Source organism: Oreochromis aureus, linkage group 16 (genome assembly GCF_013358895.1).
Source record: "Oreochromis aureus strain Israel breed Guangdong linkage group 16, ZZ_aureus, whole genome shotgun sequence".
Lineage (NCBI taxonomy): Eukaryota > Metazoa > Chordata > Actinopteri > Cichliformes > Cichlidae > Oreochromis > Oreochromis aureus.
Window position 1 is genome coordinate 34,593,435 of NC_052957.1, and position 72,089 is coordinate 34,665,523.

General features: G+C 42.1%; 1 protein-coding gene across 1 annotated transcript; it reads right to left on the reverse strand.

Moving 5' to 3' along the window:
- Nucleotides 1-4,109: 4,109 nt before the first annotated feature.
- Nucleotides 4,110-46,909, reverse strand: LOC116332780 (aryl hydrocarbon receptor-like). The gene is made up of 12 exons (XM_031755834.2): nt 46,754-46,909; nt 46,581-46,666; nt 41,814-42,001; nt 21,322-21,398; nt 14,990-15,079; nt 13,898-14,009; nt 12,696-12,829; nt 11,970-12,172; nt 11,327-11,436; nt 8,469-8,610; nt 6,701-8,294; nt 4,110-5,447 (listed from the first exon to the last, which is right to left on the reverse strand). Exons 2-12 carry the CDS (start codon nt 46,619-46,621, stop codon nt 5,298-5,300), a joined length of 2,841 nt encoding a protein of 946 aa, XP_031611694.2. The 5' UTR covers nt 46,622-46,666; nt 46,754-46,909; the 3' UTR covers nt 4,110-5,297.
- Between the last annotated feature and the right edge of the window lie 25,180 nt (nt 46,910-72,089).

Here is a 72,089-nt window from a genome sequence, read left to right on the forward strand (position 1 = left end):
ACATCGTTTCACACTAAGTCACATCAATCATATTAAATAGAGCAGACATTTTTGCTGTGGGAAAAATAAAAATAAAGAAACGAGTCGGATGACATGTAACGTCCACGTGTTTCACATCGCAAACATGTCAAAATAACAGCAGCTCTCTCAATAATAACATTATTTGAACAATAGAAATCTCTTTTCAGCATCTTCTCTTGATGAAATAATCTGACTCATCTTCATTTCTGAGTAATTTTATGCTGTACAAGAAACATTCAGAAGTGTGTCTGCCCACTACAGATCTATTTTTAAATTCATTTGGTTTTCTTTTTTTTTTAACTGTGTAGACCTGAAATGACTGACCTCATGTTTCCTCATTTTCTACTATTTAAAAGGTGAATGAGTGACAAATTAAAGGAAAATCTATACATGCAGTTTTGGCCTATCTGGTGCTATTTAAAGGGATGAATTCTAAAAATCGCTGGAACTCTCCTCGAGAGATGAAACATATTTTTCCCTCATCTGGGAGAATACCACCTTCATTAAAACACAGTAGGCTTTAAATAATGATTGAGCCATTCAATGAATTAGGGCGCTGCCATGCAGGAAGAGAGCACATTCATTAGGATATAAAACATAAAAGTGATCACTCAGCGCTACTTTGTATTCATCTGGTGGACTACGGCTTGATGGAAGCAGTCCATCTTATTTCTCTGATGTTTTTTTATTTTCTATTTCTACGACAGAACACTTATTTCTATTTCTGAATGTAGAGATTGTCACATGAACACAGGCACAAAAGCAGCTTTACTGATGAGTTAGTTTTTGCCCACCCAGTGAAAAAAAAGAGCATTTGTATCCATAATCTTTTTGCCAGTAGCTTAGCTTTATTCACTCTTATTTTATGTTTGCTGTTTTCTCCAGGGCACCAGCTGAGTCCTTGTATCTTAACTGTGTTATATGTAAATAAATACCCCAAAAACATGGTTGAAATACTGATATAACTTCCACGGTCAAAACTGTCTGTATCATGACAACAAAGTCTGTAAATGAGCAGATTATGATGTGGCTCTGTTTACAGAAGATCTCTTACTGAAATTTGTTCACAATTTGGTGCTAATTATAGCAAATGCACATTTCAATTGAATTGTTCATGAATTGACTTGAATATAACCGTAACAACCACATCACATGTACACTTCACATATAGACTACTATTAGCAGGCTGGCAAATTTCTGAAGCACACTAATCCATTTATATTCATCCATGTGTAAATTCTGTCTGATTTCATGCACAGTGAAGCCGTCTGTCTGGACTATCCAATGACAGCAGTGTCTGATTCACTTGGCTTAGGATTGAAAAAGGGTTTAAGAGCAACAGGTTGTACATGTGAGGCTTCCCTTATCCCAGATAATTTCTTTCAATAGGTTCTGACTCTTCTCACATGTGAAAATGTTATTTAGTTTTGTTTTAATGAATATAAAACATGTCCTCACTAGAAAGTGCAGGATGAACATCAGATGACCTTCAAGGAGGACGTCCAGCAGACACTGAAATTATTTCTGCAATGTTTTTAAACCAATACTAGACCTTAAGAAAGGACAGTCGGGAAATGCTTCTTCAAAGTTAAAATGGTGATACAGAGCACAACAGATCCCCACATTACAGGTGTCAATTTTTCCTTTAATTTGTCACCCGTGTGTCATTAAATGACTATATTTCACATTTTAGGTTGGTTTGAGAACAAGATGATATCAAGATGAAGATATCAGGCTCTGCCCTTAAAATCGTGAGTTTTCCATTTGTATATAGTATAGTATAGTAGATGTTATGGAGCAGGTGAGAGCAGGGAGGAAGGGTAAGTGCAGCCTAGGTAGAGACAATATCTTACATATGGATGTCCAAACAATCAGGAACTTCCCATAGGACATTGATATATAGAGAAATACACAAGGGGTTTCTTCCAAATGAGTCAGGTAAACTTGTAACAGTGACCACATATAAAAAAACGAATCTTTGAGAGGTTCAAAATTCAATGTCAACATAATCAACAAGAGAAAAACAATTCAAGTGGAGAAAAATAAAAATGATTACACTAACATGACATGTTTGTGCTTGTGAGGACTCATCACTTGAAGTGTACTGCAAAACAAGACCGTGTCTAAATGGGAAGAACCCCATAAATCATAAATCAGGGTTTTCCACCCCCCAGTGTCCTTGACTACCAATGTGCATTAAGTGGGTTGAAGAAATAAAGTGCAGGATAGTTCTAGGAATAATTTTCATGTTCTATACTTTTTTTTCAAATGTATTTGGATTAATCTCATTGTTGAAAATCATTCAACAAAGAAATCAATAAACACTGAACAAGTACATTCCTGTAGCATGAGCAAAACTGTTAACTCTACCAACACCTGTAATCACACGTTTGTATGGTGCATTCAGATACAAAGCAAAACAAAGCATAGTCACATTAGGAAAGATCCCACAAAACAATAAACATATCACCAGAAAAGAACTGCATTTATCAGAGTTATAAAAGTTTCCAGAGCTCCTCTAGCTTTTCCTACATTCATACAGATGATATAAAACCTGTCTGATTGTGCATTCTACAACACAGGAATCATAGATTAGACAGAAGATGAAGGATGTGGGGGTCTGAGCCCTGGTTACTGAAACTGCTTTTGAGTACATGGAACAGCTGTACCAGCAGGCCAAGCAGAGTGCAGCTCTGACAGTAGCCAAGGCAAAAACTCAGGTATGGGAGAAGAGAGGCCATGGAAGAAGCCTTTCAGTTGGCCTGGCAAGCTGTCAGGGGAAAGCAGTTTCCTTCCACACTGTATATAATGGGGATGGGACTATAGTGGGGATGCTGACCTCAACAGAGGACAGTTGAACGAACACATCAAAGAATCTCCTCAATCATGGCTTCTTGTAGTATAAGAAGACTGGGATTATGGTCACTGAGGTAGTTTGTCAAGGCTCGGGCTCTGTTGTGGTGCTGTCATAGCTGACACACCTCTGCAACATTGTGTTGCAGTCAGAGACAGTGCCTCTGGCCTGGGAGACTGGGGTGGTGGTGGTTCCCCTCTTCAAGGATTGGGTCCACAAAGTGTGGTCCAACTTTTGGATGCTCATTCTTCTCAGCCTCAGTCTGGGTATTTCATCTGCCTGTTAGTAGAACCTTAGATTCATGAGGAACGGGGTGGTTTTCATCCTGTTCGTGGAACACTGGATCAGCTCTTTTTTTCCTCAAGGATATATGAGGATGAATGGGAGTTGCCAAACAGTCTACATGAGTTTTGCGGACTTCATTCAACTGTGTGTCCTGTTGAGGTGCTTTGGGAGTATATGGTATCAGGCCCATTGCTGTGGCCTAACCAGTACAACCATTACCAGAGCCCGGTTCACATTGTTGGCAATAAGTTAGACTCGTTCTTTGTGACTGTTGAACAAAGGGACTGCTGTTGTTTGTCACAAATTTCCATAGATGAAATTTCTAGGTGCAGCCAAGAGGAGGTCTGGTGTGGTGGTCACAGGATCTTGAGATTCTCCAACTCACACTGGGGTGGTTCACAACCAAGTGTGATGAAACTGGGATAAGAAATGGTGTTTCAAAATTCAAGACCATGGTCCTCAGACTGAAAGGGGCTCTCTGGGTTGGGAACGAGTTACTACTACTACCCCTGGTAGAGCAGTTACAGATCTTGGGGTCTTGTTCATGGTTTAGGGGGGTGTGGACCAAGAGATTGGATCGACAGGTTCGAGAAGCATCTGCAGTGATGCAGATGCTGTACTGGTCTGTGATGGTAAGGGGAAAGCTGAGTGTAAAAGCAAAGCTGTTGAATTATAGCTACGCCCTTATGTTCACCTGAGTCACAAGCTCTGGGTAGTGACCGTAAGAATGAGGTTGCAGATACAATGTAGAAATGAGCTTTCTCTGAAGGAAGCCCCCCCCCCGAGCCTGATTCTGCCGGAGGTTTCTTCCTGTTAAAAGGGAGTTTTTCCTTCCCACTGTTGCCAAAGCGCTTGCTTGTAGGGGGCCATATGATTGTTGGGGATTTCTCTGTTGCATTATTGTAGGGTCTACCTTACAGTATAAAGTGCACTGACTTGAATGTTGTTGTGATTTGGGGATGTATAAATAAAATTGAATTGAGGTGCTGGAGGAGGGTGGTCTGGGCAGAGATGGGCAGAAAATGGATGGATAGATGGATGGATCAGACCTTTTTTACATAACAGACTCTACATGGCTACTGTAACACTGGAGCACCTACACATTAAGCCTACAGGAGCCATGGAAACACATGCCACAGTTTTTGTGCTTACATTAATGCCAGAGGTTTGGACCTCCATAGTTACTGAGTAAGCAAATCAGTGACTTTACATTTTTACACATTGTATGCCTTAGCATTGTAACGGCACATTAGTGGCTGAGCTACTCTGGCTGCTAAAAGCTTCCACTTAATAATAATAATACTCCTTAAAATTGATTATAAAATATATGTAGGAAGGAGGGAAGAAATTGCACTAACCGACTTGCTGCAGTAGTAGCATCCTATTACAGTGCCATGCAGAAATTCTGTGAGCTCCTTATAATGACCCATTCTTTCATAAATGGTTGTAAAGACAGACTGCATGGATAGGTGCTTTATTTTATACACCCCTGTAAATGGGGCTGAAAACACCTGAATTCTAAGATTAGGAGATGTGGCCAAATTCTTGGTCCATTTAAATGTAGATTCAATCTGAATAATCTGTATGAAACAAATAGGCAAAGAATCACTGACTGTAATGAAAGTGCAAAATACAGAACTCCTTGAGAGGACATAAACCACAGACTCCTGGCTGGCTAACTTGTAAATTCCTCTTGAAAACAGATTTCTCGGTTGTCGGTGTCTGTGTCTAACAAAGCCATGCTGGTGCATTAAAGTAACAATGCCAAGACAGCACAGCAGAATCTGATGTCCTGGGACGAGAACACGTTGGTTTTACAATGTATCTGAATGCAGATTTCTAAAAGCCAGCCTCCAATGATTCATATTTACTTAAAACAAGCTAAGCGCTTTTAACTGCATTAGTGTAAACAAAGAACTCATATGATAATATGACTTAAACTATAACTCGGTGATCCCCTCCCCTGACACAACATTACAAAGTCAAAATGAAAGGACAAAAACAGACAACACAGATGTCGGCCTACGTTTCTTCAGCTTTGTTTGTTGTAGTGTGTAGATGTATAAGGCTGGTCCAGTCACTGTATGTTTCTGGCCATTCACAGTGTCCTGCTACATGACTGTCCCTGGTCAGATGGTCAGAGGTAGAAGCCGGTGGCTGGTGGGTCCGGAAGTGTAGGCAAAGTCTCAGGGCTGGGTACCTGGATAGTAGGAGGCACAGATCCATTCCTGTTAGGCAGGGCACAACCTCCTGGGTAAGTACTGTTTAGCACGCAGCCATTTTCCATCTGCAAAGGATATAAAACATCATTAACACCAAATAGGACTGCCATTTGGCTCATAGTGGGTGTTTGTATAAGACAAAGATTATTATTCATAATCTTAAAACAATCTTAAAAGCAGAAACAAAAACATAAATAAGGCAAAACCCTTATTAAGAAACATGGTCCAATATTATGGAGCATATAAATATATCTGTGAATATCAGAAAAATATCAGTTATCATTACCATTGCACGTGATAATATATTTTGCTGCTATACATATTTTAACATATTTGATTTATTTTAAATATTTTTTCATCTTATGTTGAGTCAACTGCAATGACATTTCATTCCTTGCACACTTATGAATGACAATAAAAAGTCTGCTTGTCATTTTCTTCATTCACCAGTTGCTTAAAATACTCATTCCATTTTTTCCACTCAGCCATTTCTATGCTTTCCACAAAAACACTACCACCTATCCTTTCACATTGCTCGTTTACTTTTGCACCATACCTACCCAACACCACCTCAGAGTTTTTCACCCACATGTGCAGTGACGTTTGCTTCAGTCACCCCTCGCTCTCATTCTTCCCTACCATCCCGAGGCTGTCTCAACTACTTCCTGGATTCTGAGTGACATTCTTTACTATAATATGAAATTCCATCCATCCATCCATTCGCTTCCACTTATCCTTTTCAGGGTCGCGGGGGGCACTGGAGTCTATCCCAGCTGTCATAGGGCGAGAGGCAGAGAACACCCTGGACAGGTCGCCAGCCTGTCGCAGGGCTAACACACAGAGACAGACAACCAATCACACTCACATTCACACCTATGGGCAATTTAGATTGATCAATTAACCTATCCCCACTAATTGGATGTCTTTGGAAGGTGAGAGGAAGCCGGAGTACCCGGGGAGAACCCACGCAAACACGGGGAGAACATGCAAACTCCACACAGAAAGACCCCGGCCTGATGGTGGAATTGAACTCAGGACCTTCTTGCTGTGCGGCAACAGTGCTAACCACCGTTCCTTCTCTTTTAATCAAATTACCGAGTAACTGATGCACCTTCATGTCTAAATACATAGAATACAGACAGATAAAAGATGATTTCCTTAATAACAGATTTAAATGTAAAAGCTACTAAAAAGTTAAAATGTTGTTATCCAACCTGGGTACACACTCTGTATGCTGGGCTCAGGAAGGAACCTCCGAGCTGTGCAGCTAGTAATGATTTCAATGTCATGACAATGTGCCACTTATCAGCAACCTCACCTTGCTGTGACTGGGGTCATCAAGGATCTCAGAGGTCACCATGCCAAAGTGGTCAAGCTGACAGCAGGGCTTACCCACTCTTAGAATCTGCTCCAGGGAGCTAGTGGAGGGAGGGCACTGCGACAGACTGGAGATGACCTCGAACAAGGGGCCCGGGATCTCCTCTGTGTGGCTTTTGTGGTTCATTCCACGAAAAGATGCAACTGTGCACTCAGCGCCCTGCTGCTCTGCACTTCTCTCAAGCAAACCACTTCCACTGACTGTGTAATCCACACTGTCCATAGTGGGTTTGTTATAATCACTGCAAGACTCCAGTGAGGTGTTTGTAAGAGCGTTTTGGCTGTTATCGATGCAGAAACTGCTGCCCAGGTTTTCGCTGAAGCTGTAGTTCTGCCATGGCATTTTTTCTGCTGAATGCTCTGGGCTCGACGGACCACATCGCCCGTCAAGGTTTGCTGCTGTCTGTTTGGCATGGCACTGTTGTGAGAGCTGCTTCTGGGTCCTTGGTTGCTGCTCCTGCTGAAGGTAGTGTTGGTGAAGCTTGCTATTTAAGTTTGAGGCCTTGTCAGTGAAAGTAGTCTGTTGTGTGGTCAGTTGTTTCAACTCTATCTCTGCTGGGACTAGAATGTCTTGGGCTGTCCATTGTCCATTGCCAATAGACTGATTTTGCCCCAGCAGCTCTCCATTTACTATCCTGTGGGGGAAATGGTCACTCTGCTGGCCCCAGTTAGGTGGTACTTTAGTGGTTCGCATGTTGAGATGCTGTTGCATCTGCTGGGATAGCTGGACAATGGGAGTGTGCTCCATTATTGGAGGCTTGGAGGGACGAAACTGCATTTGCACACTAGTATCAAGATTATTTTCTGATAATGAAACTGGTGTGGAGGTTGCTGTGGTAGTGCTAGGAGGCACCTGTCCTCCATGTACTGTGGAATCAGTCCTTCCTTCTATCGAGTCATAGATATAAGAGAGAATCTCATCGTTTGTCAGCAGATCATCCAAAGTGGGCACGTGCTCAGGGTCCATCTCAACTCTGATCATACGCTCATCTAGCAGCAGCAACTCCAGGTCCTCAGCACTCAGGCCCAGCCCTTCCAGAGCTCCAAACAGCTCGCTGTTTGAGTAACTCCTCTCTTCTGCATCCATAACCCCCTGGCCCTCCAAAGAGAGCGAGTCCAAAGTAGCCAGCAGTGGGTCAAAGCTGGTACCTGGTTCTGTGATACCTGAACCTACAACACCATTAGCAGGTTCATTCCAGCTTCTGTGCAGGCTGGAGGGTTCACCTTCAGAGAAACTAATGTGCTCTGCAAAGAAGCTGCTGTGAAATGACAGTTTGGGCTCCACAGCTGGCTGGCAAACATACACAGACTCATCCTGACTCATGAGTGCCCCAAGAAGGGAGCCCGGGTCCAGACCATCCGTCAGCAGCTTATCAGTCCGGTTCTTCTTTGACTTGCTAAAATTTTTTACACAGCTTCCATCTCTAAAGCCTGCGATGGGATGATTGGACTGATAGAGCAGGGCTTCTCCTGTAGCATACGTAAAGGGTAGATGCATAGAACGCTTACGCAAATGTTCTCCTCCTTCTTCATCTCTATAAACACAGAAGACATCATTGTCAGGACTTCTCCGTGCAGTCTTTTTTAACAACTAAAAAATGCAAACGTATGGGTTTGAAGGGAAGGAGCATGGATATCTAAATGGTTTGATTCAGTGTATTACTCGAGACAAATGACCAAATGAGATTTGTACATAGACAGGTACTTACAAAAGAGGCCTCTGGGTGGCGATGATGTAATCTGGTTTCCCATTCTTATACACCAGCCGGGCATTGGCCTGGACCCACTTCCACTGGTTTTCCTTAGTCAGGAGTCTGAACACAGTCAGACCACTCTCTCCAGTCTTCATCACTGTAAACATTGAACAGAAAAACTGTTACTCAGAGATAACCTCTTTCCACTATGACAGTCTAAATCTACATAACACTTTGAAGTTTTGCACACTAGCATTAAATGCCAAATGCCATTAAAGGTATTTATTTTAAATGTGATTTCCCGGAAATGAGTTTCCACCGAAAGTTGTCACAAATGATCCACGCATCTGTGTCCTGCCAGGCTGGACAGGGTGGCAGTGGACTCATTTCACCTTTACTAGTGGGTTAGGGTCAGGCACAAAGACAGTTAATCATGGTCAGTAAGATATCTGTCCACTGAAGTGCACGTGGTGGTGCTGCTCTATGGATCATCTCTGATGCTTTGCCCTATCCTCTCTTCAGGCAGCTCTGCAGCTTTGCTCAATCTGTTTACTAATCCCACAGGATTACTTACAAAAGCTGTCTGAACTCTTTGACCAGACCAAACGTCATCAGCACAGGATTTCCTGTACATACTCAGGTTGTTCAGTAGCACAAACTTTTTTGGTGTGAATGTTTAGGCACCTGCAGTCAACTTTGGTTTAGTGTTTTTCACAGCCTGCTGAGTCGAGAGCTGTGTTTCAATCAAGACTAAAATCCTGGACTCTACCCTGTTCTCTATATAGTTTAACAATGACATATAACTTTACTTCTCTGTACAAACTCAATAATCTTACATAATAAACATCAATGACTGTCTAGCTTCTGTTACTAATTGGATCTCTCAAAATTTGATCCACCCCAACCTTGCCAAGGCTGAGATCTGTGAGATTAGCTTTCCTGCTAAGGAGATCATTCCCTGCCAGCATCGGGCTGCTGTAATGAATTCTGGGATTGCTTTTCACCAGCACGTTAAATTTGAGTCATTCAGTCTTTTACTTTAATTCATAAATATTGCAAACATTATTATAAAAAGTTATTGTCCTGGAACTTCTAGTGCACAAAATTTTCATAATTGGTCTAGTTCAACTCCCACTTCACGTTTATTACTCAGTGCTTCCAAAGTAACTGGCAGGGACCAGGCTGCTAACAAAAGGATTCATGTTCCTCTTGAGCTGCTTCTCTAGACTCCAGGTAGACTCAAAAACCACTTAAAAATGAGAGGTTTAATTTGAATTGTAAATATGGCATCACCTGGCTGGTCTGTGTGTGTATCAGAACTGCTGAGAGCTTTTTTAGCTGCTGGCTTTTATGATTTCCCTCTAGAGAGACCACACATGAAGGACATCCAATACTACAAAGCTACAAAACACATGTGTGCAGCTTGGCTTTGCAAGTTACTGGTAGGGTCGCTATATTTCACAGTTTAGCACATTATTCATTTAGTGACATCTGATAATATTTTAGAATTTAGTTGAAAATTAAGTTATTTATTTATTTTTAGCATTTATTATTTTATGACAGGGCAGTGGAGCAGACAGCAGAGGAGGGGTAGAGGGGAAAAAGATGCAGTATATGGATCGCCTGCTCAACCCACTGTGGTGTGCTGCTGACCTGATTCTAGAATAATTTTAGGAAGTCAGACTTTGGATCTGTATTCAAACGGCTCATCGACGCCAGGCTGCGAGAAATTGTCACAGTAACGCCCAACCGGTGTGGCTTCGTCAAAGGATGCGGCACAATAGATGCCATCCATGCCGCCCGCCTGCTGTTGGAGAAGCACCAAGAGGAGACCAAGACCATCCATATGGCCTTCCTCGACCTGGAAAAGGCTTTTGACCAAGTCCCTCATGACCTGCTCTGACACTCTCTGCGATCACACGGGGTCCCAGAGGCCTACGTCGATTGGATCAAGCTCTTGTACAAAAACGTGACCAGCACAGTCAGAAGCCCAGTGAGAACATCACCACCTTTCAACATCACCGTGGGTGTTCACCAAGGCTCCGCCCTGTCCCCGCTTCTCTTCATCCTCTGCATTGACACCGTGACCGCTGACCTCCAAGCACCCCACCCTTGGACACTCCTCTATGCTTGACGATGTCTTCCTCGCAGATGAATCCCGAATGGAGCTGCAACGCCAAACGCAGCAATGGAAGACACGCCTGAGTGAGTACAGGCCTAGGTTGAACACCAAGAAGACTGAGTACTTAGAAGCCGGCCCCCAAACCGATGGCACCATTAGTGTCGATGGAGAAGACCTGGCGAAGGTATGTCACTTCAAGTACCTCAGATCAATGATCAGCAACAACGGCGACATCCTGCCAAACGTACGAGCCAGGATTAATGCGACCTGGATGAAGTGGTGCCAAGTCACTGGTGTCCTGTGTGACCGACGAATGCCCGACCGCCTCAAGTTGAAGATCTACAGGAACGTAGTGCGCCCTGTGGCCCTTTATGGATCAGAGTGTTGGCCGGCCACTGCCAAGCACAGCTTACATTTTCACATCATGAGGGCAACATACAGACACGTGCTGAGAACTCAGGCTTCAGACTGTTTTACACAATTTCATAAAACTTGTTGTTTCCTACTGTTGGCTCAGTGAGCGTGTAATTCCTGATATTATCCTCGCAGCCACACAGCTCTGGTTATGACCACAGAAGCCCCACCCACCTGCTGATCAAAACTTCTGTTTATACAAGGCAACAAATCAGAAGAACGCCTCGCAGAGGATGGAAATGAGGGATTTTCAGGCAAGGCACAGGGCACAAGTATTCAGCCCCATCTTTGAATGAACTAGACTGTTTTGGTTGACAGTTGGTTTTTGGTTACTTACTTCTGACATGGTTCTCTGCACAGTACAACATATCTGCGGCGTGGATGAACTGATAGCCAGAGCCCCTCACCCGCAGCTCAGCCTCCGTGTACCCCAGCACTATCTTCCCCCTGTACAAAAAACGACCAGAATTACCTCGGACAGTTGCTTACAGTTCATTCCGTATGTCATGAATGCTTTGTAAAGAAAGCAAAAACAAAACAAAAAACTATAGTATTGTATTTTAGTACAGTCACCCTGTGAAACTTCTACCAGTGTGATGTTGTTTTAGTTTTCTGCATTTTTCTAAAAATAAATAACCTCCCACCTGTCTGACTTACCCAAAGATCTCATGAAGGAGGATACATATGATCAAAACACATACAACACAACTAAACTTACGCATAACCCGTATGTGGTTTGTCAGCGGTCTGCTAGATTTCTTTGTCTCACTTTGAAACGCCAAAATCGCGCAACAGAAAATGAGCGATGTCACCTGTAATCTAACATCCAATGAAAATGCTCCACTTTAGCATGTGGCTAATACAAATCTCAAACCTAATTTTACCTCCTATCCCTAACTTTGTTTGCTGAACAAACAAACAAACAAAAATCAGATGTGAGGTATCTCAGTCGAATACAAAGTACTGAAATGTATTTTTACTTTGCGTCACAGGCCATGGGGGTGAAGTCCAGCTTGTGTTTGGTTCTAAAGATCATGTTCTTGGTTCTGATCTCTAGAATGGATGGAGGCTGAAGAGGAGTCGCAATAGCGAATAATGCAAGCAGCGGTGCAGCTTTCCCTCCGTTTTCTTGCCACTGGTTCTGCCCATGCAAGAACTTCAGCCTTCCCTGGATATTCAAAGCCTGGAAGTAAGCAAAAGAACTAGTTATCCTTCTGGTAATGTATGTGACTTTGTATTTGTATTAGTAGATATACTATTTTTATAACCTGTGACTACTACAGGTAACTGTAAAGATGGATCTTTGAGGAAAAACCTCAGTGAAGGTGGGAGTTAGCAGGCATGGGAACATGAAAACAGGTAGCAGACGACTCTGATAAAAGTTTGGATCCTTTTCTGGGAAAATGAAGCTCAGAAAACTAGAGATGATCATCTATCAGTTTGAATGTTAGTGATCATAAAGAGCCACATCCACAGCACCCAGTGCGCAAAATATAAAATTGCAGTAGAAAGTGCTTATAGTGTTCAGTTGGAGCTGAAAAGTACTACATAAATACGTGTTCATGTCTTTAACTCACCAGGTATATAAAAATACACAGATACACTCCTACGATAGATGTCTACGTGCAGAGAACAGGGATGTCAAGTCCAGCGTGTTAAGCGTGTGTCATGTGTTAGCTCTGGTAAAAATATAAAATGTCACGTACCAGAAAACCAGAAGAATTGTCCAAGAGGCAGCGAAAGCGACACACAAAGCTTCTCTCCAGGAAGGACGAGTTCTCCGGAGGCAGGTGTTCCGGGTTGTAGGAGACCACAGATGAGCTACTGTCAAATTCCATCTCTATAAAAAGCAAAAATCTGTGTGGGCAAAGCCATACTTCCATGTGTCGGGTGTGTTTGTAATGCAGTGATTCTTGAAGGTCTGAATGGGCATTAAATATTGATTTTCAACCGGGCCCCTTGGGCACAGAGATTTTTCAAGATTCTCAACATTTTTTAAAATGACATAAGGTACTTTGGATGATGAGATACTCAAAGTGTTGGCGATTTTATAGTGGAGAATGTGCAGTTTTTGGCATTCTGGAGAACGTCCGCTCATCTTCTGAGAAACTCTACCTCCCTAAGATACGACCTGTTCATTCAACTGGTTCATTTAAATGTTCCTCCAGCGTTGCTTTTTCCTCACTCAACTTTTTGAGACATATCAAATTCAACATGAGTTGTTACAATGTAGCAAACTGTCCTGGTTTAAATATTTGATATGTTTTCAGAAATGTGTTCCTGAGATTTGCAAATGATTTAAAGAAGAGAGTGCAAACAGTTTCTCATAGTCCGTAGGTTGTGTCAGGGCCGCGGGTCTTAAACAGAGTGCTAACACATAACACATAAGCATCTTAAAACCCGAACACAGATCTGGGACCACTTCACCTCATAAGCCACAGTGAAGATTACAGGGTCATGTGATCTGACCTGAGGCTGTTCTTACAGCTTAAACTGCGTGTACTTAACCATCTGATACTGACATCCAAATGTTTATGGTTGTGTTCATGTGGACTGCAGTGGAAGGTCAAAAACACAGACTTTACTATTTCATATTTGAGTCTTTAAGAAGAAATGTCATCATCTCTGGTACTCAGTTAGATGATGGCAAAGATAATATTGAAAGATCTGTAGAATCTGGAGAAATCTTTGGGTCCCACACTGTAACAGACACAATGCTGTTGAAATAACTCTCAGGGCTGAGACACAGCTGCAAAGGTAAGTTAAAACTTACCAAGCAAAGACAGAAAAAAAGATAAACGAGGTTGAGAAACTGGGAAAAAACTTTGAGGGTAGAGGGCTCTGTAGTAAAGGAGTGTGGGTGCTGAACTATCATACAGGAATAAAAGCAGGTGTGAGGTGAGATCACCTTTGGGGGATGTTGGAGCAGGAGGATTCAAAGCCCAGTCCAGGTTTCTTCTGAGCTCCTGCTGGTCCTCCGTGTGGACCAGTTCATACACACTCTGGTGCATGACATCAGTCTGAGAGAGAAAAAGAGACCTTTTTAAGCTTTTTGTAGACGTAACCTGATTATAATTCTTTATTTTTTCCTTGACCTCACTGTTTGTTGATCTGTTGACATGCAACAGTGTTGGTAGTGTGTAAAGACTGTAGGCTGTGTGAGTCTGACTATGTGAAGTGATCTGAATGTGAATCTATGCTGCTGCTGTTGTAAACATCTGTTGTGCCTCGTCATAGTAGTTACATGGAGACTAGCGTCTTCACTGAGTAACACAGTTAATGCTAACAGTAAACTAAAAGGACACATTAGGTAATGGTAATGGTTTTAACTTTTGTCTAAGAGAAGAATAAAACAAACTAGCTTATACTCTGTGTGCGGTCGACACAGCACTTCTTTTAAACAGGGTTCCTTGTTTTCTATAATATAGAACCCTGATTATATGCCACAGATGCATTTTTATAGTCACAGAAGTTCTGCTATTAGTTATAATAAAGGTGCAAGCTCCACCTGTACATAGTGCTTAAAAGCTGGATGTAACACTGTCCAATGAGTGCGAGCGGTGGTGCAGAGACGTGCTGTGCACTGCAGGATGCTGTTGTGGCCGCTGGTTTCTACAAAAGGCCAAGCTATAAATAGGTCTTTCTGCAGCTGTCTGAGCCTGTGACCCTAGCATGCAGGGACTAGACCAGTGGATCGACGCAGACCCCCGTGTTGCTCCCGCCAGTTGTTGCACGCAAGCAATGCATTTATCAGCTGATGAAGCAGAGCCTCTAACGCCTCTGTCTGTGGACTAGTAAAATTACTACTTTTGTATTTCAATACAATATAAAATATCAAATAAATCGTTAGGACCCGGGGCCTACTTAATGCCAACATGTCACAATGACACCCATTTAGAACCTGTCACCTCCCTAAATGCTAAGCTACTCTGGCTTCTGGTTCTCATTAGTGAGGAATGACAACTAATGGATGTAATTAGAGTGAAAAACAGACTAATACCTGATGGAAGCCCAGGTAGTCCTGAATGGTGTGAGAGGAGTAGAAGATGGTCCCACTGGCAGTGATAACCAGGATGAATCCATTGAGAGCCTGTTAAAGCACGAGGACAGACAGTGACATGATTCATTACTTTGCTTTCATCCGTGTGCTGATACAGGCCGCAGTAGTTGACTGTCATCATCCAGATTCAGTAAAAGGACTAGATGTTACAGTCCCTGATAATGCATTGCTTTAAATGGAGAAAATCTCAGGGGATGGCTGTTATGAGGAAAAGCAGCCCAGAAACTTTACCAGCGCCACACATCGTTGTGTGCCTCAACTTTCGTTCTTTTACCTAAGCTAGTCTGCCATTTTTCCTTGGTTAGGTTTAGGGATTAGAGATCTGATCTAAATTATCATATTAAAATTTGGGACACATCATCAGTAGTGGACCTACTGACCTAAAGACAAAATGATAATGATGTGGCCTACTTTAATTAGAGGACATAAATTGACGAACAGCAGGTGCAACAATATGTTATATTTTTCCCTTTTTGTTCATTTCCATATGTGTAAAAATGATTATAGTCACTGAAAAGATGACCGCATCCTCATTTTCATCTAACAACATTTTTGTCAGACAATGGGAGACGAAATAAACGTGGATCTGAGGTTGTGGTTTGGGGGGGCTCTGTGAGGACTGGTGCTGGCTCTCTGGCTGTGCAGACCTCCAAAGAAACTGTCCTGCATGAGGAGCAATGACTGAGTGTGACAACAGTCTTGAAGATTACAGTGAATATACACTATATTGAAAAAAGTACAGTATTAGAATAGAGAATAGAATAGAATAGAATAATCCTTTAATTGTCCCACAAGGGGAAATTTGGTTGTAACAGCAGCAAGAAAAACACATATACAAACAAACAGAACACAGGACACAGAACAGAAACATACACATTTTTTTTACACATTCACATCAAGGTCAATAGTTAGCTTGTTAGCAGAAAAGCTAAATATTAGCTTGTCTGCATTCACAAACATTCAAACCTAAGATATGCTGTTGTTAATTGATAGTTTTTAATATGATGTTTGCAGCTATAACAGTGAGAATTTGCTTCTGGGCAGGATTTCCAGTTTTTGGCTCGTGGTATCCCAAAGGTGTTCTGGGTTGAGGTCATGACTCTGTGTTAGCCAGTCAGAATGAGGAGTGGGGTTTTTTCTAGGGATGGACAGATCCAATGTACAGTATCGGTCCGATCCTGACCTAAATTACTGGATCGGATATCGGGAAGAAATAAAAAATGTAACCAAGCCATTAAATATCACAAAAGCACCTCACAAAACTTGCGACATGGCGTAACCCAGGTAGTGACCTCAGCACGTCGGAGCATTATGCGTCACATGATTAGGGATGGGTACCGGTTCTGACATAAACGGTAGTAACCAGACCGAAAAGCAGCGCACATTTCGGTGCTTTATTTCAGTGCTTTTTTTTTTCTTGAGATGTCATACACTTTGGATTCTAGCCAATCATTTTACCTTTCCAAAGATAGTAGGCGGGCCCAGGTACGTACGTTCTTTTAGAGCAGAGCTACAGATTAAAAATGCCCAAGGCGGCGATCAAAGTCTGGCTGTACTTCACAGCAAAAGATGCAAACTCAGCAGCCTGCAACAAGTGCTTTAAGCTGATACTGTGCAAAGGAGGTAACACCTCGAATCTGATGAAACACCTGGCGACGCATAGCGTTTTTTTAAAAGCTAAGAAATGCACCGTATTTGATAGCTTGCTGCGAGACCTCACACCGAGCATATCTACTGCGGGTGTGGTGCCTGTTATCGGACCTGGAGTTAGCAACATCCCCCAAGAACCCGAAGAGGAGAGTCCTGGCCCCTAGCCCTGCCAGTGTAGCAGAAATGATGGCGGATGATGATGTCAGCAGCAGCCATTCTCCTCTGCGTGAGTAGCTTCATGTTGTTCATGTGTAATTTACGTTGAGTAGGCTAACCACGCTATTACATTAATGCATGTAAGGTGAACTAGCAAACACCGTCGTAGTTACATGCTGCTGTCTTCTTGTTTGATAGAGTGATACCATATATGCCCTATAGCTGCAGAAAAGGCTAACATTGTTATCATTTTACAAAGAAAACAGCTAAACATGAGAGGTTTTAGGACAAAGTTTGTGTTTTCCATTGTTTAAGCACCGGTTCCAACCAAAGGAGGTGTGTTGTATCAACAGAAAAGGCTAAGTTGGACTTTTTTGGTTCCCACAAAGATATGAATACAAGCTCACTCACGCACACACACACGCACGCACACGCACACCTGGAGGAGTGAGTGTTGCATGGCATGGAGACACTCTGACACTCTGATAGCACACCGGTGACACACTCCAATGAGCTGCCTCGCTTCCTTCACAGTGAGCATAAACTGGACGACACAAAGAGTTCAGTGTCTGAACTCCTCAGCTTTCCAAATCATCCAAAATGAGGCCATTTTTCTTACCAGTTACCACCTAACATACCAGTTAGCACCTCATGGTATCATTAACCTCCGAGCTGTAAAGGGTTTACTTCAGGCGTCATCTGTTTACTTCTTGGTTTCCAGACTAAAACCAGTCAGCCTGCGTCCTGTGTTGTCTTAGCTGTTGTGTGAACCTTCATTGTGTTTATTATTAACATTACCTAAAAGGGAAAAGTAGCACAATTACTAATTTCTGCCATATTTCCTCCATTCTCTCAGTTTGAATAATTGATTGGCTCCTCTATAATTCACTACCATCTGATGTGAAGAACAGCAAAGGAATAGGCTTCATAAAAGGACTCATTTTATGAAGCCTATTCCTTTGGAGACAAACCATCACTGTCCATCTCCTCGCTTATTCTGAGGAGCAGTTGTCTGCATGATCAACTCTGTCACCTATAACATCTCCAAGTTTCTGGCTTCGATTCTCAACCTGCTGGTGGGCAGCTCTGAACACCACATCCAGAACACCCTGGATTTTGTTGAGAAGGTGAGAGATGTCATTATGGAGGCAGATGAAACCATGGTCTCGCATTTGACGTTACATCTCTCTCACACTGCATCCCAGTCACGGAAGCGTTGGAGGAAGTCCGTAAGAGATTACAGGATGACACCAACCTCAGCAACAGGACCACTCTCAGCATCGACCAAGTGTGTTTGCTTTTGAAACTGTGTCTTCATTCCACCTACTTCACATACAAGGGTCAGTTCTACAGGCAGAAACATGGGTGTGCCATGGGCTCCCCAGTTTCACCCATCGTGGCCAATTTGTACATGGAAGAAGTGGAAAAGAGGGCGCTGCTATCCTACCCTGGAACACCACCAAGCCATTGGTTCAGATATGTGGATGACACCTGGGTGAAAATCAAATCTCAGGACGTACTACATTTCACGGATCACATTAACTCGGTGGACCAACACATCAAATTCACCAGGAGGATATGAAAAGTGGCAGGTTAGCCTTCTTAGACTGTGAGATTTCCATCAGTAATGGGGGACATCTAAAAGCTGACATGTACCGTAAACCCACGCATACGGATCAGTATCTAAGGTTTGACTCTCATCATCCACTGGAGCACAAACTGGGTGTCATCAGGACGCTACAACACAGAGCGAACACCATCCCCACTGACACAGCGGCCAGGGAGGCAGAAGAACAGCACATCAAGAAGGCCCTGAGTAAATGTGGTTATCCCAGCTGGACTTTTGTCAAAGCTGGAAGGCACCTAAAAAGCTCCAGCCGATCCAGGAGAGAAGGACAACCGCTGCCCAGGCGAAAACCTGTAGTGATCCCATATGTGTCAGGAGTATCGGAACAGTTGAGACGCATTTTTCTAAACACCGGGTCTCTGTGGCTTTTAAACCCCAAAATACGCTGCGCCAAAAACTGGTCCACCCCAAGGATCGGGTCCCCGACACAAACAGAGTAACATAGTGTACGCTGTTAAGTGCCAGGAGGATTGCCAGGATTTATACATCGGGGAAACCAAACAACCTCTGGCTACAACACAGGAGAGCCACCTCGTCAGGCCAGGACTCTGCAGTCTATTTACACCTACAGGCCAGTGGACACTCTTTCAATGATGAGGATGTTCACATCCTGGACAGGGAGGAACGCTGGTTTGAGCGCCGGAGTCAAGGAGGCCATTTACGTGAAAAGGGAAAGACCATCTCTGAATCGAGGAGGGGCCTAAGGGTACATCTTTCGCCATCTTACAATGCTGTGATTGCAGCCATTCCCCAACTCTCTGTGAATGGTACTCATGGCCATTGATCAGTGTTCTTTGATCAGTGGGTTTTGGTCAGTGATTGTTGATCAATGGTCATGGGAATTTGCATAATTATGATTAAGGAACTGACCTCACAGCCCATTGTTCCTTCAGTGGGCTGGTTTCAGTCATTATGCAAATGTACTGTTTATAAGGTTTGGGGAAACCTGCAGCCAGCTGAGACTGAAGAAGTCACTTGATGAGTGACGAAACGCTTTCTCCCACAAAACGCTACGTCCAGATGAACAGATTCAACTTTTGGAGATTTACTTTCCTGGATGATTGAGAATGCATCAAGACGAGCATGAGGAGCAACTCCTCTGTGGAGCACCCGCCTCCTGACTCATCTACAATGACCTTTCATTTCTCACTTTGAACAGTTTGGGGAAATGTACAGTTATCATGTGAAGGAAGGCTGAAAATGTTGGAGAAAGGCAAGCAGCCTGTTTCCTCAGCTCTCCTGGAATGCCAGTGTGATGCACATTGGAAGGAAGTGGACTGGAAAATCAATGAAAGCTCCGGCAGCCAGCAAGCTTTCTCCTCGCTCACACACAGCACAGACGACAGAAGATCTTATTTTTCTGTTAGAAGCCAAATTGGATTTTTGATCAATAATTTCTACCTGAAATTCCAGAAAAATACTCCATAACAGCATTTCTATCAGATTATCCTATCACATTCTCCAGGTCACCTAATTTGTATTTGATTAGAGCTGAAGTCTCTGATATTTTGCATTTACAGTACATTTGTACAAACTGGTCCATAAAGAGGCCTGTGGATTAACCAAACCAGTGACCTGGTGGATGTGAGTCCTGGGAACACTCCAGTCTACACGACAGGCATTTACAGCCCGTTCTCACTCGCGAGGCGTAACATCCGGACGATTTGTCAAGTCCCAAGGCGTTCCTGAGGAACGTGAAAGGTGACCTTCCGCGTTCTTATGCTACGCGCCAGGTTATGGATGAAATCCAGTAGAATGACACTCCCGCGGTAAAACACGTTCCAGCCATGTATTCCAGCCCTAACCCTAACCAGCACTTTAATGATGTTAGATAGTGTTTACTAAAGCGATTTAAACAAAATAAACGTACATGTGTAGATTGAGTGTGACATGAGGGCCACATCGAGTCATCAGAGCAGAAATAAAACAAGGCTAAGCTCGAATATAAACACTGACTTGATGAAGAATTGAGCAAGTAAAGTAGCATGGGACTGCAGACGGCAGCAGGCGTGGCTCCAACAGACACTGAGCCTCCTGCTTTTCGTAGCTATGACATTTATGTGGCTTGACTCTGCACCTAAAATGAAACTACATCATGAAAACACCCCGAGAATGACACTAACGCTGTTTTCACACATGACCTGCAGTGCTGAACTTTTTTTTACTAATTAGAGTGACCCAAAGACACAAAAATGCAAATTAATTGCTCTTTTACTCACCAGCTCGCTGGCTGCAGTTAAACAGCTCAGCTGATGTTTAATTGCACTACTGTGAACCGATGTGAGGATAGAGCAGTGAATTATCCCTCACACACTTTTTGATTTTGTCAGAGGTCACTGTAATGTTTTTTTTTTACAGTCACAGGTCTGCCACATAAACATTTATACAAGTGTTGTTTTTAAACTTCAAGTATTTTCAAGTATAAAGAAGCTAAATCCTATTATTCATGCAAAGATAAAGTCAAACATATTTGAACAACACTGAGACTTGTTGTCAGACGTGAAACTACAGTAGCAGGACCTTTGGTGGTAGAAAAGTAACACAGCAGTTTTAATGCAGTTATCAAATTTACAAAAATGAAACAATAAGTCACGTCAACAGAGCAAAATTTCAAAGACAGAGTCTCATCAAGAGCTGAGTCCCAGAGTCTGCATGATGCTCCCAGCTGGGAATCCCTGGAACTGAATCCTAACAGCAAACTAACAATAAAGACAACATGTTTGACTAATTAATAAATAATAACTATAGATAAAAGTGTCACAGTTTTGTTGTACATGGTCAGTGATGATAAAGGGCTGTTCTGTTCTAGTCATGGTGCTTTTGGTGGTTCATAACTGACCTGCAGCAGAAGCTCACCCTCGGGGATCTTGGTATTATTGTGACCATCCTTCATTCCATTTCGATTGTTCAGGGCAACTGCAGAGAGAAACACACATGCTTCAGTCCTGTGATGATGTTTGCACAGCACTGCTGTTATTTTCTCTACATTAAAAGTAGGAAACATACTAACAAAGCACTTCATGCAGTCTCTATGAAATAAGCAGTTTCCTCAAGTTCAGAGCTTTTGAGCTAAAATATACTGGTTTTACTTTAAAACAGAGAGACAACAAATTCCTTCTCATCGTTGTGCAGGTGAAGCCAAAGGCAAGATGAACACGTTCTCATCCCAACACGTCACATACCGACGCTATGTGACAAATCGTCGGTATGTTACGCATTCGGAGGCATGAGAGCCGTTTGGAATGAATCTATACATGTAAATGTGTTTTATGTTCTGATTGTGAGACGCTCTGGAAAACACTATTTCATACGCATAAGGTTAAGGTTAGGGCTGGAATACATGCTGGAGCGTGTGTTACCGCCACAAGCTGAATTCTACTGGATTCAATTGAGAATCCGAAGCATATCATCAGGATGCAGAAGGGTACCTTTCGCGTTACTATGAGACACCTCGGGACAAATCGTCGGTATTAAACGTTGGGAATGAGAATGCTATGCTTCATCATATTTTCTAGTCCTTAGCTTAGAAGGAAGTTGGTTTGGAAGGATATTTGGCGATGCTTCATCCTCTGCTTTGTGGTTTTTTTGCGTTTGTCCATTATGCTAGCAGCGTCCAAACATTCTTTTTTTTAAAATTTATACCACACCCCCTCCCTGCAATGGCTCTGCGCACCCCCTACTTAGTGGGAAGTTGAAGGTTGTCAGGTCAACTACAGCTTTCACTCTCTTTTCACCATGCCCCCCTTTCTCTTTTTTGTTATGAACTTACAATATATTTATTAGAAACACACATAAATTTGATCATGTCCACCACTTTATTACCCCCACCTGTGTTCACACAAATGAGCAATTTATCTACAACTTTTTACACCCATTGACTCCCATTATTATTATTGTTATTATTATCACTTTTCTGTCCTTTTTTAAGGTGGATTTTCTCCCACACCGTTTACCTTACAGACACCGTTGTCACACCAAATCGACCAGGACAACGATTCGTACAAAACTAACACATGTGTTCCACTGTGCCTTCTACGGTTTTTCAGTTATGATCAGAAAATCTCTCAGATCCCTCCCCATTCATGTGTATTGGAAATCCAGAGTGAGACAGGGAGAAAACCTCGTCTTCTGTGACCACAGTTTTCACCCTACAGATGTAGCTACACTTGACTCCTTTCACAGAAGCCCTTCTTCAAAGCACACCTGGTTATGATACTTGATGCTTCAATTTGGCTACCTGAATGTGGGTGACATAAGCTGTGGGAACATCACCAGGACTTGCTGCTTGAAGTTCACATGAAATGACTTTGGAGCGTTAAACTTTGATGTACTCTATTTGACAATAGGGCTGCCACGATTAGTCGACTAGTCACGATTACGTCGACTATCAAAATCGTCGACGACTAATTTAATAGTCGACACGTCGTTTGAAGCTTTGTAAGATCCCAAAAGATGCAGGAATAAGTAGTAGGATTTAAGAGTGTAATAACGGACTGAAACAGAAGATGGCAGCACTGCATGTACAAGGATGCCAGCTGCCGTTAAACCCCAAGAAGAAGAAACTGTCCCAGAATTCATAGCGCAGCTCAGCTCAGTTTCCAACAATGGCGGCAGCTAGTTAGTTTTAATGTTACTGTTATTATTCTTTCTGGGTCACAATATAAACGTTTAACATATTTTCAGGCGAGAATGTAGCTGTGTAAACCTCAAATATCTGCTCAGTTTATCAAGACACCACATATTTGCAAAAGCGCCCGACGCTTTCGAGACGCCTGTTACCCACTAGCTCCATAGCTAGCCGGGGCAAGGCTCACTAGAGCCGGTGAGAACACCGGACTCCCGGCAAATCTTTCGCTACTCAGGTTAAACATGATATATAAGCCACTTAGATAACTTAAAAATGTTATTGTTTGGCTTTTTTCAGTATTTTATTTGTTCATGAGTAAATCGGTTTGGCTGAAAGTTATAGTTTTTACACAGCTGAATAAACGCCAAGCAGACACCTGATTATCAGAAGTGTGAGATGCTCCAGAATATACTCCGTGTCCTGTTATATTTTAGATAGCAAGGAGCAGACGGCTGCGTTTATTAAACTCCACCAAAACAATCTGCAAATTTCATTTAAATTTAATAAACTATCATCTTGTCTTCATTTTTAGTTAGCACATACCTTAAACACTTAAAGTTGTAAGCTAATGATAGTTATATAAGAGCAGATGCTGCTGGTGCAATAAGCTGTACGTTTTACGTTCAATGGATGCATGATCTGATTAGTCGACTAATCGCAAAAATAATCGGTGACTAGTCGACTATCAAAATAATCGTTTGTGGCAGCCCTATTTGACAAGGAAATTATTTATTAATTTGGGAGTGTTTTGGATGATAGAAAGGAGCACTGTATGAACACTGCTGCTGCTAAACTACTGTGGTGGAAGCAGTGTGCTTGATCCCATCAGTGGGCCCCATGTCAGCACTGGCCAAACGTATCTGGCCCAGTAACTGATTAAACCTGACAAACAAGCACTGACCCTGAAAATCAGGCACTCCCTCATACTTGGCGCTCTCTCTCTGCCGGCTTTGCAGGCATTTTTTATTGTAATGTGTTGGTGTACAAAACGCAGATGAGAAGCTGGAAACAAAAGGTTCATGAGCGTTCCTTCAAATGTCTGTACATATGACAGCGCCTTAAGCTTATGTACACACTGCTTAAAGTCTACATTTTCTTTTTTAATGAATGAAAGAGACTCAAACCAAAATAAAAATAGAAATAGGAGACTTAGAGGCACAACTGAGAAACAAGGAATGAGTATATCAGAGTCTCTACCCAAGACATACAAAACACACATGAGCTATTTGAGTTTAATGATTTTCTAATCCAATTATTAAAATTAGCTGAAGTGTACATTACATACAGGAGGTGAAACTACTGACGACTAACTCTATATACAGTCGCTGTCATGGTAACTGTGGATGTACTGTGGTTATACATTCTACTGCATGAGCACACTAACTTGGTTGTGGAAGATCTGAGGAAAACTAATGTGAAACTTCTTTATGACTTACTGCTATAAGAAATCGATATAAAAATGACTCTTAAGTTGGATACACATTTGTAACAGTTTCAGTGCCAACAGTGATGTCTCTGGACAGCAGACAAGCTAGCAGCTGAACATATGAACAGTAGATGGCACTTTATGAAGAATTTCAAGAGGTCAGTATAGCTGACCCCTTTCAACAACACTGACCCCTCACCCAGCTGGTGTGCATGTTAGCATTAGCTGATAACTATTTGCAATTACCCAATATTGGCTGTTTGTTAAGTTATCATTATGGTAGCAGCTATGAGTAACAGTATTGATTATATTTCATGTATTGTTTTAATCTTCTTTTTATAAATACCTCCTTTTCCCCTGTGGTTTCCCCTGTCATTTTCTGCCCTATAGCTGCAGAAAAGGCTAACATTGTTATCTTTTTACAAAAAAACAGCTAAACATGAGAGGTTTTTGGACAAAGTTTGTGTTCTCCATTCTTTAAGCACCGGTTCGGGCACCGTTTAAGCACCGGCACCGTTTCAAAAGTACCGGTTTGGCACCGGTATCGGATTGGTGGAGAGCCAGCATGATTGCGCAGGCAGACGGTCAGCAGAGTCTCTCTGAGCCTCCATGGCACTCAGTTAAATACCTTCTCCAGGAACAAAAGGCAGTACACGGCTGTTTCACACCTTAAGGTTCACACTCCCTTGCTACCTCCCAGAGTCCTCGAAGAGACAAAAGATTCTTCCTGTAAAGTTGTCTGCTTCCCCCCAACTTCCTAACCAGACCCACACCATCTGTCTAACTGTATGAGTGTAAGACATGTTAAAATCCAGTGGTACCAAGGCATTATACAAAATAATGTGATTAATACATAAATAAAAGAAATTCCTATACAATCCGTAGCCAGTCTTGTTAATGATCTCACTGAGGGGGTTCAGGCCTATGCAGAACAGCAGTGGGGACAGAGTATCTCCTTGGTAGATCCCGCACTTGATGGTGACTTGTGCTATGGGCTTGGAGTTGGCCTCTGGTGTTGTACGCCACATCCCGATTGAGTTCCTGATGAAGGCTCTCAGGGTCCTGTTGATCTTGTATAGGTCTAGGCATTCCAGTATCCAGCTGTGGGGCATTGAGTCATAGGCCTTCTTGTAATCAATCCAGGCAGAGCACAGGTTGGTCAGTCTGGTCTTACAGTCTCGGCTGACTGCTCGGTCTACCAGTAGCTGGTGTTTTGCGCCTCTGGTATTCTTGCCCATTCCTTTCTGTGCCCCGCTCATGTATTGACCCATGTGCCTGTTCATCTTAGCCGCTATGATGCCTGACAGGAGCTTCCACGTGGTGCTGAGGCACGTTGTTGGTCCCTTCTTGGGGTCCTTGGGGATCAGGACCGTCCGACCTTCGGTTAGCCATTCCGGGTGTCTCTCGTTAACTAGCAGCTGGTTCATTTGTGCCGCCAGGCGCTCGTGGAGTGCAGTCAGCTTCTTCAGCCAGTTGGCGTGAACCATGTCGGGCCCTGGTGCTGTCCAACTCTTCATACTGGAGACCCTTTCTTGGATATCTGCCACTGTGATGGTTACTGGACCCTGTTCAGGGAGGTCGCTATGGTCTGCCCTCAGATCCACTAGCCACTGAGTATTGCCGTTATGGGTTGCGTCCTTCTCCCATATGTTCTTCCAGTATTGTTCCATCTCCAGCCTTGGTGGTGCTGTTCTCATATTGTTCCCCTGCCACTGAGAGTACACCTTGGCTGGTTCTGTGGAGAACAGCTTGTTTATTCTCCTGCCTTCTATCTCTCTGGTGTACCTCTTCAAGCGGCTGGCCAAGGCTGTGAGTCTTTGCTTGGCAGTTTCCAAGGCCTCAGGACAGCTTGCTGTACTTCGTAGGCACCTTCTTTGTCGCGCCTTTCTGCAACTCCGATAGTTGGCTAACCTCCCTCCGTGCTACCTTGATCTTAGCTTCTAGCCTCCTTCTCCATGGAGGGTACTGCCCCTTGTGGCTGTGTGACTCGTAGCCAAGCATCTCACTGATCACTGCTGCCGTAGTGTAGATCAGCTTGTTTGTCTCGGTAATCGTGGTTGTAGGTATCGTCCGTAGTGCTGCATTAACATCATCTAGCAGACCTTCTGAGGGTACGTCACGTAGTCTTGGTAACCGACTACGGGGGGTCCAGGTTTCAAGCTTGGCCATGATCCTATCTTTCAGGTCAGTTCCTCTCGCACTCAAAGATCCTACTCCTATAGCACTTGGGGCTTGGTACCCAATCTCGGGTGGGGGTGATGATATCTCCCCCCTGACCTGGCGTCCTGGCTCCCCCTTGCTGTAGCATTTGTGTTGTATATAATGTTGTATATAATAAAAATATACAGAGTTGAAATTGATTGAATGAATTTCCTGCCTTAAATACATGACGCCTGCTGAAAGGCCCTGTCACAACTTTTACACAGGCTAATCCATAAACATCAAACATATTTCCACTGGACTTCACCGTTTACATGTCTCAGCCTCACTAACCTGTCATTCATTCTATTCTTGCTTCCCTTTACTGGCTTCTCATGAAACTTTTAACTGATTTAAATTTTTTCATTAATCACACATACAGCCCTGCATAGCCCAAATCCTTCTACATAGCTCATCCTATTACACTATTGACTACTCCACTCCTCTACTTCAAATCCACGTTTTTGAGTTTGCAGCACCAAACCTTTGAAACGACATCCCTGAAGCCATCAGGACAACTGTCGTTCATTTTTATTAGTATGCATACATATTAATATTTCATCACATTTTTGGCTAAAATTCACAATAACATGCACTTTATAAAGTGCCACACAAATAAGGTTATAAGTTATCATAACAATAAAGTTCACATGAGTTTGGCATTTTAAATAATGCACAATTTTCTGCTCTGATATTAATCTGTAATATCAGTTAACCTTCTCCTTGTATAAGTGGGCATGGAGTAATTACAATCCGACCACATCCTCACAGCCTTCTTCTCTGTGCTCTTCAACCACAAACAACCAAACAATCCTTTAATTTGCATTGATAGCATTAACACAGTTACGGAGTCTGCAGCATCTGTGTCCAAGCACTGATCTGTACCTACATGACAAAAACAAACCCGTGTCAGTGTCCCCTCTGCTCAGCAGGGCAGACAGTTAGGATGTTTCAACTCCTGCATAAAATGAACAGTCAATGCAGCTGCCCCACCCCCACATCTACCAACACATACTGTGCACACCAGCACACGTATATTAGAGAAAACACGCACGCCGTGCCGCTTTCGTGCTGGAGGTGATGCAGAGAGGTGGGAGGATGTAAGGATTGATTGGATTTGGGCAGCGTAAGGTGGAGAAGGGTCCCCGACGATTGGCAGGTTTTCCCTTCAGTGGCCTGCATTCCTGCATTAGCAGGGCTGGGGGATGGGGTTAAGCCAAGTAGGGGAAGGACAGAGGATGAGACTGGCAGAGGAAGGGAGGAAGAGCTGACATTAAGGGACGGCCCACTGCCGATCCCACAGCTCTACCTTTCATTTGCGGTCAGAGAGATGACCTACAGGAAGGAGGGGGAAGCAGTGCACAGTGAAACAGGCATTATGACCTGTCACAAGACTTTGGGAATGGTCACACAGCTTACATAACAAATCACGGAGCAGCAGTTCTAGGCTACAAAAGTAGGACAAACTGCAGATATTTACAGCTGTGTGCCAGGTTTATGTGTTTTTCCCCTCATACTTCATTTTTAATACAATATCAGAGGAATCCACAGGAAGACCCTGAACTTCTTTGGTCTAATCATCATGACAATTTCCATTCCTGTTTTCCTTTACTGCACCTGCCACAAACAGCTCTTTAACAATGTTTTGCTAGCCTCTTTATGAACATTATTCATATTTATTTATTTACAAATATTAATACACTAAAATTAAAATGACAATAGCATGTTCCAAGAGCCGCAGCTTATTTCAACAACAAATACCCAGCTATGGATACAATAATAGGATTATTAATGTTAATAATGATGATAATAATAATGTCTGTGGTTCACTACAGGTTCAAACATGGATGTGATGACTCAGCAACACTGGAGTGAAATCAGGTTTGCTTCCTGTCTTTAAAAACTGAAGGAAGCTTTCCAGGACACTGGGTCAGTTAAAGGGGACAGGAAGAGGAAAAAGGACAATCAGAGCACCCGGCTGCAGGCACAGACTTTTCTAAGAAACCCAGAGGCGTCTTTATTAGCTCAGTTCTGTCATCTACAATCTTATCAAGCTTTTGTTTGTTGTAAACACAGTAGCAATTCCCTCCAAGGGAATCTCTTCACTATGGTAGCAGAGCTGATCTAACAATTTATCCAAAAACAAATGGATGAATAAAACAGCTGCTATGGTCACACCTACTGTACTGTACTGTATGTAGAGCATGGTTAAATGTGTGCTCTAGCCATCTGAGGACAATAGTTACAGAATTTGCATCATTTTCCACATTCTGAGCTCGGAGCTTTGATAAGGCAGAAATGGATCCCCATCAATCAGGATTTGTCCCAGAAGCTCACATCTAGTGAACTGCAGGAGTTTTAAAGCAGAAGCATCGACTAACAGTGACTCCTGGCATACATTTGATTTATTTGAAAGTCTTTGAAACTTGTGAAATGTTTATGCTTGTTCTTTTCTATATCATAGAAACCTGTAAAAATCGAAATAAAAGCTGACGTCGCAAAGTGAATTTGCTCCACTGCCCAAACTTCCAGTCACGTTTGACTGTAATAAGGCATACCACTGCGTCTACACTGCACGTCATCTGTGACAGGACTGCTGGAAACTGCATGTGATATGAACTTTTTCAAAAGTTAGCTCAGACTAACGGCTGAACCTGCAGCTCAGGTGGTCGAGCGGGTCATCTGCTGAATCAGGATCTCTAACAGTACTTGGATCCAAATGCCAGGCAGCAGCTGTGAATGTGTATTTTATAGCTGAGGATACGGGGGGGGGGGATCCACGTGTTTGCAGCTTTATGAGCGTTAACTCACCTCTCCTCAGACTGAATGAGCCCATTGTAGCTGCTGACAATAACAAAGATGGCAGCTGGCTCGGATAATGCTGTCAGCCAGATTAAATGGGCTCTGTCAGAGCTTTGTTCAGCTCCTGTGATGCATTCAAATGCATGCTCTCAGGAGTTTTTTAAAGACACCTTATTGATGTCGAAAAAACAATACTTAATGAAGTCTTAGCTCTCTCAGGGTTTAAGGGTTCCTCTTAACATCCAAGCGGAGCAGAGTGTTGAAGAAGTGGCAGCATTCCCAGAGTGTAGCTAGCTCCATGCTGTCCAGGCCAGCCAGCCTTGGATGCTTCTGACAAGTGAATTTGTGCTGTTTACATACAGCAAATTACAGCTGACTGCAGAGGCAGCCTGGAGCACTGGAGCTGCTTCCTTTATGTAAGAGCCTGAGCTTGTTAATTACTTAGAGACTGTCCAGGAAGTAGGCTAATGCAGTTAGACAAGAGGTTTTGTCTATAGGCTACACTTTGACCTCATGCTACGGCAATCCACGATCAATAATTCACTGTGACAGCTTGAGGAGCTACCAAATGCTTCTGTATGTTACTAAATGTAGCTCCCGAACATAATTAAGGGAATATGTGAGAAAAGCACTTTGCTTTCTTTTCTTACCGTACAGCCATGTGGCAAAAATAAGCAAAGCATGTGTGCAAACACTTTAAACATTCTCTAATCACCACAGCTGTAACCTGTGTGTCTCAACCCAAACAGCCATTTCAGAACGACGCTGCCTTAAACAAACACTGCTCTGCCTCCATTTCATAAATTCTTTAAACTCCAGAGTTTCTCTCAATTATTCATGTTTTGGGAGCCACTGCATTGCAGCATTCGCCCCGAAAGATCGCCACCTAAAATAACAATGTCTTCATTCTGAACACCATGCAACTCTTTATCAAGCTTTGATGTACACCAAACACAGTTCTTCATCACCATATATGTGATGTCACACAGACACAGGTCTTAATGAAATATTGAGAGCCTGTCGCTGTGATGAAGTCATGTGTGTTGTCAGGAACTCAATATCCTTAGTGTCCTTATTTTCCTATTATATTGTTTTATGTACTTTAATAATGAAGGCTTGTAGAGCAAGGCCACCTTTGACTCACAAACTAAGTGCTCAGCCAGACTGAAAAACAGGAAGTTTTAGTGCACAGGCCTATTAATAGATAAGACACAGAAAAGAGGAACTTTTCATATAAGCAATGTTTGAGACTGTGTGACGTGTAAAGTACCAAAATAACACCTATATGAGACACAGTTTATGATTCTAATGTTAGAGCTCTTGCAACTGGCGTTTGAGCTGTGCAGGGGTCTCTCTCTTCCGGAAGATGATTGAATAAAAAGAAATATAAATGTTTTAACACACTATGAGTCGGTTTTCTCTGTTCTGTCATGGGGAAAAAAGTATCGGGGTTTAATAGTGTCCATGTGGTGCTCTGAGATGATCTGCAAGCTGTTTGGCAACACCAAAAGAGTAGCTTGACTGTTGTGACACAATCGTCATGACTGAAAATAACTGAGGACATTTAAAAACAGCTGCTGCTTTCTGTTCACAATAACGACACATAAAAACAAATTCCTCGTGCAGTTTGTTTCTATCCGGTCTTTAAGCCTGTCATCATCAGCCGTTTCCGGGCCCAAACTCAAACGAACACTGCGGCATCACTCAGAGTTACAAACTGTCTGAATTCTTTAATATTTAATAAAATGATCAGCGTTGCTGCTTTACCAGGTGTAACAATTAAGTTTAACATCCAGGCATCCATGAAAACAGGATTTATTAAATTTAACAGAGTTAGAAGTTAGCAGGAAGTTAGCTCGCTAGTTTCCACTGTTAGGGTTCAATGTTGAGAGCAGAATCCATAAATAACCACAGATCCGGTCCAGTGTGCAATTAGACAGTATTTTAATAAACACGTGTGAGTCCGACCGCTGTGCAGATTTCAGCGTCGAACTGAACTTACAATCATTAGACAAGGTTTTATAGGGTTGAGACAACAAAGCCCCTCTTTCGCAAAAAACAGACAAAGTACAGCTTACGTCAACTTAAACCACAAAATGTTCCATGAACTTTAGCATAGTTTTAAAGAACATTGTCTTCGGTCGGTGCTTCCCCTCAGCTCGTCTTCGCTGTCGCTCATCTGGTGCACTTCCTCTAAGTACGCCGGCACACATCTTCACTTCTGCCCTACCAAAATAGATCTACCATGGTGTGTATGTGTGTGTGCGCAGCACGTGCGAGGGCGGCGTGCATGCTGTGTACTGCGTGCGTGTCATGACCTCTCACTATTTGTGTCTGTATGTATATGTCTCGCCTTAAATGCTCTCACATCTCACCCGTTACACTTCTGACCTTCACGTGACCAGGAGCCACAGCTCTTTAATAAGCTCAAATGCAATCATGTATAAAAGATTAAAATCATTTTCATAACACAGGTTTTCCTTCTCAGATCTGCCAATATGTTTGCTCCTCCTAATATAGTCTAAAAGTAACCCCAAGCAAAGCAATTTGAACTTTCCCCTATCAGTGATCTCTAACTAAGTGTGTGTGTATCTCTCGTCTGTCTGTGGGTGCACAGAGTGTGCTTCTGCTCTCTAAACAGTTTCACTTCTGCAAAAGCATGGCTTGCAGACGCATTTCCTGTCAGCCTGCAGTCAGCTTCTCCCCACTGAAGACTTCAGTATAAAAATACAAAACATTCAAAACCTTTAAATTATAGATTCAACTGATTATAACTGAACCTGTAATAAAGACTAATATAATACCAATATATTTGAACATCTGAATGCATCTGAATGCAACATCACATGAAATGGTAATGATGATTATAAAATAGCAGCAAATAATAGCAGTAAAATATTTCTCCCCTTCACACTTCCCCTTTTGACCTCTGGATAACATCCAGAGGTCACCAAAACAACGAAAAGCATGACCGAAACTAATAAATGTCTCAAGAAAATCATTATAACGGCTTATTCTACTTAAAGGATCAAAGAAAAAAACAACCACTTTAATCACTACGTGTAAGCACATTATCAATAGCTCCTAAATAAACTTCATCATAGCTAAAAGCTCCCTAGGAACAACTTCTGTGTATATCATTCTATTTCATTTTGCTGCTCTTATTGTAATGATACATTCTAATTTATTCTTTATCAGACTTAACCAAAATATATAAGCTTTCTCCCTTTGCTTCCGTTTTAAACAAAAACTTGGTCACTTCAAAAAGCATTTGTTATTCTGTAACTGCATTTTATATAAGAGGACTAATTTAGAGCTGCATGTGTTATCTCAATATTTTACATGTCACACAGTTTAGTTACAAACGAAACTCCTATTCAGTTCCTCTTTCTGTCATTTGTTATTGGGCCAACTCAAATTCAGTTAAAAGCTAAAGGAATTTCAGGCCCTAGGCCTCACCTATGTTTAAACCATATGTGTTTGTAAGCGTGAATGCTGTTTATCCTTCTGTTGCTCCAAGTCCCCTACAATATATCGACTGAGACATAACGCTCATCGAAGCTTATGACCTTTAAATGGACCGAACATCAACTCTGTTAATGAGCACGATTGCAATGTGTAAGAAAAAATCATTTCTACATATATAATCTCCAATATTATTCATTTGAGTCCATAACACTTTTAACATCCTCATAAAAGTTCTCCTCTACCCTAGAAATAAATCTATTTACTATCTGTTTCTAAAGCCTACATTATAACCACATTCTAACCTTATGTCACTGTGACAACTTATCCTAAAAATCAAAAAGAAATCACACATTTTCTACTCATAAAATGTTCACTATTTTTCCCCAAAGCATATCCTTTATTCCCACAGTTTCCCCTTTAAGTTTTATATACCACTTCTTATTAACACCAGCAATTTATCTTCTAAACCTAATTCAGTTCATTTTAATCCTTTCTTTTAACAAGTCCTTTCTTTTAACAAGTCCTTTCTTTTAACAAGTCCTTTGTTAAGTTTTACTATATCTAGATTATCAAACAACCCCAATCGTTATAAAATCATACTAAAACCCATTTCAAATTAAACAAATTAAATCTTAAATCCTCTCTTTTTGACACATCTCATGTGGCAAAAACTCAAAATGCTCCACCCAAGCTTAGGAAATTACAAGGGAAAAAAGGTTAGTCATTTCATTTCTCAGAACAGCTCAGCAATTCTCCTCTCCGGTGTTTTGCTCCAGCCCTGAAAACCTGTGTTTAAGGAACAAAATCAATTTAATCATCATGTCAAATCTTCTCCAAATCGTTGCTCCATCGAACTCTGGATCCTTGGAACTTCCTGAAAACAAAACCTGTACTTTACATTTCATAATCTCCCTCTATGATCCAGTCTGTGTCATGACAAAATAGACTTAAACCAAACAGTTATTAATCATGAGTTACCTCAGTTAATGGTAACTTGAATCTCATCAAACAATGTTTCCTTTTAGCATTTTGCATTCTCCCAACAATATAATGTAATCCCATAATCTAACCCCAGTAAATAATTACCTCACAGCACACATCAATATCCCAAAATCAGCACCCCTTATTTAAGTCTCCCACTTGTCCTGTTTGTCAACCTTTATTTATTTCCCTCTTGGTCCCATTCACTCACATTCACTCACATGCATTCACATTACGATATTTTTGCTGATCTGCAGCCTTCATGCACGCCATCAGATGCTCCACATCAGCAAAATGAGCTCAATCATTTGTTTTATTTCGTTTTCCTTTTAGGAAAATAGTTCTCTATATTTTTGACTGGATTGACTCGCTGCAATCATTTTTTAGACAGAGACTTGCCGCCACTCAGTCTCTGATTGTAATCAATTATAATTCTGTAAAGCCCACCTGATTTTCATTACTTGGTAATTTTGTCAACGCCCGTCTGCTCACTGTCTTCCAGGCCTGCTTAGAACAAAATGAAAAAGAGAGCTGATTATTAGCTCATCAAAGTACAAAACAAAATCACCTGACAGGTTTTTTCCTGAGTGCACTTACTACTACAAAAATTTTTCTCTGGGCCCTCTCAGACCTATCCAGGTCTAATCAAACTCCTCTCTCGAAATAAAACAACAGCCTCAAAAATCTGAAACAATCTTAAATTTCACCCGTTCAACACACCGAAAACCTCGTCAAAAGATCAAAGACCGTTTGCACAATGTCTCCTTCCTCACTTTGCCATATGTTTTCATTCAGCATAAGATCTAAACCAATTTCAACCACGTATCATCCTTAAATTATAAATTTCCTGTCCAAATCTGCCCTCTGAACAGACCTGACCACCGTAATCAAATATCCTGATACTTTACCATTATATATTTCGCCAAATAATCTTCAACAGCCACCGCTCTCTCTTGAACTGAAAGCCTCCGACACACACGCACACAGGAAGTGTCTCTGCTCCAGCTAATTTGCATAAACCCACAGCTCAACAGCCAACTTAACAAGAGGAATACATGTTTAAACCTTATCACATTATTTAATTATTTTCATTTTCTTTCTATACTAATCACTTACTTTGATCAATCAGTGCAAGAGCACTCCTGAGTCACTCTTATAAACACTTTTCTTTTGTTTTTTCCATCTATTTTAAATCTTTCCATCAATTGTATTAACCATTCACACCATTCTCTCACTCATACAAGCAGCAAGCAGATCTTCATTGCATATGCTTGTGTTCTTAGCCAGGTTTTAATCAATGTCTCTATGCATTAAGCTTCAAGAGCTTGTCTTTATAAGGTTAATGCATTTTCTGTTTGTGTGTGTATGGGTATGTGTTATTTTGCATCTATGGCTTCGCAGTCTGTCAGACACCTTTCCAATTCTCCAGTTAAGCAGTCAGTTTTCTCCTTCCCCGAATTACTAACCCTCTGTTTTGATTTCCCACCTTAAATAAAGCACTCCTAGTCTTCAGCCAGGAGCTATGGCCTGTTTTCCCGGTTCATGGACACATGATTCTGTGAACAATTCAACCAGAAACTTGCCTTAACTTATCCAGTGATGTTAACCTATAATTTCCTTCCGACTGGTGCATCTGGAGAGTTGGTCCAAGTCTGCTTTACTCCTGAAAGTAACAGAACTAAGACATTTTCATCATTACCACAAGTGCTTAAATGACCCATTTCTCTGTCTCTGGTCAGAAACACCAATTATGCCAGGCATGTAAGCGTGTTCTTCCCTGCATTTTATGTTAATTGGGTGTAAACTGCTTCTTCATTAAATTAATTCATTGAGTTCTCCGTTGCCTTGCGATGTATTCATGTTAATGTACACTACGTGTCAGCTGTTTCTTCACTGCATCCTATATATTCATATTTAATTTATGCATTTCACCACTGAGCTTTAGATTCAAACTATCTCACTTCTGATTCATTTCAAAAATAATCTCACATGTAACAATTTGTATGTGTGTTTTCTATTCATTAAGGTAATGACAATTATTTTCGTTCATTATTCTTACCTTTTCTAATGTTTACCTCTTTGTTATGCTGTGGTGGACATCCCTAAACAATTCATGAGTTCAGGTTTCAATTTTCAGTCCAAACATATGCTATATTCTCGCAGTCAAACTCGTCCAGCTTCATCTCTCACCGGTCCCTGTTCATTCACAGTGTCCTGTTCGTGCTTCAAAGCTCCAGCAAACACAGTCTCAACTCAGCTGTTGTCTTCTTCTCTGTTTCTTTACAGTCTTTCTTTTAGATTAAGTCCCAGCATGGCAAAATATCACCAATGTCCAGTGCTCTTCCACAATTCTTTATCCCACTGTTCAACTGCCCAGCCTGTATTTTCACAGTACATGTTGCATTACTCTTACATGCTGCTGCTGGTCGTCAGTCGCCATCAGTGTTAATGGATCAGTGGCACTGTCGCTTTGCCTGCTGTATTCAAGTCCACGATGTTCTGTCGGTCTTCATCAGGCGATTGACTGTCCTTGACTGTCCTTTGAACTTCTTCTCAGTTTCAGGGACAAAGTGAGAGATCAAGCTGCACAATTTCGAGCCAAAGACTGGCTTATTTTCTCCCAATTCTGTTAATCTGCTCTTCTGCTGCTGAACTCAAGGTTGCAAAGTTGAAAGACGCCCACCTGTATTGACACACTAAAGCATATAATTAGTATTATATTCATTTTTTCTTAAAGGCTTCATTTGCTTCATGGGCCTCATCTGTCTCTCTGTGTTCTCTCTGTACACACTCAGTTCCCATATATGGGCATGCAAAGTTCCTGTTCACTATTTCCTGTCGCTGCAGCCCCGGTACACAGAGCCATATTTCCTGTTCTTCAAACTAATCTAACTCCTTTGTTTTTTCTTTGTATTTATAGTCTACAGGCCCTCTTTTATTCTACTAAATCTTAGTCTAAAAACAATACACCTTCATTTCACTCACACACATTTAAACCGAGCTCTTTCACACATCCAAACAATTAACCAAGGGTATATGCTTATGTGTTTTTGAACTGAGAGAAAAGAAACTCAACCTCTCATACCATCACTCATGCATTTCTTGAATTAAAAGCACTTTCAAACTTTAGCACATCCTACTTTTCATCACACAAGAAATATATTTCACACTCCTTTATTTCATACACCCCTTTCAAATGCTCTAACCTCTTTCAGACGCCATAAATCGTCTCACACGCACTGCCTTTTCTCTCTCAAACTTCCATTTTCCACTCACTCAGACAAATCATGCAGAGTCACTCAAATCAAATACTGACAGCATTCACCCGGTTAAAATCACTCAAAATACGCTTTCATACGAGTATTTTGGACATGCCTTCCATGATCAGAAAGAGCAAGTCAAAAGAAAAAAGAAAAAGAAAACTGAAACCTCTCACCGTCTCACACCCCACTTCTCCCCACACACACATAACTGAAAATAAAACACACCAACATTTATGGCTCACGAAATATACATCTATCAAAATTCAGTCATTTACTATACATCCACACTAATATATTCAAACTGTATTTACACTCTCATAATAAGCAAAACCAACCTCTTATATACAGGAAAATTGGCAAAACGCTCAATACTGTCGAAACTGAAACCACCCTCTCTGCGCGTCCCGCTGCTCATTTGCATTTACACACACCATCCGTGCACATCCGCTGTGCATTACTGACACAGAGACTGATCTTACTCATAGATCTCATATTTTATATTACAGACGCCTTTAATTACAACTGCACAGATTTTTTAGGCCTTGTCGCCTCCTACAAATTTCGAAAAATTTACCATAACCGACTCGAACGGGCAAACCTTCAGGTTTTTTGCGATCAATTCATCAGACCAGACTCGAACTGCTCTGTCCAGATTTTCTAAACCTAACTTAATTTACAGGTAGCCAAAAAAGCGCAAGAATAGGAGACTCTAACTCCTAGCAATTTTGAAGATTCCCCAGTCCTTCCCGGCTCGTCGTGCCGCACTAACCCTACTCTTCAGGGTAGGTCAAGGATAAACGCCTTTATCCAGGAGGGAGCGTTACCTCCGAGAAAATGCGCTTCTTAACAGACGCCGCTGCCGTTCTAGAAGAATTTAGAATAATTTGAGTCAACAATCTTACCCTCCCAACAAGGATTAAGATTGAGGACAACCTCAACAATTTCGGAGATTCCCCAGTACTCCTCGGATGTTGCCCGAAACTATCCCTACTCTTCAGGGTAGGTGAAGGATAAACGCCTTTACCCAGCAGGGAGCGCCACCTCCGAGAAACTTCTTCAGGATTGTATGACCAATGGGACTCTAACCCACAGATTGACCAAATTCCCTATCACTCTAAGTTCACTTATTACTTACTTATTCTCATTACTCAGTACTGTCACTTATACTTCATTATCATTACTTCAACCGGTAAACTTCATGAAAACTTCACCAAAATTAAAAACAGACATTCACCAGTAATTTTCAGTGAGTAGACTTTAATTTGACATGTCCAATCTAGCACATTTTGGAAAATTCAACAGGTATGTGCCTTACCTTTGTTTAAGCCGGCTTGTCTCTCACTTCAGACCACTGACTCCTATCTGCCCATCTAATCACCACAGACCCTGGATCTCTCCATCTACACCAAAATTCCCTCTCTCACCGGACGAGCCCCCAAATGTTAGGGTTCAATGTTGAGAGCAGAATCCATAAATAACCACAGATCCGGTCCGTGTGCAATTAGACAGTATTTTAATAAACACGTGTGAGTCCGACCGCTGTGCAGATTTCAGCGTCGAACTGAACTTACAATCATTAGACAAGGTTTTATAGGGTTGAGACAACAAAGCCCCTCTTTTCGCAAAAACAGACAAAGTACAGCTTACGCCGACTTAAACCACAAAATGTTCCATGAACTTTAGCATAGTTTTAAAGAACATTGTCTTCGGTCGGTGCTTCCCCTCAGCTCGTCTTCGCTGTCGCTCATCTGGTGCACTTCCTCTAAGCACGCCGGCACACATCTTCACTTCTGCCCTACCAAAATAGATCTACCATGGTGTGTATGTGTGTGTGTGCGCGCGCGAGGGCGCTGCATGCTGTGTACTGCGTGACGTGTCATGACCTCTCACTATTTGTGTCTGTATGTATATGTCTCGCCCCTTAAATGCTCTCACATCTCACCCGTTACACTTCTGACCTTCACGTGACCAGGAGCCACAGCTCTTTAATAAGCTCAAATGCAATCATGTATAAAAGATTAAAATCATTTTCATAACACAGGTTTTCCTTCTCAGATCTGCCAATATGTTTGCTCCTCCTAATATAGTCTAAAAGTAACCCCAAGCAAAGCAATTTGAACTTTCCCCTATCAGTGATCTCTCTAACTAAGTGTGTGTGTATCTCGTCTGTCTGTGGGTGCACAGAGTGTGCTTCTGCTCTCTAAACAGTTTCACTTCTGCAAAAGCATGGCTTGCAGACGCATTTCCTGTCAGCCTGCAGTCAGCTTCTCCCCCACTGAAGACTTCAGTATAAAAATACAAAACATTCAAAACCTTTAAATTATAGATTCAACTGATTATAACTGAACCTGTAATAAAGACTAATATAATACCAATATATTTGAACATCTGAATGCATCTGAATGCAACATCACATGAAATGGTAATGATGATTATAAAATAGCAGCAAATAATAGCAGTAAAATATTTCTCCCCTTCACACCACCTAAACATGACATACCATGTTCTGACTGAGAGATTTCTGAAACATTCAAACGTACAGCTCTGCTATCACTTCCAACATAAATGAAGACAGAAAACTAAACAGCAGTGACGTTTGTAGGGTTACTGAAGTTGGGCTAGCTGGTATATAATGATATGCTACGTGATCGCTAGCGACACAGCTATGTTAGCATAACATAAACACAGTGAAGCTGGAGGACGAACGCGAACTTTTTTCCACTCGATAAAAGTTAACGTGAGGGTTCCCGATGGTTAGGGACAAATGCAATCGCATGGCAGGATGCTGTAAACCAGGGGTCTCGAACTCCAGGCCTCGAGGGCCGGTGTCCTGCAGGCTTTAGATGTGTCCTTGATTCAACACAGCTGATTTAAATGGCTAAATTACCTCCTCAGCATGTCTTGAAGTTCTCCAAAGGCCTGGTAATGAACTAATCATTTGATTCAGGTGTGTTGACCCAGGGTGAGATCTAAAATCTGCAGGACACCGGCCCTCGAGGCCTGGAGTTCGAGACCCCTGCTGTAAACGGACCAAACTTCAGTCAGGAGAACAACTGAGATAATCCATCCACAATGCGAGGTTAGTCATTAATATACTGCTGCATGGGCTGGGCTGTAGTTACATCGTAAGGTTTTAAAAACTGAGCTTTAAAATGAACAGTTGTAATTAATAGAGTAGTTTGGACCCAGAAGCAGAGTTCATATGTCATCAACAACCGGCTTGGTTCACAGGGAAGCAGTGGTTAAGACAGCAAGAGGGTCCTGGTTCAAACTCCAGTCGGGGTTTGTAGCACCAAAAAGACATGAGTACAGATAGAAACAGCAGTCTTCTCTCAACTCTACTGGTTCTGAGTGAAAGACCCTTCAAAGAGGATATTACTGTTCTAACTTAAATAGATGCTATTTTTGATTTTTTAAATATTAATATTTATTCCCCCTCCTCTTTACAATTTCAATAATATCCTAAAATAAACTACATTTGGCTACACTATCCGTTTCCACAGAAGTTGGCCTTATTTCCTTGGTGTTGTGGTAATGTAGGGAAGTGGAACAAGGTCCAAGGACCCAATCAGAACCATCTCCAGGGATTTTCACCAAAACAAACAAACAAACAAACAAACACACAAACAAAGTCCCAAAAAGCTGGCTCCAGGGCAGCAGTGCAAAGCTGTTCTGCAAACCTTTCACCATCAGTTGCTGAGTAAAGGTCTAACTACAAGAAATCCACCAGTGACATTTCACATTTTTCTAACTTTTTTATAGCTATGAAACAACTCAACTACAACTGTAGTTTTGATCAGTCCAGTTCATCTGTTACTTTTTTACCAGAGGATTTTACCATACATACAGATTTCCATCATCCATGGCTCATCCTGCACTTTGCAAAATATTCACCGGTTTAGAAAAGTGCAGACAATTATACCCATTACTGTCATTGTGCAGTGGATACTATGGCTCTGTCTTTAATCCAGCACAGGATTAATACTGTATCCATCTGTGAATGGATGAACATGTCATGGCCCATCTGTGCAGAGCTGTACATTGTTGTTATTTACTGTATGTGTCTTTTCACAGCTGTTTTTACACAGCACGGTAACCTGTCGTCCACCAGGTGTGGAGCCAGTTTTACCTTCATGTCTTATGAGAACTAGTCCATGAATGATGCATAGCTTTACACAGCAGCAGTTGGACTCATTTTTAATGGGAATAAATCCACAGAGGAGAGACTGTGAAATTCTACCCATCAGTTTCTTGCAGTAGTCTCTCCCACAGACACCAGCTTCAGTGGTTTTTGGGTCTGGTGATAGCATCAGGGAACCTCTTCTTACACTGCAAGTCTATGTCCAAAGGTCCAGATATAAGGCAAGTGTTGGCACTGATGGAAGGCTTTGTCCTGCTTTCAATCACTGCACTGAGCTACGCTAACCGTTTAGGAATCATAAGTTGCTCATAAGTTTCATGGAGAAGTACCAAAAATGTTTCACCTTCTGGGAGAAGAGTTTGTGACATACAAAATTAATGTCTACTTGCTTAATGCCATTGCTGCGATCAGAAGGTAACTTTACCAGAGAAGAAACTCTTGGCTCGTAGGTAGCTGACACTTAGGCGGAGGATGGACAGTTTATCCAGACTGGCGGTCACCTCTTCAGGGAACGGCAGCAGACTGGCCAGCCGCTCCAGCTCCCCGTTTAGCCTGTCTCTATGTCGTTTAGATGGATTGGACTTGGATCCCTCAGTTGGTGGTTGCTTCACCCTGATTACAAAGCAAACAAAAACCATTGGTATTGCTGTAGGTAGATTAGATCTGGTTCTTTATGTATGCAGCCTGTCTTCTGTATTACAGGGAGTGCAGAATTATTAGGCAAGTTGTATTTTTGAGGAATAATTTTATTATTGAACAACAACCATGTTCTCAATGAACCCAAAAACTCATTAATATCAAAGCTGAATATTTTTGAAGTAGTTTTTAGTTTGTTTTTAGTTTGAGCTATTTTAGGGGATATCTGTGTGTGCAGGTGACTATTACTGTGCATAATTATTAGGCAACTTAACAAAAACAAATATATACCCATTTCAATTATTTATTTTACCAGTGAAACCAATATAACATCTCCACATTCACAAATATACATTTCTGACATTCAAAACAAAACAAATCAGCGACCAATATAGCCACCTTTCTTTGCAAGGACACTCAAAAGCCTGCCATCCATGGATTCTGTCAGTGTGTTGATCTGTTCACCATCAACATTGCGTGCAGCAGCAACCACAGCCTCCCAGACACTGTTCAGAGAGGTGTACTGTTTTCCTCCTTGTAAATCTCACATTTGATGATGGACCACAGGTTCTCCATGGGGTTCAGATCAGGTGAACAAGGAGGCCATGTCATTAGTTTTTCTTCTTTTATACCCTTTCTTGCCAGCCACGCTGTGGAGTACTTGGACGCGCAGTGATGGAGCATTGTCCTGCATGAAAATCATGTTTTTCTTGAAGGATGCAGACTTCTTCCTGTACCACTGCTTGAAGAAGGTGTCTTCCAGAAACTGGCAGTAGGACTGGGAGTTGAGCTTGACTCCATCCTCAACCCGAAAAGGCCCCACAAGCTCATCTTTGATGATACCAGCCCAAACCAGTACTCCACCTCCACCTTGCTGGCGCCTGAGTGGGACTGGAGCTCTCTGCCCTTTACCAATCCAGCCACGGGCCCATCCATCTGGCCCATCAAGACTCACTCTCATTTCATCAGTCCATAAAACCTTAGAAAAATCAGTCTTGAGATATTTCTTGGCCCAGTCTTGACGCTTTCAGCTTGTGTGTCTTGTTCAGTGGTGGTCGCTCTTCAGCCTTTCTTACCTTGGCCATGTCTCTGAGTATTGCACACCTTGTGCTTTTGGGCACTCCAGTGATGTTGCAGCTCTGAAATATGGCCAAACTGGTGGCAAGTGGCATCTTGGCAGCTGCACGCTTGACTTTTCTCAGTTCATGGGCAGTTATTTTGCGCCTTGGTTTTTCCACACGCTTCTTGCGACCCTGTTGACTATTTTGAATGAAACGCTTGATTGTTCGATGATCACGCTTCAGAAGCTTTGCAATTTTAAGACTGCTGCATCCCTCTGCAAGATATCTCACTATTTTTGACTTTTCTGAGCCTGTCAAGTCCTTCTTTTGACCCATTTTGCCAAAGGAAAGGAAGTTGCCTAATAATTATGCACACCTGATATAGGGTGTTGATGTCATTAGACCACACCCCTTCTCATTACAGAGATGCACATCACCTAATATGCTTAATTGGTAGTAGGCTTTCGAGCCTATACAGCTTGGAGTAAGACAACATGCATGAAGAGGATGATGTGGACAAAATACTCATTTGCCTAATAATTCTGCACTCCCTGTATTTTTATGTGTAGATTCGCTGTGTATCAAACACAGACATCACTCTGGGTCTAAAAAGTGTGTCAAGTAAAGAAGTCCCTTAAAGATCGACTTTCATTCCAATAACCAGCAGAGAGCGACCACTCCAAAAAGACCTCAGTAAACTCTTTCTGATGGCAATGGCAGATGTAAACTCAATGTGCTTAATACAGATAATAAAGACATAAAAAACTTCCATAGGTTTACAGTGCAGTAAGACAGTTTATTGTCTCAATCACTTGGTTAAACTCTAAACTAAGCAAAGTGAATCACATTCTGTGACTTCAAGTGACGATGGCAGACCTGAGACCCACTTGTCTCTGCTTCCAAACGAGTGACAGAACTGACTTTGAAGCTGTCACCTTCAAAATGATGCACGACAAGTGAAGTGTTTTTAGTGTGTTGGAGCTTCACTGACGACAGCATGCAAATAACATTGTACAGCGGAAGAGATAACGTAAGGTGTGATTTAAGGTAGGTCTACCTTAAATCATAACTATATAAGTGAATTGTGTACCTTGGCTTCTCAGTCAGATCTGCCTGTCACATTTCAAAAAGCCAAGATGGTGGCCTAATGCTCATCCTGCAGTCGTACACTCCTAGCCAACTCAGGTTGTTCTTTTATGAACAGTCTATGGTTTTCCAGCCTGCACAGTAAGCAAACACTGGCATTTGTTGTGTGAAGTAATCCTTTAACAACACCCATCTTAATCTATCTGGCTGTGACAAATAACTGAAACCAACAAGCTTTCAGTTCAATCAGATTTTAATCATTTCTTAAAAGCAACATGTTAATTTGTGGCTGTAACTGGTGTTTTTAGACTTCAGTATAATCTGAATGATTTAGCAGATGCAAAGAAAGAAAGTCGTACTAATGTAGGCTGACAGATCCTGATATGAGAGATCACAGAGCTCAAAGTAAAGAGTACCTTCTTTCTATACTGTACTGTCATAAAGAAACATAGGAGTAATACATGACTTTATTGTTCTAACGTTAAAACATCCAGTAACTGATAACGTAGATCGTCTTGTCAGTATATATACTACATATATTTTATAGCTTGCATTAAAATTGCAGCCAATCACATGGTCTGAACTTCAGTGCTGGGTGGGCCTCCCTGTCGGCCTACATTTAAAACACTGAACGTTTCTTTACCTAAACTCCAAATCGAAGCTGAAGTTTCACATTTTCTTGTTTTTTTCCAAACTAGCATGGCAACAATGTGAGTGTAATACAACTACAATGGCCTCTCCTAACATCCCAACATATGGATGGAGATCTGTTTATCCTGCACATCACAGATAGCAGCTTAACATGCCAGGCTTGTCTCTTTTCCTCTCTCTGTCTACATTCAGTGCTGCACCACGTTGTTATTTTCACTCAGATTCATTCTCTGATTTGATATTTTCTGAATCTCTTGAGTCTGGAATCGGATAAACATTCAGCGTTGCTCAGTCAGGAAATTTGTTTCCGTGGAATTGTCACGTGTCATGTTCTCAGAGTTAAACAAGCTCAGGAAGTCAGGAACTCTTTAAAGCAGAAGAAATTGAAACTGAGTCCCTGTTTCAACATAAATCATCTCAGTACTGACAGTATGTGTCAGCAAGAGGAGAATTATAGGCTGTGTTTAGGAGCTTTACAGACACTGAGGCCATTTTCAAGAATTATGCTGCAGCACTGATCCGTTTCTGAACTTGAGTTCTGTCACATTCATGGGAGTCAAAGTCATTTCAGTTCTTAGGCCTGACCATCAAAACCATAGTAACCTAGAAGTGCTCAGTGTTCTCGTTTCCTTCTGCAAAGAAGAGTGGGCCACAGTTCCTCCACAGCAAAGTGAAACAGTCATTGCAACTTATCACAAACACTTGGTTCAGGGAACGATTACATTTTCCACACAGGGCCGGGTTGGTGTGGTTAGCTACTTTCCCTTAATTCATCAAATTATCACCTAATAATTGCATTTTGTATTTACTGGATTCTGCCATCAGATAAACATTCAGCCTGTTTAACCCTGAGAAGAATTTAGGTTTGTCTAATATTAACATTTATTCGATAAACACGCTAAAAGCTGAGAAATCCGGAAGGGGGGGAAACCATTTTTATAGCAGCGTATTAGGGGAAAACTGAATGTAGATGTAATGATTTTAGATATGACTTCTGCCACACTTTCTTTTTAAATAATTATCTCGCAGCTTTTCCAGAGTCAGATCACATCGGAGCAGAACAAAGGCCCGCTGAGGATGCAGATCATCTCTTTGCTGTTTTACTACATTTTAGTAGAGACTGAGAGGAAACCGTTTAAAGCTGGACTGTGACCGTGACGCCACTGACTGCTTGGAATTTATTTTAAAAGATTTACTGAAAAAGGTTCGTGAGTGTTTGAGTCGCGTTAATGCGATTAAAAAAAGATTAGGGCCTCTTACCAAAGGCCTTTTTATAAAATGATTTGAAATTAAAAGATGTAGAATTTTACTAAAGCAACAACAACATAAAAAAAACGAAGATATCTTCAATATCCTTGCAAAAGGGAACGAAAGGGAAAAAACGGCCCAGCTGATTGTTTGAAGGGCGTTTGACAGAAAATAGCCGAGCAGTCGTCCCGAAAGCCCCACGGCCGGGGAAACGTTGGGACAAATAAAAATAATTCATGTACAATAATTCACAGAAGTGTGGCGTTATCATTAACAGACAGAAAGAGAGAATTATTGTTAAAGAATGAGGCCACAGCTGCAGGCCTGCGATAATCCGCGCTGAACATTTCATACACTGAACATCCACCGACCTGATTCAGCATCGTCAGCAAACACCGATTTGTTTCGATGAATTTAGGCCGACAAGGAAACAAATCTATTTCTTAATGTGACGTGGATGTTACAATACACGCAGGGAAACCTTCAAAGATGAAATGAGAGAAACTTACACTCTCTGAACGGGTTTTCTCCTCTTGCGTCCTGCATACATGACTGTTACTCTTACAGAAGCCTCTGGAGAATCCGTCTTTCTGCGCTACATGTACAAAAACTCTGCTTTTATCCTCCGCATCAACTGCAAAAGCAGGTCAGTCAAATTAAAATATGCGATAAAGAATCCGACCTGCTATAAATGAGAACATTCTCCAGTCAGCTGCGGGTAAACATCAACTTGTAATGAGTGAAAAAGCAACGCAGAGTTTTGCTCCTGAGGAAAAGGAGTGCGCACTTTGCTCCACTTTCCAACTGCCGCAGAACAAGCTCAAAGACGCGCTCCCAGTATTCCCATTTACTCGGCTACATCAGCAGTGTCCTCCAATTAGGCTGGACAGCAGTTATGAGATGGACAGCGGGTGCGCGCATTCCACTAGCGGGTACGCCCCATGCAAATTCCTAACGGATGCGCGCTTCATGGGATTCGCGTTCAATGCAGTTCAGGGCAGCAGGGAGGCGTGTGGGAAACGTGCGCGTGCACATAGGAGAGTCTCCTGGAAACACTGGCACGGCGAGTTCACGCAAGCTCGTTCCCGAGCGAGTCCTGGCGTCCAATCAGCGCACAAAGCAGCCTCAGCAGGGTTACGCGGAGGCTGAATGTGGGACAGGGGTCAGACTCATATATGCCAGGGAGTTTATTCGGACACTGATAACATCTGTGATGGGACAGAGATACAAACATGAGCACAGAGACACAATATTACCATAAAGAGATGGAAAGTCTGCAGAGAGGTAAAAAGGATTCAAATGAGAATCAAAAGGACCACAAAAGACAACATGGAAAACAACCACAGAGTGATGGCAGACAATCAAAGAAGAGTGGGAACAACACAGTGTGACTGAAAGATAATCAGGGGAACAGGAACATCTGGATCCTCCTTTTTATGAGAAAAACTATTTTGTCCTCCTCAGTGCATCGTCAGAAATACTTAATAATTAATGGGTACATTAAAGAAATACTTTAATGGCATCCCACAAATCTGTGGGTTCTCTCCAGGTACTCCAGCGTCCTCCCACAGAACAAAGACATGCAGGTAGTGGTGTTGGGTTAACTTGGAAGTCTATGAGTGTAAACGGTTGTCTGTCTGTTATCTATGTTGGACCTGCAACAGTCTGGTGACCAGTCAAGGATTTACCTTTGGCCCATAGCGGCTGGCGGAGGCACCGTCTCTTTATATTTGGCTTTTTTGTCATTTTTGTAAGTGGCCTTTTTTTAAGGACCTTAATGCTGACATATGTCATCAAAAAACAAAACACAATTTATTCGCAATACTTTAGTTAAATCTACAAACAAAGTTTAAAGTGGTATTTGCAGTTATAAACTTACAGTTTGGTTTTACATTATTTGTCACTGTGTGGCACCAAATATCTTAATTTAAACACTTAATTATGTTTTATGTTCTTATGTTATCATCTCGAGCAGTAATTCCTTCCAGTTTACTTGCACGATAGCCTAAACAGAAGGAGCAGGGCTAACTGGCTGAACAACAAAACACTTTCAAGACTTAAGAAGATGTAAGAAGGCATAAAACAGAGGTGTATGTCCAGACTTTGACACAGTTTCTATAATTAATTGAAGCAGCTGAAAAACTGAGAGACTGAGACGATTTCATATCACAGATTTGCTGTATGTAACATTCACAGCCCTGTACCTCTGTGCCATCAGCACGTACCGTCAGAGGCTGAGCACAACTGGATATACTGGGTCACATGACCACACCAGCCAGCCTAAAGGTGATAGGTTATATCGTAGCATTTATTGGGAACCTTAAGTAATGAAGTGCAAGTTCATTGCTTATTAAACTTTAGTAAATACTGATTTTTCTGTGAATAATTACATAATTAATGAAAGAAATAATTAATATAATAATTATAGTTAATATAGTTAATAATGTCATTGTTTAAGTTGTTACGTTGAGTAATTTGAAAATAATTATTTTGTGGCTCATTTTCACTATTCTATTTTCCATGATTTCATCATTTTGCTTGTTAACCTGCTGGTGCAGCTCAGGATGTGATGCTATAACAATTTTGTCAAAGCTGTCCACATTTACCACTAACGTCCAATCAAATCCTCTCATTCTCAAGTGTTTTATTATAGAATATATAGTCACATAATTACAATGTGAAGAATTAAAATCTCTCTGACTTTACTTTGCAAATGTTTTTAAGACAGTGTTAATAATAATTAAATGAAAAATGCTCTGATCTGTTTCCAAGCAAAATGTAATTTTAAATAAATTCAAGTGAAATTTTGATGAAATTTGATTAAAAGTATTTCATTGAGCTAATCCACCGTCTTCAACCACAAAGATATATTGTTTTACCTTAAAGCTGTGGTCAGTTACTAATACCTACCTCTGTGATGAACAGTGTTTTTTTTCTCTCAGGGCCTGAGCATGAATTGTATCTCCTCACAAACTGAGACCTCAGACGGAGTTTCACGTTTATTTATGAAATTTGCTACAAACATGTAAACGACACACCTGGGCAGTCTTAATGACACACCTGGGCCATGGTAAGTTGCAGTGCTTTTGAGTTTTCATTAAAGGCAAATTTTGTCCATTTTCATGAAATTTGCTGTCATTCACATAAACATTCTTCAATCTGGACCAAACTTCTCACATGTCACAAGGCTGTGCCCCGAACACGTTTTAGTTGTTAAAATTGACAGTGGTCACAGCGCCACCTAGTGGGAACAGGAAATGTCATGTTTTAAACTTTGGAGTACAGTTTCAAGGCACTTCACCCCAGCAACCTCACATTTGTCCAGGAAAGCTTTGAGGATTTTGTCTTAGATTGAAAACTGTGAGCGTTTCACCAAACGGCGTGACCCCAGCAGCATGGTAAATGTTGATGTTTTGCAATGAAGTATAAAATTGCTATAACTCAAAGAAATCTAGTCCAGTATCTACTAAACTTCACAGGCACGATGAAAGTCCCACCCTGAACAGATTAATGTACCCATTATCAGCAATAGTTAGAGCGCCACCTAGTGGAAGCAGGTGGTGCAGTTGGTCATGGAATATTGCAAACTGGCTCCACAGCACAAAGTACAACATTTACAGAATACAACATTTCAAACAAGCAGCTCCTGCACTATGTTTCATCTATGACTGAAATTTGGTAGCCTAATGTATTATCTTAAGGTCTCTTGGAGTCATAACTAATGTTCCCTCTAATTTTTCACATGTCTGAGCGAACACACAAACTCCCTGAGCGATCCCTTGGACCACTGTGAGCGACATCAGACGTGTGCACTGTGATCGCGCTGGCATCTAATCCATCCAAGTTACATGGTTTATTAAAATAATCAAATTACAGCATTTACATTTATGTTAGACTACTTTTAATTAACTGCTTTAGCCCACTTACAATGAAAATGTAAAAAAAATCTACTCATTGACCTGTGTAGTATGTTAACACTATTGGAAGTAAAAATAACTTGAACTCCAATTTTGAAAACACAACTTTCTTTCTTTTTAAAAAAAGCTCTGACTTGTATTATGAGTCTGTGGTCTGGGAGAGAGTCCTGTAACTCTCTGTCTGCAAAATATAGTATATAATGACCAATGCTGGGCAATTAATTATATAGTTACTTCTTCAAAAAAGTAACTCAGTTTGGCAAACAACAAAGATTTTTGCAGCTATTTTTTTTTTAAATGCAGCCAAGGCGTTTATTTAAAAAAACATTTCAAACTATTTACAGAACAATCAGCTGTTCTGCATCAAATCTGATGCCACACAAATTATTTGTGCCACTCCAAAAAATAATTTCTGTCCACTATGAGATAAAGGAGAACAACAGCCTGATACCTGCAGGCCTGACAACAGCAGATGTATCACTGCTGTAACACCTGTAACATTCAGCAGCCGCCTCATTGTTCTGACACACACAGCAAAACTACACTACACACTAACACACAAGATTTGGCGCTAAACGTCGCAAATCTCTCACATATCAAAGCACCGCCACTCACCCTAAGACTTCCCCTTTCTTAACAACTAGATGCCACGTTGCTAGGGATGGTACCGTGTCCGTGCCAATGATGGGACCGGTTCTGATATAAACGGTAAACCAGACCGAAAAGCAGCGCACATTTCGGTGCTTTTTTCGGTGCTTTTTTTTCCTGAAGCAATTCTAGCCAATCATTTTCCGCTTTCCGAGGATAGTAGGCGGGCCAGGTACGTGACGCTCTTTTAGAGCAGAGCTACAGATTAAAAATGCCCAAGGCGAAGCGGTCAAAAGTCTGGCTGTACTGCAGCAAAAGATGCAAACTCAGCAGCCTGCAACAAGTGCTTTAAGCTGATACTGTGATACTGTCAAAGGAGGTAACACCTCAAATCTGATGAAACACCTGGTGACGCACAGCGGTTTTTTTTTTTTTTTAAAGCCGAGAAATGCGCCGTGTTTGATAGCTTGCTGCGAGACCTCACACCGTGCACATCTACTGCGGTTGTGGTGCCTGTTATCGGACCCGGAGTTAGCAACATCCCCAAAAACCCGAAGAGTAGAGTCCTGGCCCCTAGCCCTGTCAGTGTAGCAGAAATGATGACGGATGATGATGGCAGCAGCAGCCGCTTCTCCTCTGCGTGAGTAGCTTCATGTTGTTCGTGTAATTAACGCTGAGTACCCTAACCACATTATTACATTAATGCATGTAAGGTGAACTAGCAAACACCGTCGTAGTTACATGCGGCTGTCTTCTTGTTTGATGGCAGATACTCCTTCACCCTGGCCAAAAAGGCTAAAATGACCAAAGAAAAGTGGAAAACAGTTAAACATGAGAGGTTTTTTGACAAAGTTTGTGTTTTTCCATTGTTTAAGCACTGCTTCCAGCCAAGAGTGAGACCATATATGCCCTATAGCTGCAGAAAAGGCTAACATTGTTATCTTTTTACAAAAAAACAGTTAAACATGAGAGGTTTTTGGACCAATTTTGTGTTCTCCATTCTTTAAGCACCGGTTTGAGCACCGTTTAAGCACCAGCACGGCACCGGTATCGCATAAAACCTAAACGATACCCATCCCTACACGTTGCCATATCATTTTTTGATTGGTCGACATGGTACTTTTTTGGACGAATAGGAAAGGGAGAGGGGGGTGGAGTTTGTTTTTGCTCCCAGGTGGAGAGTGCTTTCGAGCCTGTTTTCTTATAAAACGCCGTTTTTACCGTTTATTCCTGCAGTAAATATAAACAATGACAGTATTCAGGAAGAAAATCAAACATTGCATATTTTTTTTTATCACAACTCTGGTTTTACGTGGCCTATCAACACTATCACACTTTTTCCGTCAACTGTTCCGTCTGTCCTGCTCACATCTCCAATGGTTGGACACGTTGTCATTAACGTGGCTTCACTCCACATCAGCCATGCTGCTTTGCCAGCTAAAACACCGGTGTCGGCACATAAGGACGCTGTCATAGCCTGTCAACGACGTTGATTAGCTGCGTATATACAAATGTAAATCGCATTATTGGCTGGACTATAGGATAAGGTGGCATCGTTCTAATACAATATGGGAGCAGCCAGTCACTTACTGACTAACACTGCAAAACAGAATTGTTAAAGTATTAATTTTAATTTCAATTCAGGTTAATTTTTTTTGTGCGCAACACAGATTTTCTGTGCGCAGAGACCGTGCCAGCAGTGCGCAATTGCGCATGTGCGCAGCTTAGAGGGAACATTGGTCATAACCTAAACCCAACAGGAAGTCAGCCATTTGGAGCAAGGTTTTTATCGTTAACTAAAACTAACGAAATAACAAAAACTAGAAGTGAAAAAACATTTTCGTTAACGGAAATAAAAATAAAAACGAAAAAAGGAAAACTAACTAAAACTGTAATGAGTGTTCACAAAACTAATTAAAATTAACTGAATTTATAGCAAAATGTGTTTAGTTTTCGTTGATGTGTGTGTCATACAATAGTCAAGGGTAAAAAGAAGTTTAGTTTCCAGATTTTTTTCTTGCTGTGTGTCTCATTATGCCAGCAGGTGGCAGTACGTTAGTCGAGTCGCCTGTGTCGCTGTCTCGCCCACGCCAGAATCATGGTCAAGAAAAGTCTGGAGAAAGCGCCAGAGTCCAATTTGGGATTACTTTGAATATGACTGTGTTTTGGATAAAGCAAGTGTCTTGTAGTGGAACGAGACAAATTATGAGGGACATTTCTAAAGGGAAAAAAAAATCCCACAAACCTTAAAGTGCACTTGAAAAGCTCACACAAGAAAGCTAACCTAGCTTACCTTGAGAAGGTAAGGGAGCACACTCAACCCTCATCCCCAGAAACAGAAGCTAACTCTAGGCAAGGCAGTGTGATGCATCCCGAGACAACAGGACTGGGATATCTACATAACTGTGTGAGTCAATTGCCTTCAAAAAGTTTATCAATTCACTTGAACCAAAATTACGAACACCCGGTGCTGCAAGAGTTAAAAGTCTCATTGCCGCTTAGATATACATTTTATAGTTGCCTGGTATCAGCGGTTGTTCATCTGCCCTAATTTATTTATTTATTTATTTAAAGAACCCATAGGTGGGAATTTGAGTTGTCTGTCTCTGCGTGTTAGCCCTGCGGCAGACAGGCGACCTGTCCAGGGTGCAGGGTATGGTAGCTGGAATAGCAACATACCCAAGGATAAGCAGAAGAGAATGACTGATATGATGAAACTGGGATTTTGTTACACTTAATTATTGCAAACACAACTAAAACTATAACTGAAACTAATCAAAACTAAACTGAAACTAAGGATTTTCAAAAAAATAAAAACTAAACTAAACTAGCAAACAATTGGTAAAAACTAATTAAAACTAATATAAAATTGAAAATCTGAAGTCAAAACTAAATAAAAATAAAAACTAATGAAAATTGCAAAACTATTAAAACCCTGATTTGGAGTTTTGTGTGTAATTTTGGCAACATTTTTCACCATTTTCAGGCCTCATACTTGAATGAACTCCTCCCAAAACTCCTCATCAGATCAACAAGCTGTTTGGTGAGGGGAAACCTTGGTAGGACCTTATATTGCCACAGTTCTCTCCTCCTGTGAGGACCTGCAAGGAGGAGAGGAGGATGGCAGCAAAAAGGAAGAACCTGGATATAAGAAAGTATTTTTCAAAGAAACCTGTAAGTCTCTTGAAGTCAAGTTCACTCATAAAATCTGTCCGTCATAATAACGTTACAGGCTGTGCTAGGCTTTGGCCCACATCAGTCTAAAATTGTATGTAACCATAAATAACGTGTTTTGGAATCTAAATGCACAACAGGCAGCACTATTAGTTATCTCAGTCTCCCAGAGTAGCATTTCTAATTAGGGCCCGAGCACAAAAAGTGCGAAGGCCCTATTGTATCTGCTCCGTTTATTAGGGCCCGAGCACTGCGAGTGCGAAGGCCCTATTGTATCTGCTCCATTTCTTCTCCTTATTATTAGTATTCAGGCAAAACAAGGGCCTTTTTGAGGGCTTTAACATGCTCAAAAACTCTTGAAATTTTGCACACATGCCAGGTCTGGTGAAAAATTTTGTATTTTAATGGTTTTACATATGAGCATTGGGAAATGGCTCTGTAGCGCCACCTATGCCTTGTTAAATGCAGCCCTACAAACACATCGTTTGAGCTACATGTATGAAATCTGGCACACATGTGTACCATGCCAAGACGAACAAAAGAGTCAGTGGGCCCATTGACGCAAACCCAACAGGAAGTCCGCAATTTAGAAGTGAAGGTGACATTTTGGCTCTAATTTTGCCATTTCCATGCCTGGAACTTTTTCGAACTCCTCCTTGGGATTTGGTCGTATGAGCTTCATCTTTGGTCAGTTTTAACTACACACCTGGGCCATGTTAAACTGTGGAGCTTTTGAGTTTTCGCGATACGGTGAAGCAGCGGCGCCATGGCGAATTTCGATGACTCGCCATGAAAATCTTATTGCCTCTCATTCTGTCATACATGGTCCGACCTGGACCAAAGAGCACACATATGATAAGGCTCCACCCCTGAACATATTTCAACTACCACATTTGACACCAGGGAGAGCGCCACCTAGTGGGAGCAGGAAATGTCATGTTTTACACTTTGGTGTACAGTATTGTTATGGGTGACATCTGCAGCCTGAAATTTCTCCAGGAAAGCCTTAAAGAGTTGGTCTTGGGTTACAGTCAAAACTGTGACTTTTCGCGAAAGGGTGTGACCCCAGCAGCATGGCGAACATTGATGTCTCGCCATGAAGAAACAAATTAGTATAACTCAATGAAATCCAGTCTTATCAGTACCAGACTTTAAAGGCATGATGTCAGACCCGCCCTGAACAGATTGATGTGCCCATTGTCAGGAATACGCAGAGCGCCACCTAGTGGGAACAGGAAATGTAATGTCTTATATTTTGTTGTACTGATTTTCACAGGTTCATCGTGGCCACCTCAAAAGCGGTGAATATCACAATCAGTTCCTCATGATGCTCCAGTGAGAAAATTGTGACTTTAAACTGAACGGCGCACCCTGGTGGCAACGCTGTTCACCATGACAATTGAAGTGGCTTTTGAGGGGCTTGGAAAGTTTGGAAAGTCTTCAAATTTGGCGCACACCTCCAATGTGATGAGGGCTATTGTGTTATATGATTATTTTCATTGAATAGCGCAAAATGGCTCCACAGCGCCCCCTACAAATTTTCAAAACAACTGCCCCTGCTCTGTGTTTTATCTAGGAGTCTGAAACCTGGTGAGCTTATAGGAGATATCAAGATGTACAAAAAAGTCTCTTGGAGCAATATCCCAAATCCAACAGGAAGTCAGCCATTTTAAAAATTAATGTGTAATTTTGGCAACATTTTCCCTTCTTTTCAGGCCTCATACTTTGACGAACTCCTCCAAGGGATTTCATCAGATTTACACGATCTCCTGTGTGTGGAATCTAAAGACCTTTGTGATGTTAAATTGCGGCTTTTACGCTCAGGGAAACGGGTGGTCGTGGCGGCACGTGGAGTTTCAATCACTCGCCAAAAAGCAGTAATCTGCTGTCACTCAAAAACACAATATTCAATCTCTCCCAAAGGTCGCAGGCATGATGAGACTCTAGCTCGGAAATGTTTATTATGCCATTTGTCAGTAATGATTAGAGCACCACCTAGTGGGACGACTATAATCATGATTGAATGAGATGGAATTTCAGCTGGTGGTTAAATGCATGAATTCCATCAATGTGACATCAGATCGGACGTGCTGGTTTTAGGTGTTGGGCGTGACTCGACGCGCCGGGGGTGGGAGGGCCCTCATAACGCTGCTTGCAGCTTTAATTAGGGCCCGAGCACTGAGAGTGCGAAGGCCCTATTGAATCTTGTCTGTTTATTATTATTATTATTATTAGGGCCCGAGCACCGAGAGTGCGAAGGCCCTATTGTATCTGCTCCGTTTCTTCTTCTTATTATTATTAGGGCCCGAGCACTGAGAGTGCGAAGGCCCTATTGTATCTGCTCTGTTTATTATTATTATCATTATTAGGGCCCGAGCACTAAGAGTGCGAAGGCCCTATTGTATCTGCTCCGTTTCTTATTATTATTATTATTATTATTATTATTATTATTATTATTATTCAGGCAAAAGAAGGGCCTTTTTGAGGGCTTTAACATGCTCGAAAACTCTTGGAATTTTGCACACATGCCAGGTCTGGTGAAAAATTTTGTATTTTAATGGTTTGACATATGAGCACTGGGAAATGGCTCTGTAGCGCCACCTATGCCTTGTTAAATGCAGCCCTACGAACACATCGTTTTAGCTACATGTATGAAATTTGGCACACATGTGTATCATGCCAAGACGAACAAAAGTCTGTGGGACCATTGACGCAAACCCAACAGGAAGTGCGCCATTTGGAAGTGAAGGTGACATTTTGGCTCTAATTTTGCCATTTCCATGCCTGGAACTTTTGCGAAGTCCTCATTGGAATTTCATCGTATAAGCTTCATATTTGGTCAGTGTCAACTACACACCTGGGCCATGTTAAATTGCGGAGCTTTTGAGTTTTCGGGATACGGTGACGCTGTGGCGCCACGGCGAATTCGATGACTCGCCATGAAAATCTTATTGCCTCTCGCTCTGTCATACATTGTCCGACCTTGACCAAAGAGCACACATATGATAAGGCTCCACCCCTGAACATATTTCAACTGCCATATTTGACATCAGGTACAGCGCCACCTAGTGGGAACAGGAAATGTCATGTTTTACACTTTGGGGTTCAGTATTGTAATGGGTGACATCTGCAGCCTCAAATTTCTCCAGGAAAGCCTTAAGGAGTTGGTCTTGGGTTACAGAGAAAACTGTGAGTTTTCGCTGAAGGGTGTGACCCCACCAGCATGGCGAACATTGATGTCTCGCCATGAAGAAACAAATTAGTGTAACTCAATGAAATCCAATCTGATCAGTACCAGATTTTACAGGGATGATATCAGACCCACCCTGAACAGATTGATATGCCCATTGTCAGGAATACGTAGAGCGCCACCTAGTGGCACCAGGAAATGTCATGTCTTTCATTTTGTTGTACTGATTTTCACAGGTTCATCGTGGCCACCTCAAAAGCGGTGAATATCACCATCAGTCCCTCGTGATGCTTCTGTGCGAAAATTGTGACTTTAAACTGAACGGCGCACCCTGGTGGCAACGCGGTTCACCATGAAAGACGAAGTGGCTTTTGAGGGGCTTGGAAATTTTAAAAAGTCTTGGAATTTGGCCCAGACCTCCAATGTGATGAGGGCTTTCTTGTTATGTGATCATTTTCCTTGAATAGTGCAAAATGGCTCCACAGCGCCCCCTACAAAATTTCAAAACATCAGCCCCTGCTCTGTGTTTTATCTATGACTCTGAAACCTGGTAAGCTTATGGAGGATATCAAGATGTACAAAAAAGTCTCTTGGAGCAATATGCCAAATCCAACAGGAAGTCAGCCATTTTAAAATTAAGGTGTAATTTTAGCCACTTTTTCGCCTCTTTTCAGGCCTCATACTTTGACGAACTCCTCCAAGGGATTTCCTCAGATTAACCCGATCTCCTGTGTGTGGAATCTAAAGACCTTTGTGATGTTAAATTGCGAAGCTTTTTATGTTCAGGGAAACGGGGTGGCCATGGCGGCACGTGGAGTTTCAATCCTCGCCAAAAAGCAGTAATCTGCTGTCACCAAAAACACAATGTCCAATCTCTCCCAAAGTTCGCAGGCGTGATGAGACTCAAGTTCGAAATGTTTGTTATCCCATTTGTCAGTAATGGTTAGAGCGCCACCTAGTGGGACGACTATAATAATGATTGAATGAGATGAATCGTTAGCTGGTGGTTCTCGGCATGAATTCCATCAATGTGACATCAGATCGGACGTGTTGGTTGTAGGTGTTGGGCGGGTAAGACGTGTCGAAAGTGCGAGGGCCCTCATAACGCTGCTTGCAACTTTAATTATTATTATTATTATTAGGGGCCCGAGCACTGAGAGTGCGAAGGCCCTATTGTATCTGCTTCGCTTATTATTAGGGCCCGAGCACCGAGAGTGCGAAGGCCCTATTGTATCTGCTCTGTTTATTATTATTATCATTATTAGGGCCCGAGCACTAAGAGTGCGAAGGCCCTATTGTATCTGCTCCGTTTCTTCTTCTTCTTCTTCTTCTTATTATTATTATTAGGGCCCGAGCACTGATAGTGCGAAGGCCCTATTGTATCTGCTCCGCTTATTATTATTAGGGGCCCGAGCACTGAGAGTGCGAAGGCCCTATTGTATCTGCTCGCTTCTTATTATTATTATTAGGGCCGAGCACTTCGAGAAAGCGAAGGCCCTATTGTATCTGCTCTGTTTATTATTATTATTATTATTATTATTATTATTATTAGGGCCCGAGCACCGAGAGTGCGAAGGCCCTATTGTATCTGCTCTGTTTATTATTATTATTATTATTATTATTATTATTTTTCATTGAAATGAATTGCCTTTTTGAGGGCTTTAACATGCTCAAAAACTCATGAAATTTTGCACACGCATCAGGTCTGGTGAAAAATTTCGTATTTTAATGGTTTTACATATGAGCATTGGAAAATTGCTCTGTAGCGCCACCTATGCCTTATAAAATGCAGCCCTACGACCACATGGTTTGAGCTACATGTATGAAATCTGGTACACGTATGTATCATGCCAAGACGAACAAAAAGTCAATGGGCCCATTGACGCAAACCCAACAGGAAGTCCACCATTTTGGATTGAAGGTCACATTTTGGCTCTGATTTTACCATTTCCATGCCTTGTACTTTTCGAACTCCTCCTTGGGATTTTGTCATACAAACTTCATGTTTGGACAGTGCCAACTACACACCTGGGCCATGTTAAATTGCGGAGCTTTTGAGTTTTCGTGATACGGTGAGGACGTGGCACCACGGCGAATTTCGATGACTCGCCATGAAAATCTTATTGCCTCTCATTCCCTCATACATTGTCCGCCCTGCACCAAAGAGCACACATATGATAAGGCTCCACCCCTGAACATATTTAAACTGCCATATTTGACATCAGGGACAGCGCGCCACCTAGTGGGAACAGGAAGTGTCATGTTTTACACTTTGGAGTACAGTATTGTGATGGGTGACATCTGCAGCCTCAAATTTCTCCAGGAAAGCCTTAAGGAGTTGGTCTTGGGTTACAGTGAAAACTGTGACTTTTCACGAAAGGGTGTGACCCCAGCAGCATGGCGAACTTTGATGTCTCGCCATGAAGAAACAAGTTAATATAACTCAATGAAATCCAGTCTGATCAGTACCAGACTTAACAGGGATGATGTCAGACTCGCCCTGAACAGATTGATGTGCCCATTGTCAGGAATATGTAGAGCGCCACCTAGTGGCAACAGGAAATGTCATGTCTTTCATTTTGTTGTACTGATTTTCACAGGTTTATCGTGGCATCCTCAAAAGCGGTGAATGTCGCCATCAGTCCCTCGTGATGCTTCAGTGCGAAAATTGTGACTTTAAACTGAACGGCGCACCCTGGTGGCAACGCAGTTCACCATGAAAGATGAAGTGGATTTTGAGGGGCTTGGAAAGTTTAAGAAGTCTTAAAATTTGGCGCACCCCTCCAATGTGATGAGGGCTTTCTTGTTATGTGATCACTTTCCTTGAATAGTGCAAAATGGCTCCAGAGCGCCCCCTACAAAATTTCAAAACAACAGCCCCTGCTCTGTGTTTTATCTATGAGTCTGAAACCTGGTGAGCTTATGGGAGATATCAAGATGTACAAAAAAGTCTCTTGGAGCAATATCCCAAATCCAACAGGAAGTCAGCCATTTTAAAATTAATGTGTAATTTTGGCGACATTTTCACCTCTTTTCAGGCACCGCTCTTTGACGAACTCCTCCAAGGGATTTCATCACATTGCCGCGATCTCCTGTGTGTGGAATCTAAAGACCTTTGTGATGTTAAATTGCGAAGCTTTTACGTTCAGGGAAACGGTGGTCATGGCGGCACGTGGAGTTTCAATCACTCGCCAAAAGCAGTAATCTGCTATCACTCAAAGACACAATTTCCAGTCTTTCCCAAAGGTCGCAAGCGTGATGAGACTCGAGCTCGAAATGTTTTTTATGCCATTCGTCAGTAATGGTTAGAGCGCCACCTAGTGGGACGACTAATTATCATGATTGAATGAGATGAAATGTTAGCTGGTGGTTAAATGCATGAATTCCATCAATCTGACATCAGATCGGACGTACTGGTTGTAGGAGTTGGGCGTGGCTCATAACGCTGCTTGCAGCGCCAGGTGTGCGAGGGTATCCCTCATAACGCTGCTTGCAGCTTTAATTATTATTATTATTATTTTTCATTGAAATGAATTGCCTTTTTGAGGGCTTTAACATGCTCATTAAACTCATGAAATTTTGCACACATGCCAGGTCTGGTGAAAAATTTTGTATTTTAATGGTTTGACATATGAGCACTGGGAAATGGCTCTGTAGCGCCACCTATGCCTTGTTAAATGCAGCCCTACGAACACATCGTTTTAGCTACATGTATGAAATTTGGCACACATGTGTATTATGCCAAGACGAAAAAAAAAGTCACTGGGACCATTGACGCAGACCCAACAGGAAGTCCGCCATTTTGGATTGAAGGTCACATTTTGGCTCCAATTTTGCCATTTCCATGCCTCGAACTTTTGCGAACTCCTCATTGGAATTTCATCGTACAAGCTTCATATTTGGTCAGTGTCAACTACACACCTGGGCCATGTTAAATTGCGGAGCTTTTGAGTTTTCGCGATACGGTGAGGCCGTGGCGCCACGGCGAATTTCGATGACTCACCATGAAAATCTTATTGCCTCTCGTTCTGTCATACATTGTCCGACCTTGACCAAAGTGGACACATATGATAAGGCTCCACCCCTGAACATATTTCAACTGCCATATTTGACATCAGGGAGAGCGCCACCTAGTGGAAACAGGAAATGTCATGTTTTACACTTTGGGGTACAGTATTGTAATGGGTGACATCTGCAGCCTCAAATTTCTCCAGGAAAGCCTTAAGGAGTTGGTCTTGGGTTACAGAGAAAACTGTGAGTTTTCGCTGAAGGGTGTGACCCCAGCAGCATGGCGAACATTGAGGTCTCGCCATGAAGAAACAAATTAGTGTAACTCAATGAAATCCAATCTGATCAGTACCAGATTTTACATGGATGATGTCAGACCCGCCCTGAACAGATTGATATGCCCATTGTCAGGAATACGTAGAGCGCCACCTAGTGGCACCAGGAAATGTCATGTCTTTCATTTTGTTGTACTGATTTTCACAGGTTCATCGTGGCCACCTCAAAAGCGGTGAATATCACCATCAGTCCCTCTTGATGCTTCAGTGAGAAAATTGTGACTATAAACTGAACGGCGCACCCTGGTGGCAACGCAGTTCACCATGAAAGATGAAGTGGCTTTTGAGGGGCTTGAAAAGTTTAAAAGTCTTGAAATTTGGCGCACACCTCTAATGTGATGAGGGATTTCGTTTTATATGTTCATTTTCCTTGAACAGCGCAAAATGGCTCCACAGCGCCCCTATAAAATTTCAAAACAACAGCCCCTGCTCTGTGTTTTATGTATGAGTTTGAAACCTGGCAAGCTTATTGGAGATATCAAGATGTACAAAAGTCTCTTGGAGCAATATCCCAAATCCAACAGGAAGTCAGCCATTTTAAAATTAATGTGTAAATTTGGCGACATTTTCCCTCTTTTCAGGCCTCATACTTTGACTAACTCCTCCAAGGGATTTCATTCGATTTACGCGATCTCCTGTGTGTGGAATCTAAAGACCTTTGTGATGTTAAATTGCGAAGCTTTTTACGCTCAGGGAAACGGGTGGTCATGGCGGCACGTGGAGTTTCAATCCTCGCCAAAAGCAGTAACCTGCTGTCGCTCAAAAACACAATGTCCAATCTCTCCCAAAGGTCGCAGGCGTGATGAGACTCGAGCTCGGAAATGTTTGTTATGCCATTTGTCAGTAATGGTTAGAGCGCCACCTAGTGGGACGACTATAATAGTGGTTGAATGAGATGAAATTTTAGCTGGTGGTTAAATGCATGAATTCCATCAATGTGACATCAGATCGGAAGCGCTGGTTTTAGGTGTTGGGCTTGGCTCGACGCTACCGGGGTGCGAGGGCCCTCATATCGCTGCTTGCAGCTTTAATTAGGGCCCGAGCACCGAGAGTGCGAAGGCCCTATTGTATCTGCTCCGTTTCTTCTTCTTCTTATTATTATTATTATTAGGGCCCGAGCACCGAGAGTGCGAAGGCCCTATTGTATCTGCTCCGTTTATTATTATTATTATTATTATTATTATTATTATTTTTTACCGAAATGAATTGCCTTTTTGAGGGCTTTAACATGCTCCAAAACTCATGAAATTTTGCACACATGTCAGGTCTGGTGAAAAATTTTGTATTTTAATGGTTTCACATATGAGCACTGGGAAATGGCTCTAGAACGCCACCTATGCCCTGTTAAATGCAGCCCTACGAACACATCGTTTGAGCTACATGTATGAAATCTGGCACACATGTGTACCATGCCAAGACGAAAAAAAAAGTCAGTGGGCCCATTGACGCAAACCCAACAGGAAGTCCGCCATTTGCAAGTGAAGGTGACATTTTGGCTCTAATTTTGCCATTTCCATGCCTCGAACTTTTTCGAACTCCTCCTTGGGATTTGGTCGTATAAGCTTCATATTTGGTCAGTTTCAACTACACACCTGGGCCATGTTAAATTGCAGAGCTTTTGAGTTTTCGCGATACGGTGAAGCCGTGGTGCCACGGCGAATTTCGATGGCTCGCCATGAAAATCGTATTGTCTCTCATTCTGTCATACATGGTCTGACCTGGACCAAAGCGCACAGATATGATAAGGCTCCACCCCTGAACATATTTCAACTGCCATATTTGACATTAGAGACAGCGCCACCTAGTGGGAACAGGAAATGTCATGTTTTACACTTTGGGGTACAGTATTGTGATGGGTGACATCTGCAGCCTCAAATTTCTCCAGGAAAGCCTTAAGGAGTTGGTCTTGGGTTACAGTGAAAACTGTGAGTTTTCGCGAAGGGTGTGACCCCTGCAGAATGGCGAACATTGATGTCTCGCCATGAAGAAACAAATTAGTATAACTCAATGAAATCCAGTCTGATCAGAACCAGACTTTACAGGCATGATATCAGACCCGCCCTGAACAGATTGATGTGCCCATTGTCAGGAATACGCAGAGCGCCACCTAGTGGCAACAGGAAATGTCATGTCTTTCACTTTGTTGTACTGATTTTCACAGGTTCATCGTGGCCATTTCAAAAGCGGTGAATATCAGCATCAGTCCCTCATGATGCTTCAGTGAGAAAATTGTGACTTTAAACTGAACAGCGCACCCTGGTGGCAACGCAGTTCACCATGATCATTGAAGTGGCTTTTGAGGGGCTTGGAAAGTTTGATAAGTTTTCAAATTGGGCGCACCCCTCCAATGTGATGAGGGCTATCTTGTTATCTGATCATTTTCATTGAATAGTGCAAATGGGCTCCACAGCCCCCCTACAAATATTCAAAACAACAGCCCCTGCTCTGGGTTTTATATATGAGTCTGAAACCTGGTAAGCTTATGGAAGATATCAAGATGTACAAAAAAGTCTCTTGGAGCAATATCCCAAATCCAACAGGAAGTCAGCCGTTTTAAAATTAATGTGTAATTTTGGCGACAATTTCCCCTCTTTTCAGGCCTCATACTTTGACGAACTCCTCCAAGGGATTTCATCATATTGAACCAATCTCCAGTGCGTGGAATCCAAAGACCTTTGTGATGTTAAATTGCGAAGCTTTTACGCTCAGTGAAACGGGTGGTCGTGGCGGCACGTGGAGTTTCAATCACTCGCCAAAAGCAGTAATCGGCTATCACCAAAAACACAATGTCTAATCTCTCCCAAATGTCGCAAGCGTGATGAGACTCGAGCTCGGAAATGTTTGTTATACCATTTGTCAGTAATGGTTAGAGCGCCACCTAGTGGGACGACTATAATAATGATTGAATGAGATGAATCGTTAGCTGGTGGTTCTAGGCATGAATTCCATCAATGTGACATCAGATCGGACGCGCTGGTTGTAGGTGTTGGGCGGGCCCGACGCGCCAGGTGCGAGGGCCCTCATAACGCTGCTTGCAGCTTTAATTATTAGGGCCCGAGCACTTCGAAAAGCTAAGGCCCTATTGTATCTGCTCTGTTTATTAGGGCCCGAGCACAAAGTGCGAAGGCCCTATTGTATCTGCTCTGTTTCTTATTATTATTATTATTATTATTATTATTATTATTATTATTATTATTCGGCAAATGAATCGGCCTTTTTTGAGGGCCTAAACATGCTCGAAAACTCATGAAATTTTGCAGACTCGCCAGGTCTGGTGAAAATTTACGTATTTTAATGTCCGTAGACATGTCCAGGGAAAATTGGCTCAGTAGCGCCACCTAGAAAAATGAGAAACGCGAGCCCCGAGATGGGTATGACCTACATGTATAAAACTCGAACACATATCTAACGTTCGAGACGCACATAAAAGTCTATTATGGCCATGTCCTAAACCCAACAGGAAGTCCGCCATTTGGAAGTGAAGGTGACATTTTGGCTCTAATTTTGCCATTTCCATGCCTCGAACTTTTGCGAACTCCTCATTGGAATTTCATCGCACAAGCTTCATATTTGGTCAGTCTCAACTACACACCTGGGCCATGTTAAATTGCGGAGCTTTTGAGTTTTCGGGTTACTGTGAGGCCGTGGCGCCACGGCGAATTTCGATGACTCGCCATGAAAATCTTATTGCCTCTCGTTCTGTCATACATTGTCCGACCTTGACCAAAGTGGACACATATGATAAGGCTCCACCCCTGAACATATTTCAACTGCCATATTTGACATCAGGGACAGCGCCACCTAGTGGGAACAGGAAATGTCATGTTTTACACTTTGGGGTACAGTATTGTAATGGGTGACATCTGCAGCCTCAAATTTCTCCAGGAAAGCCTTAAGGAGTTGGTCTTGGGTTACAGAGAAAACTGTGAGTTTTCGCTGAAGGGTGTGACCCCAGCAGCATGGCGAACATTGAGGTCTCGCCATGAAGAAACAAATTAGTGTAACTCAATGAAATCCAATCTGATCAGTACCAGATTTTACAGGGATGATGTCAGACCCGCCCTGAAGAGATTGATATGCCCATTGTCAGGAATACGTAGAGCGCCACCTAGTGGCACCAGGAAATGTCATGTCTTTCATTTTGTTGTACTGATTTTCACAGGTTCATCGTGGCCACCTCAAAAGCGGTGAATATCACCATCAGTCCCTGTTGATGCTTCAGTGAGAAAATTGTGACTATAAACTGAACGGCGCACCCTGGTGGCAACGCAGTTCACCATGAAAGATGAAGTGGCTTTTGAGGGGCTTGAAAAGTTTAAAAGTCTTGAAATTTGGCGCACACCTCTAATGTGATGAGGGATTTCTTTTATATGTTCATTTTCCTTGAACAGCGCAAAATGGCTCCACAGCGCCCCCTACAAAATTTCAAAACAACAGCCCCTGCTCTGTGTTTTATGTATGAGTTTGAAACCTGGCAAGCTTATTGGAGATATCAAGATGTACAAAAAGTCTCTTGGAGCAGTATCCCAAATCCAACAGGAAGTCAGCCATTTTAAAATTAATGTGTAAATTTGGCGACATTTTCCCTCTTTTCAGGCCTCATACTTTGACGAACTCCTCCAAGGGATTTCATTAGATTTACGCGATCTCCTGTGTGTGGAATCTAAAGACCTTTGTGATGTTAAATTGCGCTTTTTACGCTCAGGGAAACGGGTGGTCATGGCGGCACGTGGAGTTTCAATCACTCGCCAAAAGCAGTAACCTGCTGTCGCTCAAAACACAATGTCCAATCTCTCCCAAAGGTCGCAGGCGTGATGAGACTCGAGCTCGGAAATGTTTGTTATGCCATTTGTCAGCAATGGTTAGAGCGCCACCTAGTGGGACGACTATAATAATGGTTGAAATGAGATGAAATTTTAGCTGGTGGTTAAATGCATGAATTCCATCAATGTGACATCAGATCGGAAGCGCTGGTTTTAGGTGTTGGGCTTGGCTCGACGCTACGGGGTGCGAGGGCCCTCATATCGCTGCTTGCAGCTTTAATTATTATTATTAGGCCCCGAGCACAAAAGTGCGCGTCCCTATTGTATCTGCTCTGTTTCTTATTATTCTTCTTATTATTATTATTATTATTATTATTATTATTATTATTATTATTATTATTATTATTATTTTCGCAAATGAATCGGCCTTTGAGGGCCTAAACATGCTCGAAAACTCATGAAATTTTGCAGACGCGTCAGGTCTGGTGAAAATTTACGTATTTTAATGTCCGTAGACATGTCCAGGGAAAATTGGCTCAGTAGCGCCACCTAGAAAAATGAGAAACGCGAGCCCCGAGATGGGTATGACCTACATGTATAAAACTCGGAACACATATCTAACGTTCGAGACGCACATAAAAGTCTATTATGGCCATGTCCTAAACCCAACAGGAAGTCCGCCATTTGGAAGTGAAGGTGACATTTTGGCTCTAATTTTGCCATTTCCATGCCTCGAACTTTTGCGAACTCCTCATTGGAATTTCATCGTACAAGCTTCATATTTGGTCAGTGTCAACTACACACCTGGGCCATGTTAAATTGCGGAGCTTTTGAGTTTTCGGGTTACTGTGAGGTCAGTGGCCACACGGCGAATTTCGATGACTCGCCATGAAAATCTTATTGCCTCTCGCTCTGTCATACATTGTCCGACCTTGACCAAAGTGGACACATATGATAAGGCTCCACCCCTGAACATATTTCAACTGCCATATTTGACACCAGGGACAGCGCCACCTAGTGGGAACAGGAAATGTCATGTTTTACACTTTGGGGTACAGTATTGTAATGGGTGACATCTGCAGCCTCAAATTTCTCCAGGAAAGCCTTAAGGAGTTGGTCTTGGGTTACAGAGAAAACTGTGAGTTTTCGCTGAAGGGTGTGACTCAGCAGCATGGCGAACATTGAGGTCTCGCCATGAAGAAACAAATTAGTGTAACTCAATGAAATCCAATCTGATCAGTACCAGATTTTACAGGGATGATGTCAGACCCGCCCTGAAGAGATTGATATGCCCATTGTCAGGAATACGTAGAGCGCCACCTAGTGGCACCAGGAAATGTCATGTCTTTCATTTTGTTGTACTGATTTTCACAGGTTCATCGTGGCCACCTCAAAAGCGGTGAATATCACCATCAGTCCCTCATGATGCTTCAGTGAGAAAATTGTGACTATAAACTGAACGGCGCACCCTGGTGGCAACGCAGTTCACCATGAAAGATGAAGTGGCTTTTGAGGGGCTTGAAAAGTTTAAAAGTCTTGAAATTTGGCGCACACCTCTAATGTGATGAGGGATTTCTTTTTATATGTTCATTTTCCTTGAACAGCGCAAAATGGCTCCACAGCGCCCCCTACAAAATTTCAAAACAACAGCCCCTGCTCTGTGTTTTATGTATGAGTTTGAAACCTGGCAAGCTTATTGGAGATATCAAGATGTACAAAAAGTCTCTTGGAGCAATATCCCAAATCCAACAGGAAGTCAGCCATTTTAAAATTAATGTGTAAATTTGGCGACATTTTCCCCTCTTTTCAGGCCTCATACTTTGACGAAACTCCTCCAAGGGATTTCATTAGATTTACGTGATCTCCTGTGTGTGGAATCTAAAGACCTTTGTGATGTTAAATTGCGAAGCTTTTTACGCTCAGGGAAACGGGTGGTCATGGCGGCACGTGGAGTTTCAATCACTCGCCAAAAGCAGTAACCTGCTGTCGCTCAAAAACACAATGTCCAATCTCTCCCAAAGGTCGCAGGCGTGATGAGACTCGAGCTCGGAAATGTTTGTTATGCCATTTGTCAGTAATGGTTAGAGCGCCACCTAGTGGGACGACTATAATAATGGTTGAATGAGATGAAATTTTAGCTGGTGGTTAAATGCATGAATTCCATCAATGTGACATCAGATCGGAAGCGCTGGTTTTAGGTGTTGGGCTTGGCTCGACGCTGCCGGGTGCGAGGGCCCTCATATCGCTGCTTGCAGCTTTAATTATTATTATTAGGCCCGAGCACAAAAGTGCTAAGGCCCTATTGTATCTGCTCTGTTTCTTATTATTATTATTATTATTATTATTATTATTATTATTATTATTATTATTATTATTATTATTATTATTATTATTATTTCGCAAATGAATCGGCCTTTTGAGGGCCTAAACATGCTCGAAAACTCATGAAATTTTGCAGACGCGCCAGGTCTGGTGAAAATTTACGTATTTTAATGTCCGTGAGACATGTCCAGGGAAAATTGGCTCAGTAGCGCCACCTAGAAAAATGAGAAACGCGAGCCCCGAGATGGGTATGACCTACATGTATAAAACTCGAACACATATCTAACGCTCGGAGACGCACATAAAAGTCTATTATGGCCATGTCCTAAACCCAACAGGAAGTCCGCCATTTGGAAGTGAAGGTGACATTTTGGCTCTAATTTTGCCATTTCCATGCCTCGAACTTTTGCGAACTCCTCATTGGAATTTCATCGCACAAGCTTCATATTTGGTCAGTGTCAACTACACACCTGGGCCATGTTAAATTGCGGAGCTTTTGAGTTTTCGGGTTACTGTGAGGCAGTGGCGCCACGGCGAATTTCGATGACTCGCCATGAAAATCTTATTGCCTCTCGCTCTGTCATACATTGTCCGACCTTGACCAAAGTGGACACATATGATAAGGCTCCACCCCTGAACATATTTCAACTGCCATATTTGACACCAGGGACAGCGCCACCTAGTGGGAACAGGAAATGTCATGTTTTACACTTTGGGGTACAGTATTGTAATGGGTGACATCTGCAGCCTCAAATTTCTCCAGGAAAGCCTTAAGGAGTTGGTCTTGGGTTACAGAGAAAACTGTGAGTTTTCGCTGAAGGGTGTGACCTCAGCAGCATGGCGAAACATTGAGGTCTCGCCATGAAGAAACAAATTAGTGTAACTCAATGAAATCCAATGTGATCAGTACCAGATTTTACAGGGATGATGTCAGACCCGCCCTGAACAGATTGATATGCCCATTGTCAGGAATACGTAGAGCGCCACCTAGTGGCACCAGGAAATGTCATGTCTTTCATTTTGTTGTACTGATTTTCACAGGTTCATCGTGGCCACCTCAAAAGCGGTGAATATCACCATCAGTCCCTCTTGATGCTTCAGTGAGAAAATTGTGACTATAAACTGAACGGCGCACCCTGGTGGCAACGCAGTTCACCATGAAAGATGAAGTGGCTTTTGAGGGGCTTGAAAAGTTTAAAAGTCTTGAAATTTGGCGCACACCTCCAATGTGATGAGGGATTTCTTTTATATGTTCATTTTCCTTGAAGAGCGCAAAATGGCTCCACAGCGCCCCCTACAAAATTTCAAAACAACAGCCCCTGCTCTGTGTTTTATGTATGAGTTTGAAACCTGGCAAGCTTATTGGAGATATCAAGATGTACAAAAGTCTCTTGGAGCAATATCCCAAATCCAACAGGAAGTCAGCCATTTTAAAATTAATGTGTAAATTTGGCGACATTTTCCCCTCTTTTCAGGCCTCATACTTTGACGAACTCCTCCAAGGGATTTCATTAGATTTACGCGATCTCCTGTGTGTGGAATCTAAAGACCTTTGTGATGTTAAATTGCGAAGCTTTTTACGCTCAGGGAAACGGGTGGTCATGGCGGCACGTGAGTTTCAATCACTCGCCAAAAGCAGTAACCTGCTGTCGCCAAAAACACAATGTCCAATCTCTCCCAAAGGTCGCAGGCGTGATGAGACTCGAGCTCGGAAATGTTTGTTATGCCATTTGTCAGTAATGGTTAGAGCGCCACCTAGTGGGACGACTATAATAATGGTTGAATGAGATGAAATTTTAGCTGGTGGTTAAATGCATGAATTCCATCAATGTGACATCAGATCGGAAGCGCTGGTTTTAGGTGTTGGGCTTGGCTCGACGCGGGGGGGGTGCGGGGCCTCATATCGCTGCTTGCAGCTTTAATTAGGGCCCGAGCACTGATAGTGCGTATCTGCTCTGTCCTATTGTATCTGCTCCGCTTTGCAGCTATTATTATTATTATTATTATTATTATTATTATTCAGGCAAAAGAAGGGCCTTTTGAGGGCTTTAACATGCTCGAAAACTCTTGGAATTTTGCACACATGCCAGGTCTGGTGAAAAATTTTGTATTTTAATGGTTTTACATATGAGGACTGGGAAATGGCTCTGTAGCGCCACCTATGCCTTGTTAAATGCAGCCCTACGAACACATCGTTTTAGCTACATGTATGAAATTTGGCACACATGTGTATCATGCCAAGACGAACAAAAAGTCAGTGGGACCATTGACGCAAACCCAACAGGAAGTCCGCCATTTGGAAGTGAAGGTGACATTTTGGCTCTAATTTTGCCATTTCCATGCCTCGAACTTTTGCGAACTCCTCATTGGAATTTCATCGCACAAGCTTCATATTTGGTCAGTGTCAACTACACACCTGGGCCATGTTAAATTGCGGAGCTTTTGAGTTTTCGGGATACTGTGAGGTCGTGGCGCCACGGCGCGAATTTCGATGACTCGCCATGAAAATCTTATTGCCTCTCGCTCTGTCATACATTGTCCGACCTTGACCAAAGTGGACACATATGATAAGGCTCCACCCCTGAACATATTTCAACTGCCATATTTGACATCAGGTACAGCGCCACCTAGTGGGAACAGGAAATGTCATGTTTTACACTTTGGGGTACAGTATTGTAATGGGTGACATCTGCAGCCTCAAATTTCTCCAGGAAAGCCTTAAGGAGTTGGTCTTGGGTTACAGAGAAAACTGTGAGTTTTCGCTGAAGGGTGTGACCCCAGCAGCATGGCGAACATTGAGGTCTCGCCATGAAGAAACAAATTAGTGTAACTCAATGAAATCCAATCTGATCAGTACCAGATTTTACAGGGATGATGTCAGACCCGCCCTGAACAGATTGATATGCCCATTGTCAGAATACGTAGAGCGCCACCTAGTGGCACCAGGAAATGTCATGTCTTTCATTTTGTTGTACTGATTTTCACAGGTTCATCGTGGCCACCTCAAAAGCGGTGAGTATCACCATCAGTCCCTCTTGATGCTTCAGTGAGAAAATTGTGACTATAAACTGAACGGCGCACCCTGGTGGCAACGCAGTTCACCATGAAAGATGAAGTGGCTTTTGAGGGGCTTGAAAAGTTTAAAAGTCTTGAAATTTGGCGCACACCTCTAATGTGATGAGGGATTTCTTTTTATATGTTCATTTTCCTTGAACAGCGCAAAATGGCTCCACAGCGCCCCCTACAAAATTTCAAAACATCAGCCCCTGCTCTGTGTTTTATGTATGAGTTTGAAACCTGGCAAGCTTATTGGAGATATCAAGATGTACAAAAAGTCTCTTGGAGCAATATCCCAAATCCAACAGGAAGTCAGCCATTTTAAAATTAATGTGTAAATTTGGCGACATTTTCCCTCTTTTCAGGCCTCATACTTTGACGAACTCCTCCAAGGGATTTCATTAGATTTACGCGATCTCCTGTGTGTGGAATCTAAAGACCTTTGTGATGTTAAATTGCGAAGCTTTTTACGCTCAGGGAAACGGGGTGGTCATGGCGGCACGTGGAGTTTCAATCACTCGCCAAAAGCAGTAACCTGCTGTCGCCAAAACACAATGTCCAATCTCTCCCAAAGGTCGCAGGCGCGATGAGACTCGAGCTCGGAAATGTTTGTTATGCCATTTGTCAGTAATGGTTAGAGCGCCACCTAGTGGGACGACTATAA

Excerpts from the sequence above, each read along its gene's own strand:
- LOC116332780 (XM_031755834.2), bottom strand. The coding sequence starts at position 46,621 with ATGTATGCAGGACGCAAGAGGAGAAAACCCGTTCAGAGAGT. Across the intron at positions 11,437-11,969 it reads CCCATGGCCTGTGACGCAAA|GGGGAAGATAGTGCTGGGGT; the intron begins GTAAAAATACAT and ends TTTTTTGTACAG. Across the intron at positions 8,611-11,326 it reads TGCAGAGAACCATGTCAGAA|TGATGAAGACTGGAGAGAGT; the intron begins GTAAGTAACCAA and ends CAATGTTTACAG.